The sequence below is a fragment of the Mustela erminea genome, chromosome 16, assembly GCF_009829155.1.
Source record: "Mustela erminea isolate mMusErm1 chromosome 16, mMusErm1.Pri, whole genome shotgun sequence".
Taxonomy (NCBI): Eukaryota; Metazoa; Chordata; class Mammalia; order Carnivora; family Mustelidae; genus Mustela; species Mustela erminea.
In genome coordinates, this window is record NC_045629.1 from 12,411,271 (window position 1) to 12,483,359 (window position 72,089).

Sequence of the window (72,089 nt, forward strand, 5' to 3'; positions counted from 1 at the left end):
TAAATTAAAATTTAATAACCTGACAAAAAAATTTTAAGTAAAAAACATATGTCAAGCTGCTCTGAATACCCTAAAGAGAAAGCGTATTCCCTTGGAACTAAAAAAGCATGATTGTACAAATTTTAAAAACAGGATGGAGGGGCGCCTGGGTGGCTCAGTGGTTGGGCCGCTGCCTTCGACTCAGTTCATGATCTGAGTGACCTCTCTGTGTCAAATAAATAAATAAAATCTTTAAAAAAAAAAAAAACCAGGATGGATATTGCATTTGTAATTAGATAAACTAGAAACAATTCTCTCAAAAAAAATCGGCAAACACAGAGATGACTATTAGGTGATAAAATCTAAGAAAGAATAAGGAAAAAAAAGATGTTTAGTTTTAGAGAGAAAAAAAAAGAAAGAGGATAAGAGAGAAAAAACACGGCAAATACCTAAATTTTTCAAATAAAAACGGCACAAGCACAGGTCTTGTTATATTTGGGGAAAGAATACACGTAATGTTTACCTGTGACTTCAGATAACCAAATGTTCAAATATGCAATGAAATTAATAACTGGGTAACATATCATTAAAATAGAAAGTGAACAAAAACTTGGTCAATGTTATAAAATAAGAAAAATAAATGAAGGCGAATATAAGGAAGTATAATAACCACAAGGAGTTAAAGTTAAATGAGTTAGACAAGCATATCAGTAATCAACATACATTGGCTGAAATTGAATTCTGGGGACTATACTATTAAAATGATGTGGAAAGATTGAATATTAAGTAAGAGTAAGAAATTTTCACGTGCTTGTCGTGTGACAAACTGCCACTGACATAAGTAAAAACATTAAAATGTATATAGAGGATTGAATAATGCAGTATCACTTGGTTTCTTCTAAGAAAAAAAGACATGTTACTTTCAAATAACTGTATATATTTAGAAAAAGAACCAAATAGGTAGTACATGGAAAAAGTTTAAATGACATAAGAAAAATAGGTATTTTAGAGACTCCAAATCTGACCACAATGCAGTGCAAACAACAAAAACACATAATACCAAGTAAATAAAGGCCACAGAAGTCTGACAAAAAGGAATTTTCCTTTATTCAATTTTTGGGTCAAAGAGTAAACCAAGATTGAAATGTCAGCATTTAGAAATGATGTCTAATGTGAAAAACTCGAAAACAACCTTCAAAGACATAAACACTTTTGTTAATTAAAAAAAAATTATTGAACATAAATGTTATGCAAATTACTTCTAAAATTATGGTCTTTTGAATATTCAAGGCTGTGCTTTTCTGTTATTTTCTGGTTCAGAATTTTTTATAGTTCCCATGCTGTTACCTTTTTCTGTTTGGATTAGTTTTCTTCAACTAAAAAGGAAGCTGGGCCTGAGGTTTTCTGAAATACAAGACTTAAGATTGTTCTGATTGGCCTTCCCAAAGCTAGACACGGAATAGAAGTTGATGACTGCAACCTCAGCTCAGTTTCTTATATGTAGCTGACATTTATCCGAATTGAGTCTGTTGGATTCCATTGGATTCTTTGGCTCTAGCACTATGGCTCTTCCATTATTCTTGACAGGGAGAACATAGAGTTCTCCACTACAGAAATACTACATATAATTGATGTACAACATCAGTTGGAGGTCTGCACTCTTCACCAGGCTTGTCCTATCTCCAATTATGCACATTATGCTTTTTCTTTTGAAAATATGAATTCAACCATGTTTTCTTCTGTATTTGCTGTCTCTGGATGAGTTTGAAGATAGAAATGAAAGGGCCTCAGTTCTTGCTAATTCCCTACATAGATCCCATTCAAAAGAAGGCAGATGCTGAGTTTTCTGGATAGCACAGACCCCATGACTTGAATCACAGGCAGAAAATGGTATGAGGGGAAGGAGTTTTTGCATCTTCTTTGTGTCCATCCATGCTTATTGTTTGGTTTTACTCAAGTAATATGCATAGTCAGGAGGTTTTGTTTTTTGTTTTGTTTTATTTCAAGCCTTTGGCAACACAATAAAGGCCATTTTCTGGGCATTTGAAAAGGGCTGGAATTTGTAGAAGGATTTTATGTCATTGATACTTTGCTAGCCTGATAATATCATCTTCCCATTTTTTTTCCTATGTTTCAGTGATGATCATCCTAAAATTTTATATATGTCCATAATCATCTTCCTAAGGTAAATCCCAAGAAGTAGAATTAACCATTCAAAGATATGAGTATTTTTAAGATTTTTGATACACTGGCCATAACAACACCAACCGTTCATGTCAATTTCTATTTGCTTCCAAAATATTTAGAATTTCTCATTTCAATACCATATATTCATTTTTTTTAAAAAATAGCCATTCTATCACACAAAATAGTATCTCAGTATGTAGATTCTACTCCTTTTTCATTAAAAAGATACAAATTAACGTGGAAGCTATCCAGTTTTCCAGGTCAGCAATTGCAAATCCCATAGCCATAGCCTATAGCTGTGAGATGTGTAACATAAATGAGCAAAACAGCTCAGGGAATTCTGGGTACTATAGTAAAATATCTCCTTTGTAAAACAGGGATAGTTGCTACTCAACTCCAACTGATGTTGCCATGAAGAAATGAGGTCTAGTTTTGTGAAAGCTTCCAAGGGAAACTAGACATCCAGAAAAGGAAATGAAATCTCCTGGAGTTTAAATACCAGACTCTAAGTCAACTTTTTAAAAATATTTCATAGACCAAGACAAAAACATTTTGGACATGATTTGGCCGATAGCCCAGAAGATTAGAACCATCATACATAGTTTGTGCCAAATATCTATTAAATTTATAATGAAAAGACTTACACATGTGAACCTTATTACCTTAACTACATAGAAATATATTTGCTGAGTTGCTTTTGGTTTTCTATCATCAGATTTTACAGAGAATTAATATTTGCGAAGTGCATTTAAGAGATTCTTTACATTTTCTAACAATCTGCTTAAGACCTAACAGGGAAAGTACACGAACAGATCAATAGATGTAGAAAACATATCAGGTAAAGTCATTATCAGTTCATAATACAAACTGTTAGCAAGCTAGGAATGGCAGGAGACATTGTCAGTCTGAATAAAAACATCTATAACAAATCTATAGGTAGCGTTAGGTTTCCTTTTGAAAAACTGTATTGTTTCCCCTCAGAATCAGGAAAAAAGTCAAGAATGTCCATTTTCACCACACTTATTTAACATTTTGCTAGAAGTGTTAGCCAATGAAATAAAGTAAGGAAAAGAAATTACTGCCATACAAATTAGAAATGGAGAAATGAAGCTGTTCCTATTTGCAAGCAACATGACTGTCTATGCAATAAACCCCATCAAATCTACAAAAGAAAGACTCTCTGAACTAATAAGCGAGGTTAGAAAAGTTGCATGGTACAGAGTCAAATTATAAAAATCAATTGTATTTCTATAAACTAACAACAAATTATTGTAAACCTAACCTTAAAAAAGTACCTTTTACAATAGCCCCTCCTCTAAAAAGCAAACAATATAAATCTAACAAAATGTATATGGGATTTATATAAAGCAAAACATTGCTGAAAAAAAAAGTCAAAGACCTAAATAAATGGAGAGAATACTGTGTTCATTATTGGGATAATCAATAGAGTTTATATCTGCTCAATTTAGTATAGACAATGCATTCCAAATCAAAAGTCTGGTATGAGATTTATAGATATAGACAAGCTGACTCCATGATTTATATGAAAAGACAGAAAACCAAACAAAACCAAAACAAAAAGCCCTAGGATATTCAAAGCAAATGGAAAAAAGAAGAAAATGGGGCAACTCCCACAATCAAAACTTAAGAGTTACTGTAAAGTTCCAGTAGTCAAGAAGGTAATGGTGATTTTTTAAAAAAAGTCACATTGATCAATAGAACAGAAATTTTAAAAATAAACATATATAGATATGATCAGCTTATTTTTTTAACAAAGCTTCAAAGACAAATCAATGGAAATATGAAAATGTTTTTCAACATATGGTGAAGTCACAGTTGGATATTCCAATGCAAAAATTGAACATAGACTTTTACTTCACAGTGTATATAAAAATTTAATCACAACTGGTGATTGACTTAAATGTAAAAGATATATAAAATTCACAGAACACATGGGAGAAAAATCTTTAGAAACTTATGATAGGCAAAAATTCATAAAAATAATATCTAATTCCATGAAAGTTAAAAGGGACAAATTGAACTTCATTAAAATTAAAATAATTTTTCTTTGCTAAAAACACTGTTACAAAAACCAAAAGCCAACCCTCCTACCAACTGGGAAAAAGTATTTGAAAAAGTTATACATTTGATGGGGTGCCTGGATGGCTTAGTTAGTTAAGTGTTGGTCTCTTAGTTTCCGCTCAGATCATGATCTCCGGGCCTTGAAATTGAGCCCTGCATCAAACTCCCCACTCAGCTGCAAGTCTGCTTCTCTCCCTCACCCTTTGGCCTTCCTCGAATTCTCTCTCTTTCTCTCACGTAAATAAATGATTTTTTTTTTTTAATTTCATGAGAGACATTATTCTTTTTTTTATTTTTCAAAGATTTTATTTATTTATTTGACAGACAAAGATCACAAGTAGGCAGAGAGGCAGGCAGAGAGAGGAGGAAGCAGACTCTCTGCGGAGCAGAGAGCCTGATGTGGGGTTCGATCCCAGGACCTTGGGACCATGACCCGAGCTGAAGGCAGAGGCTTTAACCCACTGAGCCACCCAGGCACCCCAATAAATAATTTTTTAAAAATTGTGTATTTGAGGTAGGTGACTGCTTGCTGGATTGTAGCCACAGGTCATGTGACTAGAAGGGCTCCTCACAGATGTTGTCCCTCCCCGGCAAGTCCTCTGCCCTCCCCGACCCCAGCCATGGGATGTTGATACAGCAGCCAGAACGGGGACTCAAACAAGGACTTAGAGGAACGGAAGCTGCTGCTGGACCCTGGCAGCCCCCCACCAAAGCTCTCAATGCAGCTGAGAGTAACTACCATAGCCTGCCTCCCACTCCCACAGATGAGCAAGCCCTGCTCTCCTCCAGCCTTGCTAAGACAGCCAGCAACATCACTGGCATGTCTGCTGTGGACTTTCAGGGCATGGAGCAGCATGAGCACATGAAGCCAGCGAAGCAGTACAGCACACACTTGGCTGTGCTGAGCAGCAGTCTGACTCACTGGAAGAAGCTGCTGCCCCACCATCTCTCACCAGCCAGTCCCACCAAATGCCGGCCAGCAAACCCTTCCCCCCTCCGACTTACAGCAGGTCCACAGGAGAGCTGCTGATGCCACAGTACACTTTCTCAGATCGGACAGGATGAAAAGAGGAGCTGGTTGTACAGTTTGGGATCCTGTGAAGAGGGGATCCTTGGACAGCGCTTCTTCTGTCTTCACCCCAACTCCACCCTGCCTCCATGGGCCTCCAGCTTCACCATGGCTCACACAGAGCCCTAACCTACCACGAGTCACAGAGAAGAGGGTGGAGGAAGAGAAGAGTAGCTGGAAGCCTGGGCCAGTGAGCATGGAGCAGGGGAGGACAGAACCATTTGAGACTGGCCGTCCAAGCCCTTGCCAGGGATGGGGTGGGGGTCAAAAGGTTAGGGTATAGCAGGTCTTCAGTGTCCCTGGGAAGGTGGAGGGTGATCCCTAGGGGACCTCTGGGAACCCTCTTCCCATCCTTTCTCTTGGCCTCACTTCTGTCCCGGTCTCCCCTACTTGGTGCTGACATGCACCTCACTAGCGTTTGTGAACAGAGTCTGGACAAGCTTGATTGTGTTTTTGTTTATTATTTTAAAGATATTATTTATTTATTTGATGGGGAGAGAACACAAGCCGGGGGAATGGGGAATGGCAGGCAGAAAGAAGGAGAAGCAGACTCCCAGCTGAGCAGAGAGCCCAACATAGGCCTCGTTCCCAAGACTCTGGGACCATTACCTGAGTGGAAGCAGATGCTTGACCAACCGAGCTAAACAGGCATGCCTGGAGGAGCTTTATTCTGAATGAGCTGAGTTTGTATTTCTAGCACCCTGGGATTTTACATTTTTGGAGTTTGGGGGCTTTTTTGCCTTCAATAAAGGAAATGTACTCATCTGAAAATAAAAATAAAATAGAAAATAAAAAATTATATATTTGACAAAGGACTTATATCCATAATGTATCGAAAGTGCTGTGAAAACCCAGCAATAAGGAAGAAAAGAACCCACTTTAAAAATGGACCAAAGTCAGAACAGACTCTTCATCAAAGAAACTATTCAAAAGGGAAAATAAACACATCAAAAATGATCACTATCATTAGCAATTATGGAAAAGCAAATGAGAACCACAAGGAGATTCCACTCTATACTTACTAAAATGGGAAAGAAAAATAAAATGTGACAATACCACGTGATGGCAAAGATGCAGAGCAGGAGAAACTCTTATTCTTTGCTTGTCAGTTTACAAAATGTTATCGTCATTCTGCAAAACAGTTAGGCAGTTTCATAAGATGTTAAACATGCTGCCGTAGCTTATAGCAATCTCATTCTTAGGTAATTACTCTAGAGAAATAAAAATTAATCCTCACACGAAATATCATGTATGAATATTTATAGGGTCTTATCCATAATCACTAGAAATAGAGACAACCAAAAAAACACTTCAGTAGGTGAATGGATAAAAGTGGTATGTCAATGCAACAGAATACTATTTAGCAATGAAAAAGAACGACCCACTGATACATGCAACAACATGAATGATGTTAAATCTATACAGCAGATGAAAAAATCCAGTCTTGAAAGTTTGCTTCCTGTAGGATTCCATTTATATAACATTCTGGAGAGGTTAAAGCTGTAGAAACTGAAAATAGATCAATAGTTACCAGGATTAGGAGTGCAGGAGGGTTTCACCACAAGAGAAAAGCACAGTGAAGTTTTATGGGGTGATGGAACTCTTCCAACCTGTTTGTGGTAGTCATTATACAAATCTATATGTGTATTGAAAATCATAGAACTCTATACCCAACTACTGATTTTTAATGTAAATGAAAATATATCTAATTATCAAATAGCCTGCATAATAAAGTAGTATTCTTAACAATTAAAAAAACAAACAAACAAACAAACAAACCCAGATACTTGGCCGCCTAGGTGGCTGAGTCAGTTAGGTGTCTACCTTTGGCTCAGGCCATGATCTTGGGGTCCCGGGATCGAGCCCCATGTTGGGCTCCTTGCTCAGTGGGGAGCCTGCTACTCCCTCTTCCTCTGCCACTTCTCTTGCTTGTGCTCTCTTGCTCTCTGTCAAATAAATAAATAAAATCTTTTAAAAAATAAAATAAACCCAGATACTTTCTGTGTGTTACTAAAAATTCTGACCCCAGGTCTAGCTCCACAATCTAATAACTCCAAGTTATAAATGTGCAATAAAGAGGATTCACTTATTTTTAAAGTCCTAAAATTAAAAAAATGTCAGCTAACAAATGAGCAAACAAACACAAAAATACTGAAACAGACCCATAAATAGAGAAAATGAACTGATGGTGGCCAGAGGGGAGGAGGGTGGAGGGATGGGCCAAACGAGTGAAGGGGAGTGGGAGGCACAGGTTTCCAGTTATGGAATGAGTAAGTCATGGTATACAGCACAGGGAATATAGTCAATGTGACTATCATAGTTCTGTATGGTGACAGATGGTAGCTACACTTGTGGGGAGCATAGCATGACACCGACTTGTCGAAACACTACACTGTACACCTGAGACCAATGTAACATTGTATGTCCACTAGTTGTCAATTTCCTAAAAAAGAGAAAAATATCTCAGCTAAAAATCAGAGAGTGAAGTGTGTAAACCTGGTGATTCACAGACCTGTACCCCTGGGGATAAAAATATATGTTTATAAAAAATAAAAAATTAAAAAAAAATCAGAGAGTAAAGTACATACATAGAGGTGTTTTTGTTGTTGATTAATATATTTGGAAGTAATATCTAAAAACAAACAAACAAAAAACCACTGTTTCTCCTTGATCTGACAAGAGACTTTTACAGATGTACTTTTGACACTAATAGAAACAGTAGCATTTTATTTGTATTTGTTTTTTTTTCCTGCTTTTAGTACCTATGGATTGTAATGTTAGTGGTAGGTCTGTAAAACTGCTGATATATATTTTCTTAGCAAGCACACCTTTACAAAGTACGTCATTTTTCCCCCACATGTGATCTCAGGCTGTGCCTCTCTTTGATTTACAGTAGTGAGCCCTGTGACAGGCTGAATTAAAGCAACTCTACTCACAATCTGTTCAGATTGGAAATATGTCAAGAAGAGAGCTTTGGTGGGTTACTGACAATTTGCCAAATTTGCTCAAAACTGACAAGTAATGGCTGGCTGCTTGAAAGGTTCTTCCAGAGTTGTGCATCCTATAATAGGGTTATACCCCCTCCCCACACACACTCATACTCTGATTTGGGTAATAAGACTAATTTACACAGTTCAACTCTCTAAGTATGCTCTACGTAAATTGTTGGCTACTAATTTATGATTTACGGACTCCTGGTGAGAAGGAGATGTCACAAAATTACTCTAAGGTTCTAAAAGTGTTTAGGTAGACCAAACAGTGTCTGATAATTTATTTTCAAACATTATTTGACCAATGAAGTAATACACAGTTATAATTTACAAAAGTCTTAAATATTAATGAATTCATGGGCCCAGCACGTTTCTGCTGCGCTACTCTGCTAAATATTAATGAATTCATAATAACTCCTTATTATTATATATTTTCTCTATCATTGATTACTAAAATTATAATTGTGTTATTGTAGGGGTGAAGAAAATTCTTTCAATTACAAGGAGTTTGTCACGCTCCCATAAATTCAGAATGACCAATGTAGACATCGTTAATCACGCCAGGCAATGATCATATTTCAATTTGTTGCTCTTTTATTACACAATGAGTTGAGAGACTGTAACTTCTTTGAATAAAGCCAATTGCTAGTGTTGGTATACTTACTATCTTTTAAAACATCTATACTGAAATTTTCCAAGATTCCACTTTCAAAGCACCACTTGACAAAAACAGGAAGAACTCAGTAAAATTAGCTGGAAGACATGAGAAAGCAGAGTTCATGTAACAATAGGGTTCATATAATCAGTTACTTTACTGTAGGAAATAGGCCATGTGGCCCTTACAGGGGACATGAAAACCATACCAGAGAGCTGTCCCCACTGAAGCTTCTTCATTCTTGCTTCATTCCTTCAATTATTTTTCCTTCTCACCAATTACTGAATTGTAAATATAAGTTCCCTATCAGAAAAGGCATTTCAAGTGTGTTTTCAAGATATACTGGAAATAGTGTGACCAATTTAGAACCTATTAGATTACTGTATGAAAAATATTCCCTCAGTAATATGGACATTTCAGCTTTGCCTGAGTAATGATGATTCTATTGGAATCCAATTAATCACATTAGCATATTACCTCTTTAAGCAGACCCCTATCTAGTCAGTCTTCTGCAGACAATTCACAGGTCTTCTGACTTACAGGATGTAGTCCTTGTTCACTGGGGTGTTGTAAGTAACACCATCACTCTAGCTCATTGTAGGAGCATCAGTGGTTGAGATGACAGAACATAATCATTGCAGGAGTCCACAAAGAAGCTAATATGGCATCAGTTAAAAGAAGGGCCATCTGTACCCCAGTGTTCATAGCAGCAATGGCCACAGTCACCAACCTGTGGAAAGAACCAAGATGCCCTTCAGTGGACGAATGGATAAAGAAGATATGGTCCATACATGATATGGCCTCCATCAGAAAGGATGGATACGTAACATTTGTATCAACATCGGCAGGACTGGAGGAGATTATGCTGAGTGAAATAAGTCAAGCAGAGAAAGTCAATTATCATATGGTTTCACTTACTTGTGGAACACAAGGAATAACACAGAGGACATTGGGAGATGGAGAGGAGAAGTGAGTTGGGGGAAATCGGAGGGGGAGACAAACCATAAGAGACCGTGGACTCTGAGAAACAAACTGAGGGTTTTGGAGGGAGGAGGTGGGGGATTGGGTGAGTCTGGTGGTGGGTATTAAGGAGGGCAGGTACTACGTGAAGCACTGGGTGCAGTGCATGAACAATGAATTTTGGAACAGTGAAAAAAAAATTAAAACAAATTAAAAAAATAAAATGTTTTGCTGGGAAAAAAAAAGAAGTTAATATGGCAGAATAATCTGAATGAGAAAATAAATGTGCTTATATTTTCTTAGTTTCAGGCTCATTAAAAAAGAATAAGAGTTATTTTCTCAGAGACTTAGCTTTATATCTTAACAGTCCAAGCTTTGCTCACTTGGAGTCGCTTTAGGCCTGAAGATACACTGAACATTTTCAGAGGTCAAATGAAAAAGAGAACTGACTGATCCTCATGTCAGGGCAGTAAGGAGGGTTGTTTGTGTAGGCTGTTCAAACTCTATAATCAAGAAAGATAACCCTGAAATCACCAGTCTATGTTTCTAGTTGTGAACAGGGGCCCTAGGTTTTTATATGAAATATCCACATTTGTAATTGTGGGGAACTGATAGTAACAAGGAGACTAGCACATTATTGACCAATGAAGCACATCAGTGAACTATATCTGCCCTGCTGACTATGTTGACCCAAGACCTATGGGAAAATTAAGCTAGGTTCTCTGAGGAAGGAAGCTGATGGGGAGGCCATGGACTGAGAGCTAAAGGAAAGAAAAGAAGTTTCCTTGGAAAAGATAAGAACAGGGTACTTGGAGACTCCCCAGGTGGAAGAATAGCAGGCCCCTAAAACTCAGGGATCCAGAAGTAAAATTTGTGTGGGAATAGTGGTAGGGACACATATAAACATGTTACTCTTACATGCATTTGCTTTGGGTACATTGGTGGCCTTCTGTATCAGTGCTGGATAGTGAACATCAAATAGAGCATGACTGACGGCAATTGAGGATGGAAGAAAGAAAGATGATCAAAGAGTCCACAGTGGACTGGAAAACAAGTTCCTTCTTCATTTTCCTGGGACCTATATGATGCGGGGAGGGGGGGGATTTCCAAAATGACTAACAATGGAGTTCTCAAAAACCCCAGCAAGTGTAGGGATTCAGCCAGATTGAACAAAATCAGAATATTTTAAAATAAGTGGGACATATCTTTCAGATGCAGTGTTATTACAGTACAGAGAAAAGTTAAGCGGGTCCATACTGTGAGAAGAATAAGCTTAAGCTAAGAGGAGAAGGAGAACGTTATCATAATTCTAAAAAGCAAAATCCCGAGGACTTCTTTCCAGTGCCCCCCAGACTAGAAATCTCTGGGTTGCATGTCCCTGGTCTTGGGTCACAGACATCCAGTCAGTCATTTTCTCTTTCCAATGTTTTACCAGCTATAGAGTTACTATGCACAGAGTTTGGAGCTAGCCTGGATTTGAATCCAGCCTGGTTGCTCTGTTACTTGTCAACTTAGACATTTAACTTCATTATTTATCTTCTGCCAAATGAGGATAATAGCAGCACCAAGAGTATTCAGTGCTGTTGTGCAAATTAAATGCATTTTTAGAGGCACCTGGGTGGCTCAGTGGGTTAACTGTCTGCCTTTGGCTCAGGTCATGATCCTGGAGTCCCAGGACCGAGTCCTTCATCAGGCTCCCTGCTCAATGATGAGTCTGCCTCTCCCTTTGCCCCTCCCCTCTCTCATGCTCTCTTTCTAATTCTCTCTCTCAAGTAAATAATAAAATAAAACAAATAACTTTTAAAGCAGTGCCTGACATTGTGGCATAGACCAAGTGTTCCGTAGGGTTAACTTTACTAAACACCATGATTATCACTGCCAGTTTCATCACTGTAAATCAGGCTTTAAGCATTTATCATCCAAACAATTAAATTCTAACATCTTATTGCTTTAGTTCCAATTCTTTGGTATCTTCCTTATATTAAATTAACAGCATGTCCCTAAAATACAGTTTTGATCATTTTCCTTCAAACTTAAAGAACTTCACTACCTCATTGTTATCTATATAATCATTTTAAGAAACATATAATATTTATTTGTAGCTTAAATTTTTGACTTCTATGTCTACAGCCTCATGCTCCTCTACTACGTTTCCTCTTTTGTCTTAAGTGACTTGTCCCTTAGGCAGAGTCTTGCCCTTCACACTTCTACTTGAGTAAGCTTTTAAAAAACAAATTTGCACTAGTCATTCCACAGATTAAAATATTTCATGACCTACTGATACAATCAATCTTTTTTCAGAGGAAAGAAAGTTGGGAGAGCAAGGACATTTGCTTCACACATTTCTGTGCCAGGCATGGTGATGAAACCTTCACAAATATTATCCCAGATATCCTATTTAGCTCTCATACAGTATAGCAACCCCATTAGAACTGGAACCCTTGGTGTTTTGAACCCTTGATGATAACTGACTAAAAAGAAGGTAGATTAAGAATGGGCAGCACAGTATTTCCTGGGGTGTTTTTTCACATATGATGTTATCTTATATAGTGGAAAACCCCAGACTTTAGAAAATGAAGTGATATCAAACCATTATGTGGCTGCCTTAATGAACATGAAGCCAGACCACATTCTTGTGGATAGAGCTGTGGTGTGGTTGGAGATGAAGTAGGTTGAAGAATCCTGTCATACTTCATGAAACTGAACTTCTGGAAGAACTAGAGCAAGAACATAGGTACAGATAAACAAAGGAAAAGCACTCGAGGGCTCTAAAAAAGCACTAAAAAGACCTCATAAAGCTAGAAACTATGGTTTTTGAATAAAAAATTTTAGTATATTAATTGAAATACAGGTCGATGTATCAAAATACATTTGATAAATGGTAAATTTTGATAGATAGATAAAGAGATCTATGTCTCCATGTATATCAATGCTGTTATCATTATTTATGCCTCTGTCTATCATCTATTTAAAATTATTCAAGAACTAGGGACACAAGATGGCGGGGAAGTAGGAGGAGGCACCCTTTCAACCTGTACCCTAAAGTGAGCTGATTACCTTCCAAAGAACTCCAATCACCCACGAAATCAGCCCGAGATCAGAATTATACATGTCTGGATCTCTACTGGAGCAGAAGACGCCAGTGGGCAGAGTAACTGAGACAGAAGATAGAATTAGTGATCTGGAGGACAAACAGATAGAGAGAAAGGAACAGGAGGAAGCCTGGAACAAACAGCTTAGAAGCCACGAAAACAGAATCAGGGAAATAAATGATGCCATGAAATGTTCCAACGTCAGAATTATTGGAATCCCTGAAGGGGAGGAGAAAGAAAGAAGTCTAGAAGATATAGTGGAACAAGTTCTTCATGAAAATTTTCCAAATCTCGTGACTGGAACCAGCGTTCATGTACTAGAGGCCGAAAGGTTTCCCCCCAAGATTACAGATTCTCAAAAGTCCTCAAGACACCTAATAGTAAGAATGAAGAATTATAATTGTAGGCAGAACTTCTTGAAAGCATCTAGGACAAAGAAGATCCTTATGTACAGAGGAAAGCAAATCAGAATAACATAAGACCTGTCCACAGAGACCTGGCAAGCCAGAAAGGGCTGGCAAGATATATTCAGGCACTGAATGAGAAGAACATGCAGCCAAGAATACTTTATCCAGCAAGACTGACATTCAAAATGGATGGAGAGATAAAGAGTTTCCAAGACCGGCAAGGCTTAAAAGACTATGCAACCACCAAGTTGAAACTGCAGGAAATATTAAGGGGGCTTTTATAAAGGAGGAAAAAGCCCAAGAATAGCATTGAACAGAAATATAGAGACAATCCACAGAAAGAAAGACTTCAAAGCTTACACAATGTCAATAAAAACATATCTATCAATAATCACCCTCAATGTAAATGGCCTAAATGCACCCATAAAATGGCACAGGGTTACAGACTGGATAAAACGACAGGACCCATCCATATGTTATCTACAAGAGACCCATTTTGAACCTAAAGATACACCCAGACTGAAAGTGAAGGGATGGAGAAGCATCTTTCATGCCAGTGTGCCTCAAAAGAAGGCTGGGGTAGCGATTCTCATATCAGACAAATTAGATTTTAAACTAAAGACTGTAGTCAGAGATACAGAAGGACAGTACATCATTCTTAAAGGGACTATCCACCAAGATGATCTAACAATTGTAAATATCTATGCCCCCAATATGGGAGCAGCCAATTACATAAGAAAACTGTTAATCAAGATAAATAGTCATATTGATATGAATACACTAATCATTGGAGATCTTAACACGCCTCTTTCAGAAATAGACAGATCATCGAAGCAGAAAATCAATAAAGAAACAAGAGCATTGAATGACACATTGGACCAGATGGACCTCATAGATATATACAGAACATTCCACCCTAAAACAACAGAATACTCATTCTTCTCAAGTGCACATGGAACCTTTTCAAGAATAGACCACATACTGGGTCACAAATCAGGACTCAACCGATACCAAAAGACTGAGATTATTCAATGGAAACAGTCAAGAAAACAAAGAGGCAACCACAGAATGGGAGAAGATATTTGCAAATGACAGTACAGAAAAAAGGTTGATATCCAGGATCTATAATGAACTCCTCAAACTCAACACACACAAAACAGACAATCATATCAAAAAATGGGCAGAAGATATGAACGGACACTTCTCCAATAAAGACATACTAATGGCTATCAGACACATGAAAAAATGTTTATCATCACTAGCCATCAGGGCGATTCAAATTAAAACTACATTGATTCTTCTCCTACCCACTTAAGCCCCCATGTTGCATCACCACTTCCTCATATCAGGGAGATCATATGATAGTTGTCTTTCTCTGCTTGACTTATTTCGCTAAGCATGATACGCTCTAGTTCCATCCATGTTGTCACAAATGGCAAGATTTCATTTCTTTTGATGGCTGCATAGTATTCCATTGTGTATATATACCACATCTTCTTGATCCATTCATCTGTTGATGGACATCTAGGTTCTTTCCATAGTTTGGCTATTGTGGACATTGCTGCTATAAACATTCGGGTGCACGTGCCCCTTTGGATCACTACGTTTGTATCCTTAGGGTAAATACCCAATAGTGCAATTGCTGGGTCATAGGGCAGTTCTATTTTCAACATTTTGAGGAACCTCCATGCTGTTTTCCAGAGTGGCTGCACCAGCTTGCATTCCCACCAACAGTGTAGGAGGGTTCCCCTTTCTCCGCATCCTCGCCAGCATCTGTCATTTCCTGACTTGTTGATTTTAGCCATTCTGACTGGTGTGAGGTGATATCTCATTGTGGTTTTGATTTGTATTTCCCTGATGCCGAGTGATATGGAGCACTTTTTCATGTGTCTGTTGGCCATCTGGATGTCTTCTTTGCAGAAATGTCTGTTCATGTCCTCTGCCCATTTCTTGATTGGATTATTTGTTCTTTGGGTGTTGAGTTTGCTAAGTTCTTTATAGATTCTGGACACTAGTCCTTTATCTGATATGTCATTTGCAAATATCTTCTCCCATTCTGTCAGTTGTCTTTTGATTTTGTTAACTGTTTCCTTTGCTGTGCAAAAGCTTTTGATCTTGATGAAATCCCAATAGTTCATTTTTGCCCTTGCTTCCCTTGCCTTTTGCGTTGTTCCTAGGAAGATGTTGCTGCGGTTGAGGTCAAAGAGGTTGCTGCCTGTGTTCTCCTCAAGGATTTTGGGAGGGAGACAAACCATAAGTGACTTTTAATCTCACAAAACAAACTGAGGGTTGCTGGGGGGAGGGGGTTTGGGAGAAGGGGGTGGGATTATGGACATTGGGGAGGGTATGTGCTTTGGTGAGTGCTGTGAAGTGTGTAAACCTGGTGATTCACAGACCTGTACCCCTGGGGATAGAGTATTATGCCTCCATCAGAAAGGATGAATACCCAACTTTTGTAGCAACATGGACGGGACTGGAAGAGATTATGCTGAGTGAAATAAGTCAAGCAGAGAGAGTCAATTATCATATGGTTTCACTTATTTGTGGAGCATAACAAATAGCATGGAGGACATGGGGACTTAGAGTGGAGAAGGGAGTTGGGGGAAATTGGAAGGGGAGGTGAACCATGAGAGACTATGGACTTTGAAAAACAATCTGAGGGTTTTGAAGGGACGGGGGGTGGGAGGTTGGGGTACCAGGTGGTGGGTATTATAGAGGGCACGGATTGCATGGAGCACGGGGTGTGGTGCAAAAATAATGAATACTGTTATGCTGGAAATAAAAAAAAAAAAAGATAAAATCATAAAAAAAAAAAAAACTACATTGAGATATCACCTTACGCCAGTTAGAATGGCCAAAATTAGCAAGACAGGAAACAAAATGTGTTGGAGAGGATGTGGAGAAAGGGGAACCCTCTTACACTGTTGGTGGGAATGCAAGTTGGTGCAGCCTCTTTGGAGAACAGTGTGGAGATTCCTCAAGAAATTAAAAATAGAACTTCCCTATGACCCTGCCATTGCACTACTGGGTATTTACCCCAAAGATACAGATGTAGTGAAAAGAAGGGCCATCTGTACCCCAATGTTTATAGCAGCAATGGCCACGGTCGCCAAACGTGGAAAGAACCAAGATGTCCTTCAACGGATGAATGGATAAGGAAGATGTGGTCCATATACACTATGGAGTATTAGGCCTCCATCAGAAAGGACGAATACCCAACTTTTGTAGCAACATGGATGGGACTGGAAGAGATTATGCTGAGTGAAATCAGTCAAGCAGAGAGAGTCAATTATCATATAGTTTCACTTATTTGTGGAGCATAACAAATAGCATGGAGGACATGGGGAGTTAGAGAGGAGAAGGGAGTTGGGGGAAATTGGAAGGGGAGGTGAACCATGAGAGACTATGGACTCTAAAAAACAATCTGAGGGTTTTGAAGGGGCAGGGGGTGGGAGGTTGGGGTACCAGGTAGTGGTATTATAGACGGCACGGATTGCATGGAGCACTGGGTGTGGTGCAAAAATAATGAATACTGTTATGCTGAAAATAAAAAATAAATTTTAAAAAAAGACATAAGAAAAAAAAATGATATGGTCCATATACACAGTGGAGTATTATGCCTCCATCAAAAAGAATGTATGTCCAACTTTCGTATCAACATGGATGGGACTGGAGGAGATTATGCTGAGTGAAATAAGTCAAGCAGAAAGAATCAATTATCATGTGGTTTCACTTACTTGTGAAGTGCAAGGAATAACACAGAGGACATTGGGAGAAGGAAAGGAGAAGTGAGTTAGGGGAAATCGGAGGGGGAGATGAACCACGAGAGACTGTGGACTCTGAGAATCAAACTGAGGGTTTTGGAGGGGAGGGGGGTGGAAGGTTGCCCTCCTTAATATCCAGGTGGTGGATGTTAAGGAGGGCGTGGATTGCATGGAGCACTGGGAGTGGCACATAAACAATGAATCTTGGAACACTAAAAAAAAATTAAATTAAATTAAAAAAAATAATAAAATAATTCAAGAACTTTGAGAGTATACTACCAAGTGCTTATTTAAGGTCAAATAATTGACTTTATTTTTCTACCTATTATCTATCTATATTTAAAGATATTTAAGTATTTTGACTACTAAGTTGCCCATTTGAGGACAAACAGTTGACTTAAATCAAACAACAAATGAGGCCACATTCCAGGGACCTTGATACCAGTACAAATCCTCAGAAGAATAAAAAGTTGGGAGTAATGAATATATATGACTTAATAAGTATAAACTTTCTGGAAATGTATGAGCATAAGAAAAACTTTTGAAATGGAAGATAAGTTCTATTAAGTGCAGATTTATCCTAGCAAAACACAGGAATTTCAATAAGGGAGAAAACTGGGTGAAACTTTTTAAATTTCTCACTGATTAGAGGGAAAAATTAGGGGAGAAGAATAATAAAAAGGAAAATAGTCTATGTTATAAAAAGGATAGGAAAGAAGTTCATTATAACACAATCCTATGGGGTAGCTATTAAAAAATTATTTCAAAAGTTTTCAAGGGTGGGTGCCTTGGTGGCTCAGTCAAATGAGGCTTAGTTAGTGGCTTCGGGTCGACCATGATCCCAGGGTCTCAGAATGGAGCCCCTGGCTCCTGCTCAGCAGAGAGTCTGCTTCTCCCTCTGCCTCTGCCCCTCCCCCCACCCCTCCTACATTTGCACATGTGCTCTCTCCCTCAAATAAATAAATAAAATCATTAAAAAGAAAGTTTTCAAGGCTAAAAAGGAAGAACAACTATGATCAATGCAGATAAAAAACAGCTAAAGAATAATAATTTTAATAAATAATCCATATAAATGGAGGGATTGGCTTTAATATTTTTAATATTTTGATATGTCTGATATCAGAATATCATGATTAATAAAGACAAAAGTTAAAATTAATTTAAAAAGAAAGATCTGTACTTGATCCCAAAACTAATTTTTTTAAAGTAGATGTTTAAGAACATTTTCTCTATCATAATATAAAGAAATTTTTTAAATGAATACAAAAGGTGACTGAAATATATTAAATACTTAGAATTTAGTATTTTCCAATCAAACAACAGAAGAAAAAATTACTTATTATTTAAAAACTGATGGATAGGGGAGCCTGGGTGCCCAGTCAGTTAAATGTCTGCCTTTGGCTTGGGCCAGGATCCCGGGATGGAATCCCACGTCGACTCCCTGCTCATCCAGAAGTCTGCTTCTCCCTCTCCCTCTGCAACACCCTTTCCCCTTGCTCATACTCTCTTGCTCATGCTCTCTCTCTCTCTCTCCCTCAAATAAATAAAATCCTAAAACAAACAAACAAACAAACAAACAAACAAAAAACCCTGATGGATAGAATACTAAGTAAAACAAAATAACAAAAAAAACATGGAACAGGGTGAAAGTGGTGTATCAGGAACACTATCATTTAAAACATCTGTAATCATAGAGAAAAGAGAAGACTAATAAAATAGAGTAAATCTTTGCAATCTTGAGAACAGAAAAAATAGAGAGCAAAGAGAGAAGACTGGAAATGAGAAAGGAGACAAAGAGCCATAACACATCTCATTAAAAGAAATGAAAGTTTGGGAGAAATTGTATGTTTGCCTATCAACATATTTTTTTTAAGATTTTTATTTATTTATTTGACAGAGAGATCACAAGTAGGTAGAGAGGCAGGCACAGAGAGAGAGAGAAGCAGGCTCCCCGCCGAGGAGACAGCCTGATGCAGGGCTCCATCCCAGGACCCTGAGGTCATGACCCGAGCTGAAGGCAGAAGTTTAACCCACTGAGCCACCCAGGCGCCCCGCTATCAACATATTGTCAGGGTGTCAAATGTGATGTTAGAACAAATGGAAAAGTTGAGTAGGCTCAGTACCATGGTAGAAGTTAGAAACATGGTTACAGTTATTATTTAGAAAAGGCCATAAGACAGATGGTTTCAGAGTTGAGTTTTATCTATACTTTAAAGAACAACAGATTCCAAGATTATCCAAATTATTGCAGATGGAAGACCCTGTTGTGGCTAAAACCAGCATTAAAAACACACCTGCAGGGGTGCCTGGGTGGCTCATTAGGTTAAGCATCTGCCTTTGGCTCAGGTCACGATCCCGGGGTCCTGGGATCAAGTCCTGCTTGGGGCTCATGAGGAGCCTGCTTCTCCCTTTCCTTCTGGCTTGTGCTATCTCTGTCTCTCTCTCCCAAATAAATAAATAAATAAATATCTTTAAACACACACATACACACCTGGATATATCAACTATACATCAATTAAAATAATAAAATAATAATATATAATAATAATATAATAATAGCATATATTTGAAAGTTAAAAAAGATCTGGAAAGGAATAAAAATAATACTATATACCAACCTCATTAATTAATAAAGCTATAAAAATTCTAATACTTAGTAAATGAAATCTCACAATGTGTTATAAGAATAATATGTTATGAGCAAGTAAGGTTTATTTTTTAAAAATGCAAGGGTGGTTTGATATCAGGAAATCTATCCCTTTGATCAATTAATAAGCTAAAAAAAAAAACATGACATACCTACAAAGAGACTACTACTTAAAATTGCCTTTCAGTATTTAGGAAATGCAATATAACAAAAAAACAATAACTGACATGTTTGAAAATAAGGGATAGATTTGTTTCTTCTTGCTGATGATATTATTGCATACCTAGAAAATATAAAAATTCCCTGGAAGATATTATAATTCTTAAGATAGTTTTATAATGAGAACAAATACAAGATACATATCCAAAGTTAGCAACTTTTCTATGCTCTAGCAAAAATGTGTAAAATGAAAATTAAAAATGGTATGTTATTTACAACCATACAAATTATGGTTGTAAAATATTAAGAAATATATCTCACTAAATATTAAGAAATATATCTCTAAAAGATTAAGAAATATATCTCACAAGAAAATAACAGACTGCATGGAAAAACTATGCTGGATGAAAAACAGAATGAATCTGAATAAATAAAAAAAACATATGTTCTTGAATGGGAAAATCTAATAACTTAAACTATCATTTTCCACAGTTATATATAAGTTCAATGCAATTCCAATGAACAATTCAAGATTCCAAGAGCAATTCAATTCACTCCTTTGAAAGTGCATAAAATGCTTAAAGGTTACAGTGAACGGTAAGTATCTTTAAAATAAAATAAGATTATGAAGATGGGGAAATTGAAAGGATACTTGCTTACCAGATATTAGAACATACTATATATCCATAAAGTCAATATGGACTTAATATAGGAACAGATAAATATATCAGGCAAATACAGAATTCAGAATTAGATCTTTGACATAAAAAATGCACATATTAAAGGCATTTGGAAGAAAAGGATAAACTGGGGCATCTAGGTGGCTCCGTCAGTTAAGTGCCTGCCGTTGGCTCAGGTCATGATTCCACAGTTTCTGGGATGGAGCCCTGCATCAGGCTCCCTGCTTAGCAGGGAACTTGCTTCTCCCTCCCCCTCTGCCCCTACCCACCCCAACCCCTGCCCCTGCTCCTGCTCTCTGTAGCTATCATTCTCTCTCAAATAAATAAATAAAACCTTTATTAAAAAAGGATACTGCCACAAGTTGTTTTATGAAGAAATGGTAAATGAATTCCATCTCATACCATATATAAAAATAATTAAAAATAGATTTAAAAAATTTTTATTGTATGCATTTATTTTCCTTTACTTTTTTTTTTATCATGGTAAGTGTAATCTTTAATATTTGTTCCCTGTTTCCCCCATACCCCCACCCATCTCTCCTCTGGTAATCATCAATTTGTTCTCTATAATAAAGAGTCTGTTTCTCACTCTCTCTTTCTCTTTGCTCATTTGTTTCATTTCTTAAATCTACATATGAGTGAGATCATATGATATTTGTCTTTCTTTGACTGATTTTGCTTAGCATTATATTCTCTAGCTCTATCCATGACAAGATTTCATTCTTTTTTTATGGCTGAATAATAGTCCATTGTAAATATATGCCACATCTTCTTTATCCATTCATCTATCAATGGACACTTGGTCTGATTCCATAGTTTGGTTAATGTAAATAATGTTGCAGTAAACACAAGGGTGTATGTATCCCTTTGCATTAGTGATTTTGTATTTTGGGAGTAAATACCCAGTAGTGTGATTACTGGGTCATAGGGTACTTCTATTTTTAACTTTTTGATGCATCTCCATACTGTTTTCCACAGTGGCTATACCAATTTACATTTCTACCAACAGTGCAAGAGGGCTCCCATTTCCCCACATCCTCACCAACACCTGTTGTTCCTTGTGTTTTTATTTTAGCCATTCTGAAAAATGTGAGGTGATCTCTCATTGTAGTATTGATTTGCTTGTCCTAGATGATGAGTGATGTTGAGCATTTTTCATGTCGATCATCTGTATGTCTTCTTTGAAGAAATATCTTTTCATATCATTTTTAATTAGATCATTTGATTTCTGACTGTTGAGTTGTATTAGTTCTTCATATATTTTGGACACTAATCTTTTATCAGATACGTCATTTGAAAAATCATCCATTCCATAAGTTGCCTTTAATCTTTCACTGTGCAGAAACTTTTTAATTTGATATAGTCCCAATAGTTTATTTTTGCTTTTATTTCCTTTGCTGCAGGAGATATATCTAGAAAAATGCTACGATGACCAATGTCAGAGAGATTACTACCTGCAGTCTCTTCAAGGATTTTTATGGTTTCAAGTCTCACATTTAGGTATTTCATCCATTTTGAGTTAATTATTGTGTATGGTGGAGTAAGTGGTACAGATCATTCTTTTGCATGTGCCTGTCCGGTTTTCCCAACACCATTTGTTGAAGAAACTGTCTTTTTCCTATTGCATATTCTTTCCTGTTTTGTTGAAGATTAATTGACAATATGGTGTGGATTCATTTCCGGGTTTTCTGTTCTGTTCCATTGTTCTATGTGTCTATTTTTGTGCTAGTACTATATTCTTTTTTAGCACTACAGCTTTGCAATATACCTTCAAGTCCAGAATTCTGATACCTCCAGCTTTGTTTTTCTTTTTCAAGGTTAGTTTGGCTATTCAGGGTCTTTTGTGGTTCCATACACATTTTAAGATTATTTTTTCTGGTTCTGTGAAAAATGTTGTTGGTATTTTGATAGGGATTGTATTCGATTCCTTGAGTAACACAAACATTTTAATAATATTTGTTCTTCCAACACATAAGCATGGAATGTCTTTCCATTTCTTTGTGTTACCTTGAATGTCCTTCCTCAGTGTTTTACAGTTTTCAGACTACAGGTCTTTCACTTATTTGGTTTAGTTTAGTCCTAGATATTTTAGTGTTTTTGGTATAATTATAAATGGGATTGTTTTCTTAACTTCACTTTCTGCTATTTCACTATTAGTGTATAAGAACATAAAAGATTTCTGAACATTGATTTTGTATCCATTGATTTTGTATACTGAATTCATTTTTCAGTTCTAGCAGTGTTTTTTGGTGGCATCCTTAGGGTTTTCTACATATACTGTGTCATCAGCAAATAGCAAGAGTTTTACTTTTTCCTTATAATTTTAGATCCCTTGTATTTTTTATGTAGTCTAATTGCTGTAGCTAGGACTTCCAGTACCATGTTGAATAAGAGTGATGGGAGTGAACATCCTTATCTTGTACCTGACCTTAGGGGAAAAGTTCCTGGTTTTTCAAGATTGAGTATGATGTTGGCTGTGTGGGTTTTTCATATAAGGCCTCTATTAGGTTGAGATATGCTTCCTCTAGACCTACTTTGCAGAGGTTTTTTTGTTTTGTTTTGTTTTTTATCATGAATGGATGTTTTACCTTGTCAAATGCTTTTTCTGCATCTATTGAAATGATTATATGGTTTTTATCCTTTATCTTATTGATGTGATGTATCCCATTGATTGTTTTATGAATATTGAACCACCTTTTTAACCCAGGAATAAACCTCACTTGATCATGGGATGAAATCAATGGAAAATTTAAACATATAAAGCAATATAATAAAAGAAAATTTCCTTGCAGAAAATCTAAATCCTGACACATAATAATCATGGAGTATCAGAGTTCTCCCTAGATAAGACTCCATATTCTAGAAGTTATAAAATGAAAAAATGACATCTATTTATATGCTGAATATAGAAAAATTAAAAATTTTTCATAACAAGAATGTTAACAGGCAAAAAGTGGATGTGGGTAAAAATATTAATATTCTATAGATGCAAAAGGTTAATTTTGATAATATTATTGTATCCTTACTGATCAACAAGGAAAAAAACATGGGACAATGGACAAGGATCTGAAAAGCAAATACCAGAATGTGAACTGATACTTAAAATTTGCCAGTTGGGGGCGCCTGGGTGGCTCAGTGGGTTAAAGCCTCTGCCTTCCGCTCAGGTCATGATCCCAGGGTCCTGGAATCGAGCCCCGCATCAGGCTATCTGCTCAGTGGGGAGCCTGTTTCCTCCTCTCTCTCTGCCTGCTTCTCTGCCTACTTGTGATCTCTCTGTCAAATAAATAAATAAAATCCTAAAAAAAAAATTCGCCAATGGTCGGATTGGAAACAATTATAAAGTACTGTAAAATCTATAAATGCTGTTGATGTCAGGAAAATGTTATTCATATACAATGCAACAAGAAATGTAAGGAGTTATACATTTCCTGTTAAAATTTATGTTATCTAGGCTTTAATTCAGAAACTTTTCTCCTATGGGTGTATTCCTTAGAAAGTATGTGCCAAGTTGGAAGGACATATAAAAGGATTTTTTAATTTCACCATCGGACATACTGGGCAAAATTTGGAGCTATCAATAGGGAACATTGAAAATTTGGGATACAGGCACAATACGGAGTATCAAGCAGCCTTTATTTAAAAAGTGAGAAAAGCGAGAAGAAGAAAAGATGATGTGATATGATCTAGTTTTTCTAAGACAACTGGACCCTAAATTACAGATATGATTAAATAGCTATATCATAGATATGATTCAATTTCTTGTCCTAATGTCCTGAAGAGGAGATGAAAGGCAAGGCCTTACATCTCTTCCTTCCCAAAATACCCCAAATAACAATAATAGCATGTGTATTATGACTCATGTATGGTATCTGCACATTGCATACCTCCAGGGATACACTATTCCCCTAGAAAACAATGGAGGTGGCTGTCTTAGTTATGTAAAAATCCATTTGTTTTAGTATATAATGCAAAGCACAGATAGATAGTCATCAGAAAGTTCATGCTTATTAACTTTATCCCAGGGTTGGAGGTTCCAAATGGCCATGGTATTTTTCCTTATTTAATATATATTGTTAGATGCTTTTTAAATGCCTATCTATTATTTGTATCTTAAACAAACAAAAACGACCATTTTTTATTGGCAAATGGGGAAGAAAGAGCAGCTGCTATACTTAAATACCCCAAATTTAGTCCTTTCCTTTTCTAACTATCAATTTACTCTCAGTCTCCCTTAAGAATGTTTTGGTTTTCTCATTCTGAGGCTCAAAATTATGGCGTCTATACTTCACTCTTTTAATGGTCTCTCTCCTAAGAAAAATTCTGTCTTCATGAATGGGTGTTAGCCCTATTTACAGTGTTATATTTGGTGTTCTTCACATCTGTAGCACAAAGCCTCTGCCCGCACCCATCCTGTGGAAACCTCAAACCAGCCATGTATAAATATGAGAAGGTAACTTAATATCATTGATCTCTAATTTAGTTCTGCAGTTGTGGAGCTACTGATCTAAATGCTAAAGAGAAAATACCAATGATCATGTCTGTTTGGGGAAAATATGTGATTTATGTTAACCTTCATTGTTTAGAGCCATAATATTGTCAGGATATATGACTCACATCCCTGTTGCTAAACAAATAACCCTTCATTAAATCTAAAGTGAGTAGTACCATGCAATCAAGAACTGCAAAGAGTTTATTTACTTGGCTCTTTTTGTTTTTGCTTAATAGCACATTTGTGGCCAGTTTCATTGTTCAAAACATATTCACGAGCTATTATTTTAAACAGAAAATTGATTGTAATACGGTTATTTAAATTATCTAGCCATAAGATCTATTTTAAAATTTTGCACAAATAAGACTATTTTAACAAAATTAAGTAGAGAAAATTGTGGCAAAACATGCAGCAATAATTTATTTTGCAAAACAAAAAGCGTATAACTGCTCTCTAATTACTAGCCTTTGAGGCATTTACAGCTAAATTAAAATCATCATTAGCTGTTAAGTGTGTTTGCTTTGATTAGTTCCTGTTTTATGAGGTTTTAGGCGGAAGTAATTTTGTGGTATTGTTATTAATGAATTTAATGTTAAGTGGGGAAAAAAAAGTTTTGTTATCTGACAAATATCAACCCTGGTATTAGTTTAAATTTTGTCAGAGTCACTGAGATCCTCCCTAATATATTTACCAAGTATTGAAAATGACTTATTCAAAGGAAAAGGTCTTTTTAAAGCTAGTGTTATGGAAAAAAAGAAAATAAAGCCCGAGTCCCTTAACTGCTACAATCCAATAATACAATAAAAGCAGAAAGCATGGGCAGTCCCATTCAAAACCATATTTCATCACTGCTAAGTTGGACCAGTAACTTAGCTGATAGAGACTAGAGGTTCAGCATCCATAATATGGGGATATTAACATCTTTCCTGAAGGATAGTTTTCAAGATGAAGTAAAATATTGGTTGTTAAGTAATTAACCTAGTGTCTGGAACATCCTGTCAGGAAGAGTTAATTTCTTTTCTCTTTCCTTTCCACGTGATCTAGGGTGTATAAAGATATTAGAAAAACAATTCCAAGCATCTATCCAAAGATAAACTAAAGGATTTAGTATACTCATGTTATTATTGCACTTGAATTTTGGCAAAAGAAATAAAAGGAGTATATGTGGCACTTCCTATTTTAAACAGTGATTTTTTAAAAAGTGTATCTTTAGCAGTTTATTAAAAATTTGTATTACTGGGAAAATGATGCTTTAAAAATATCATCATTGTAGGGGCACCTGGGTGGCTCAGTGGATTAAGCTTCTGCCTTCAGCTTGGGTCATGATCTCAGGGTCCTGGGATTGAGCCCCACATCGGGCTCTCTGCTTAGCGGGGAGCCTGCTTCCCCCTCTCTCTCTGCCTGCCTCTCTGCCTGCTTGTGATCTCTCTCTCTCTCTCTGTTTCAAATAAATAAATAAATAAAATCTTTTAAAAAAAGTCGTCATTGTATAATTTCTAAGGACAATTGCAAATGTATAAAGCATTGTCTGTTTCCTTTGCCACCAAAATCCAAAGATGAAATGTAATTATCCGATGGGTCCTGATGTTAAAGGCAATGTTGAGGAAGCTGACATGGAAAGAAGAAACAAAACAAAAGGCATTAAGTGTTGGCCAAGTGTGCATTATTGCATTTATATGGCTCCAACATCATTCATGCCATGCTTTACATATGCAGCATCTGGGACTCTTACAAAACACCCCTGTGTTCATCAAGATTAATATTCAGGATGTTGATACCATATTAGACATTTATAATGTATTCTAAAAATAGTTACAGCATGAGAAATTAAATCTAAACCATTGCTATGATATATGGAAAACACATGGATTTTTGTGTATGATGATGAGAAGAAAACTAGGCCCAACCATAGTCTGCCTCTTGAAATCACCCAACCTCTGTGAAGGCTATGGCATGCTTAATTATACAATAGGGATAATCACACCTACTTTCCAAAGTTTGAATCAAAGAGAAAACAAAGATGTAAAATAATGTTCTAGTTGTGTTACTGTTATTCTCATCTACCTATTGGTAAAAGAATTACACAATCAAAACAATGACCAGGTAGGATATGAGAGTGAATGTCAGTGGGGCTATCAGATGGTTTCCACCTGTCATTAATTTTACCCTGGCCCAGGGCAAAAAAGTGTTAGTCCTATGGAAGTTGCAGGAACCTTTGATATTCCAATCCGTACTTTAAATGTGAATAGTAATTCATCTTTTGTGATGAACTATTGCGACATTGTCCTACCTGTAATTCTCCCACTGTCTTTGTCTGAGAATTATTAAGGAACACCTCTTCATCAGTAGCCCTAAACAGATTTTAAATTAAGCTGTTTTTCTAAAGGTTTTCTTTTTGTAATTTCCCTTTATTTAGAAGAACACAATCATTTAAGCTGTCATAGGAGAACACGGATTGGTGTAGGCGCCACGTTCATATCAAAGTATGCCATTGAGATGAATAGTTCCTGGGCTGATTCACATGCTGTGTACTATGGCAGGATAGCTGGGTCTGGCATAACTCCCCAGTCACATTTGAGAAATCTCAAGTTATTAAATACTTGAGCCACAAAAGAAATTTTAATTTAAAAAAAAAAAAGATTTGAATTACAAAGCAGCAAACTTATGACCACAAAGTTATTTTTCCTCCAGGAATGTTTGTAAATAATGGTTTTTTAAAAGTTATGTGTCTACAACTATAAAACCTAAACATTACTTGAGAAAACCCAGCCCTTGATTAGTAATTCCAAGTGTTTGTCAAAATTGCAACTCATCACCACCAGCACAAGGATAAGCCTAGTGATTCTTATATAAATTCATTATATGTTTACCACCCATTTTCATAATGGAGCATAAAATTGAAATCAAATGGCATAAAGATGCCAAATCAAAATAAATTGCAGAATACTTGACAACAGTGTGATAAGCAAAAGATAACGCCAGCAACTGAGATCTAGCACCTCAGAGGAAATCCTGTTCCCTACTAACTGATGCAAAGGACACAAGGCAGCCTTAGTTACCCATCAAAATCCTGCTCTCATGCCATCTGATGGAACAGGGTTCATTAACAAATGCCCAAGTCACACTTCCACACAAATATCCATCACACTTTAGAAACTTGTTTTTTTTTTTTTTTAAAGATTTTATTTATTTATTTGAGAGAGAGACAGTGAGAGAGAACATGAGAGGCGAGAAGGTCAGAGGGAGAAGCAGACTCCCCATGGAGCTGGGAGCCTGATGTGGGACTCGATCCCGGGACTCCAGGACCGTGACCTGAGCCGAAGGCAGTTGCTCAACCAACCCAGCCTCCCAGGTGCCCCAGAAACTTGTTTTGAAGAAGAAATGCTGTTATCAACTAGCCTCCTTTAATATCCATGTACATGAATTGTTAGCCACATAAGAAAACAAATTCTACATATGCTAGAGTACTTATTTCCTGTAATTTCTCTGCAAAGTTTCTTTTTCCCTTGAAAGATTTAATTTATTAACCTCTGATCAAAGACACTTGACCCTGATGACTTTATTCATTCAATTTGGAAGTTTTATTTTTTTTTTATTTTTATTTTTTTAAATTTATTTGACAGAGGGAGAGAGATCACAAGTAGGCAGAGAGGCAGGCAGGAGGGGAAAGCAGGTTCCCCAATATGGGGCTCCATCCCAGGACCCTGAGATCATGACCTGAGCCGAAGGCAGAGGCTTTAACCCACTGAACCACCCAGGTGCCCCTCAATTTGGAAGTTTTAAAGACAACTATGGCAATGGTAATAAATATCAGTTCAATGACATTTTCTTTTTAAGCCAGAACTCTCTTTTGTCAATAAATTAACAGTGATATAATAGTTGATGATTTTAGTTATAATGGTGAGTCTCTAAAATCTTAGTAAGTATTTTGAATCAACCAAGGAAAAAACCCTGGCTTCTATTGATTATATTACCTTAAGAACTGGTCCTCCATATGACTTTCATTTGGCAGCTCCTCAAGGGAATACCTTACTACCTAAATAAAAAGAGAAAATGCACTCTAGTTTTCTGACTCATTCATTTCTTCCCTCCAACTTACCATAATGAACAACAACCACTAGGTCTTCCTTAGCCATTACACATGGACGTGAAAATCAGGCAGCTAACTATTAGCAATGATTTAAATAGTCATTCACACGAATAAAGAATGAACAGAAGTGAGACATTGTATTCTGATGATTTCTGAGATATAAAACACCACTTGATTTGAACAGTATTGTGAAAATTAATCACCATAAATAGTACCATATTTTTATGTTAGTAGTTATAGAGTTTTTATGTTAGTTTCCTTCTATATTTGAGTAACTGTAATAATCTTGGTTTTGCCTGAGTTTTTCAACTTTAGAAGGAAATTTGGTCCTCAAAACAGAAAGATACAATAAGGTTTCATATCAGTTTGTTATAGAACAGAATTGGACATTAGATTATTAGATTAGGTTATTAGATTATTAGATTATTTCTAATGGCATCTAATTAGCAATTAGAAATAGCATATACTAGTGACTGTATATATTGGAGATTTAGAAAAATAATTTTACCTCCCTTGGAATTATTATAAAATATAACACATCTTTTAATTAAAGTATAATTGTTAAATAAGGAAACTAAGTCATGGTCAAATGACTTAAATTGTCATAAGAATCAAGATTCATTGAGTAATTTTTATAATTAGAACTGTTTTAACTAATGTATTTTTCCTTAGGAATTTTTTTTATTAGTACAAATTATTGTGGCAAAACACTGCAGATTTTTAAGTAATAGTTGGTGTAGATATGCCACATTTACCTGTAAGAGTCATATCTTTAAAAAAGTTTGCAAGTCTTACAGAATAATAGGCAACCTTGGTTTTCCATGCACCATCCTATTTTATTTCCCCAAGAAGTCTATGAAGTTGGTGATTTCACTTTCAACCTCATTTTTAAAATTTATTTATTTATTTATAAGATTTTATTTATTTATTTGACAGAGAGAGCAAGAGAGGAAGCACAAGCAGGGGGAGCAAAAGAGGGAGAAGCAGGCTTCTGACTGAGCAGGGATCCTGACGTGGGGCTCAGTACCCTCAATCCCAGGACCCTGGGATCATGACCTGAGTCAAAGGCAGGTGTTTAATGACTGAGCCACCCAAGTACCCCATCAACCTCATTTTAAATATTAGGCTTTGGGCTTCATAGAGTTTAAATTCTCAGCTTTACCTGTGCAAGCAAGTTGTAGGGCTGGAGTTTAAATCCATGCCACATAGTTGCAGTACAATACCTAGCAATTAAAATTCTTGTGTCTTCCTATTTTCCTTTATTTTTCACTTCATTAAAAAATATTGAAAAGTAGAAAAAATAATGTAAAACCACTTATTTTGTCACCCACTCTGATTGCACTGACCATGACATTTGGGTTTCAGTTCCTCTTGATTTGTTTTCTTTTTTGTAATTGTTGTTCTTGTTGTGCTGTTTTCCTTTTGGAAGTAAAATATAGTAAAATAGGAGCTAAATCAAGCAGCAAGAGGACTAGCTCACCTCTTGCCTTCTGTCGCACAGCCTTGTCCTCTGCTAGCTCCTTAGACCCTTGCTCCTGGACAACATCAACAGACTTTCACGCGATCTCCCTGCTCTAGCCTGTCTTTGATCCAGAGTACTGCTTACACAACTGGTATGATAATGTTCTCCAAACATTGCATTCTTCCTGTCATCCTCCTTTTCAAGAATATGCAGAGCTTCTTTGTTATCTATGTTATCAAAAATGGACACTGGAAACCTTGTCATGAGGGCCCTTCCTTAACCCTTCTCCTGGATAGACTTTCCATTCCTGTATGTTCCAGCATTACTCATGGCTTCATCTGGTTTTGTTGTCGTGACAGCTGACTAAACCCCACTCTTCACAGGTTCTGCCAAATTTATTAAAAAGATGGCTCTTCCAGCTGGTACAGTCCACTTAATTACATTGCTTCTCTTCTAGATATGGCTTTATTATTCAGGATAATGTTCATAAAAACACCATTTAATATTTTTCTTGGTTCTAATACTTCTTTGTTCAAGATGGTGGCCTGAGAGAATTCTTATGCCCCCACCCCCACTCCGACACAGAAAACACCATTGAAATGAAAATAAAGGTATGCAAAAGTGAATAAACCCACAACAGCAAAGAAATAGGAGTGAGGACCAACAGTGGACTGAAGTTATTAGTGCAATTCTGGAAGACAAAAAACAGATATATGTGGTGACAGGTGAAACAAAGCAGAAATAACACAGGCCAGAACAGAGAACTGGTTTAAAAAGCCATATCCAGGGATATTTTACTGGGGCTTTTTGAAGATGCTCCAAATGGAGTCCACAGGTACTAACAAGGCACACTACCCAGTGAGGCCAAAAAATCTGGCAACATCCATGAGGTCTATCAGTCCAACTCAAAGTCCCATAAACGTAATATGACTGTGGGCTTGTTCACCCCATGACAAGTAAACAGAAGGAACACCTCTAGAACAAAGAAACTAATCTGACTAGATGTAGCTAGGATTCTACTGTGACTTAATAAATAATGGAACATGCCAGAGTAGAGCCCTTCTTGCTGTGATTTGAGGTGCTCCTGGGGCTATTGTTTGCTAACGTAAAATAAGCAGTTGGCACAGTCATCTGTGAACACAAAGAGTCAAAGAATTCGTGGCCATAAAACAAGGCTTTTATGGAAAACAAAAACAAAAACAAAAACAAAAAACCACCATGGAATAGGGAAACATCCTTGGAAATTAAAAATATGACTGCCCAGTGTTCAAATGATATAGTGTTGATCAGAGATATAAACGAAACTCTCTCCCAGATCTTACACACAAAAATTCAGACCAGAAATATAAAAGGAATTTGAGCACTCTGAGGGAAAGTTGAGAAAATGGAAGTGAAGAAAAATACAAAAGAAATGAGTCAGAGGTCTTCGGATTAAAAGGCTGCTAGACAGCAACAGAATTAAAACCAAAATCCATTCCTAGGATTATTTGTGTGAAATTTCAGGTCTTCAAGGATAAAAGGAAGATTCTAACAGCCTGTAAGAAGAAAATAGTTAAGTAAAAATATTCTTGGAAAAAACATTCAAATGGATAACAAACTGGTCATCAGCCACATGTGATGGTAGAAGGTAATAATGGCATAATGCTCGCATGGAAGGAGAGGCTCTGCTATGTAGACCGCACCTGAGACCCCAGCCTCATTTGTTTATATCATTTATGTGACCCTATTGTGGTTGATATCTGTTGACTTGCTCAAGGAATATGAAGATGAATGAGAAGTCTCTTCAGCCACAGGGAATACTTTAGCTCTTCTACTGATTATATAATTGTATTTGTTAGAGGGTTCTGGAATAGCCCTTCATTCCGCATGGATTTCTTTCCATTTTGACAACTTTTTTTTTTATAACTTTAACAATGCCCCTTGGGTATCTTTCTCTTCCAGCACATCTTTTTTTTTTTTTTTTAACAGCTTTTTGAGATTTCTATACCATATAATTCCCCTTTTTAAAGTGTATAACTCAATGACTTTTAGCTTCACCAGTCACAGATACTTGCAACCATCACCACAGTCTGTTTTACAATACTTTTGTCACCTCAGAAAGAAACCCTGTCCCATTTTGTAAGAGGTAACTTTCCCCACAACACCAACCTTGAGCAAATATCAATTCCCTATTTTGGACTTTTATATGAATGGGATCATATAACACATGGACTGTTGCTTCTTCAATTAAGCATAAAGTTTTCAAGGTGGATTCAAGTTGTGGCATTTATCAATACTTTGTGCTCTTTATGACTACATAGTACACTGTATAAAATACACATTTTCTTTATCCACACACCCACTGATGAACATTTGGATTATTTCCACCTTTTGGCTATTATGGTTAATGCTGCTGTAAACATTCATGGACACATCTTTGTGTTGACATCTTTTCATTTCTTTTGGTATATATCTAGGAATGGAATTTCTAGATCATATGGTAACTCCATGTTTAATCATTTAGGGAAATGTCCGTCTGTTTTCCAAAATTGTTGTACCATTTTACATTCCTACCAGGAGGAGCAGAGTAATGAGGGTCCTATTCCTCCATAATTTTGTTAACACATTTTTTTTAAACTTTTTTCATTCTACTCATCTTCCTGGATGTCAATAGAATCTCACTGTGGTTTTGACTTGCATTTCCCAGATGACTTATGACACCAAGCACGTTTTCATGTATTTATTGGTCATTTGTACATCTCCCTGGGAGAAATGTCTATTTTTATCTTTTGCCCATTTTAATTTGGTTATTTATCTTTTTTTATTATTGAATTCTGAAAGTTTATTTTATATCTTTGGGTAACCATTATCCAGCCTACAATGGGTCCCAATACTGAGGCATTTTTTCCTGCAATACTGTTGTCCTACAACTTCATTTTCAATTGATAGTGTGTATGACTGCAAAATCCATGATATTACCTTAGCCTATTTCATAAGAAGTTCTTTGGACTTTTGATACACATGAAGGATCTATCCTGAGACCTTTTTGAATCCTAAGTTTCTATATGCAGAAATGTTTAATTCTCTTGACTCTTTCCCAAATCACATTTCAGCATGAAGGATTACATTTGTTGGACATATCATCAGCCCAGAAGTTAATTGCCTAACAATAACTTGTTATTCATCACTAGATGAAAAAAAAAAGTACACTGGTCATTTACATTTTTAATTGATTTATTTTTTAAGATTTTATTTATTTGAGAGAGAGAGAGAAAGAGCAGGGCAGAAGGAGGGGGAGAATTAGACTCCTCATTGAGCAGGGAGCCTGACACAGGGCTCTACCCCAGGATCCTGGGATCATGACCAGAGCCGAAGACAAACAGTTAACCAACTGAGACACCCAGGTACCCCATATTGCTTTAAATTATGTACTGCATATATGGCAGACTCATCATGTCATATATTATTAGGTTAAAGAATGAATAACCAAAAATCTTTCTTGTGGCTATCATTGTAACATTCTTAGACCTTTTAATGTTATTTTATTTCCAACATAGCACTGTTTATTTTGTGGCAACTTTTTACTGACACAAACATACACACACAAACACACACACACAATAACAAATTACCTTTATATGTACATTGAGGATTATAGAATCAAAAAGCTCCATGGAGATATGGATGTCAGCTGATCAAGTTTACTCACTCACTCTTACTCATTAAGTGGTTTGCATCTGTACAGAAGTTTTTAAACCTGTATAATTCTAATGTTTCAGTTGGAAAAATTACTAATTACTTCATATCACGGGACTTTGAATTTCCTCTAAAATAGTCAAAATTATGGATGTTAAATCTATTCACCCAAAGGATTCCCGGATAAAAGTCTAGATGTATGGAGCAATAACATTGCCTTACTTTCCATCATTTAGAGACATTTAGTAAGTGGGGCTTTTCCAGAAGAGAATGAGTAAGGGTCTGAAGATCAAGAGAAACAGTTGAGGGATCTGGGATGAGATGATGCAGAGAGATTTGGTAACTCTCTTCAAGTAACAAAAGTACTTCCATATGGAAAAAAAGGATTATAGCTTATTAGTTTAACCACAGAGGGTAGAACTGGGACAAATGAATAAATTTTAGAGAATTCAGTTCAAAGAAATGCTTTCTAAGAATGAGAACTGACCATTCTTGGAATGGGATCTCATAATAGGTAGTAAATTCTATAGACTCGGACATGCTAAAGTTAAAATGTTGGTCAATCCCTTTATCAGATAATGGTAGTGGTGCTGATGAAGTGTGAGAATTGATATCCTTCCAGATTTGCTTATACTGCAGATTCTATTCTGAGTTCATACATGCTATAAAACATTTAGAGCTTAATTTAATAATTACCAGAGGGCTGAATGTTATTCTTTTGTAATGATGTTAAAATATTACTGTACAAGAAATATTAGAATTTGTAATCTAATCTTCTGGATCTCTCTGACTTGGAGATATTATTGGCAGTGGGGGAAGAGGACAGTCTTGTTATTTATTATTCCAGAGAAGTAAAATTAAGCTATAATTGTCTTAAAGTGTTTCTGCAAAGTATAATTTTCTCATGATATTCATCATATAATTAAGCAGATTTTTACAAAACATATACTATCTGTTAGTGATATCAATAAATGAAATGGTATTCTAGTCTGACACAGTCTTGCCACAAATACATACTTCAAACTTCCAAACTCTTAAAATACGATAAATATAATTCACTTATCATCTTATAAAAATTAAAAATTTTTGGTCAAATCATGCTTTTATATATAAGATAATCCCTTCATTTTATTTGCCTTGTACCAAATATACAGATGACTACATTACTAAAAAATATTAAAAGGCTTGTCTCTCTCTTTTTTTTGTCTTACAGTTGTAGTATACATAGAGTGAAAATTTTAAAAATAATAATCTTTAAAAAGTTTTTTCTTATAATGTGACAGTTATGACCCTAGGAACAGACCATAGACACTATGTTGGTACTTTCAAGAATATAAATACTATATTTCCAAAAACCAAGTCATCCTATTGATCTGTCTACAAATTATGTGTGACACTGTGAGAAAGAAGAGAGGTAAGAAGATGAATTTTTATATTCAAATTCTTGGTACATCGCTTGGGTAGCTGTAGGAACTCAAGTCACATAACGTCTCTGAGTTTTAGTTTCTTAAACTCTAATATGGGTATCATAGTACTCATCATATGGGTTGATGTTATTACCAGACTTTATATAGAATATAATAATATATAGAATAATATTATATATAATATATAATAATATAGAATATAATAATAATATATAAGAACATAATTCTTAGAGTGCTAGACAAAACTGCATGAGCTTGATCATTGCTATAATTGTATGAGCTGTTACTATTACTATTATCATTACTTGTTTATCTGTTTTTCAGTAGGCTCCATTTCCAATGCAGAGCCCCAGACAAGACTTGAACTTACGACTCTGAGAGCAAGAGCTGGGCTGAGACCAATAGCTGGACACTTAACTGACTGAGCCACTCAGGTGCCACACTATTAACATTACTTTTTTTCCCCACACCCCCCAGTTTTTATTTTTTATTCTCCCCATTTTTTAATTCAATTTAGTTAACACATACTATATTGTTAGTTTCAGTGGTAGAGTTCTGTGATTCATCAGTTGCAATAAGACTCAGTGCTCATTATATCCAGTGCCCTTCTTTTTTTTTTTTTTATTTTTATTTATTTATTTATTTATTTTTATTTTTTATTTCCAGCATAACAGTATTCATTATTTTTGCACCACACCCCGTGCTCCATGCAATCCGTGCCCTCTATAATACCCACCACCTGGTACCCCAACCTCCCACCCCCCGTCCCTTCAAAACCCTCAGATTGTTTTTCAGAGTCCATAGTCTCTCATGGTTCACCTCCCCTTCCAATTTCCCCCAACTCCCTTCTCCACTCTAAGTCCCTATGTCCTCCATGCTATTTGTTATGCTCCACAAATAAGTGAAACCATATGATAATTGACTCTCTCTGCTTGACTTATTTCACTCAGCATAATCTCTTCCAGTCCCGTCCATGTTGCTACAAAAGTTGGGTATGTGCTTTGGTGAGTGCTGTGAAGTGTGTAAACCTGGTGATTCACAGACCTGTACCCCTGGGGATAGAGTATTATGCCTATTCATCAGAAAGGATGAATATCCAGTGCCCTTCTTAATGCCCTTCACCCATATACCCATCTCCACTCCAGCAACCCTCAGTTTTTTTCCTATAGTGAAGAGTCTTTTATGGTTTGTCTCTCTCTCTCTCTGTTTTTAGCTTTCCCTATGCTCATATGTTTTGTTTCTTAAATTCCACATATGAATAAAATTATGTGATATTTGTCATTCTCTGACTGATTTATTTCACTTATCCCCTAGTTCCATCCACATCATTATAAATGTAAGATTTCATTCTTTTTGAAGGCTGAGTAATATTCCATTGTATATATACACCACATCTTCTTTATCCATTCATCCGTCAGTGGACATCTGTGCTCTTTCCATAGTTTGGCTATTGTGGACATTGCTGCTATAAACGTTGGGAAGCAGGTGCCCCTTCAAATAATTGTTTGTATCCTTTGAATAAATACCTAAAAGTGCAATTGCTGGTCATAGGGTAGCTCTATTTTTAACTTTTTGAGGAACCTGCATACTGTTTTCCAGAGAGGCTACATCACTTTACATTTCCATGAGTAGTTTAAGAGGGTCCCCTTTCTCTACATCCTCACCAATAACTGTTGCTCCCTGAGTTGTTCATTTCAGCCATTCTGACTAGTGTGAGGTGGAATCTAATTGTGGTTTTGATTTGTCTTTCTGTGATACCAAGTGATGTGGAACATTTTTTCATGTGTCTGTTGGCCATTTGTATGTCTTCTTTAGAGAAATGTCTGTTCATGTCCTCTGTCTTTTTCTTGATTGGATTATTTGTTCTTTGGGTGTTGAATTTGATAACTTCTTGGTAGATTTTGGATACTAGTCCCTTATCTGATAAGACATTTGCAAATTTCTTCTCCATTCTGTAAATTTATTTTTTAGTATTGTTGACTGTTTCCTTTGCTGTGCAAAAGCATTTTATACTGAAATCCCAATAGTTCATTTTTGTCTTTGTTTCCTTTGCCTTTGGAGATGTGTCTGGCAAGAAGTTCCTGTGGCCACAGTCAAAGAGGTTGCTGCCTATGTTTTTCCCTAGGATTTTGATGGATTCCTTTCTCACACTGAGGTCTTTTATCCATTTCGAGTCTTGTTTTGTGTATGGTGTAAGAAAGTGGTCCAGTTTCATTCTTCTGCATGCAGCTGTCCAATTTTGCCAACATCATATTTTGAAGAGACTGTTTGTTTTTTTTTTTCCCATTGGATGTTATTTCTTGCTTTATCAAAGATTAGTTGACCATAGAGTTGGGATTCCATTTCTGGATTCTCTATTTTATTCCATTGATCTATGTGTCTGTTTTTGTGCCAACACCATACTGTCTTGATGATTATAGCTTTATAATACAGCTTGAAGCCCAGAACTGTGATGCCTCCAGGTTTGGTTTTCTTTTTCAACGTTCCTCTGACTATTCAGGGTCTTTTCTGGTTCCATACATATTTTAGGATTGCTTGTTTCAACTCTGTGAAAAATGTTGGTGGTATTTTGAAAGGGATTGCATTGAATGCATAGATTGCTTTGGGTAGCACAGACATTTTAGCAATATCTGTTCTTCCAATCCATGAGCATGGAAGATTTTTCCATTTATTTGTATTTTCTTCGATTTCTTTCATAAGCATTCTACACTTCTTAGGGTACAGATCCTTTACCTCTTTCGCTAGGTTTATTCCTAGGTATCTTTCTGGTACAGTTGTAAATAGGATCAATTCCTTGATTTCTCTTTCTTCTTCCTCATTGTTAGTGTATAGTAATGCAGCTGACTTTTGTGCATTGATTTTGTGCCCTGCGACTTTAGTGAATTCTTGTATCAGTTCTAGCAACTTTTGGGTGAAGTATTTGGGGTTTTCTATATATAATATCATATCATCTGTGAAGAGTGAAAGTTTGACTTCTTCTTTGCTGATTTGAATGCCTTTTATTTCTTTTTGTTGTCTGATTGCTGTGGCTAAGACTTCCAGTACATTGTTGAAAAAGAGTGGTGAGAGTGGAGATCCCTATCATGTTCCTGACCTTAGGGGAAAAGCCCTCAATTTTTCCCCATTGAGGATGATATTTGCTGTGGGTTTTGTATATAGCTTTTATGATATTGAAGTGTGTTCTCTCTATTACTGCATGGTGGACAGCTTTTATCAAGAAAGGATGTTGTATTTTGTCAAGTTATTTTTCTTCATCTATTGAGAGAATCATAGTGTTTTTGTCGTTTTTTTTTATTAATATGGTGTATCATATTGATTTGCAGGTATTGAGCCACACTTGCAGCCCAGGAATAAATCCCACATGGTCCTGGTGAATAATCCTTTTATATGTACTGTTGGATCCTATTGGCTAGTAATCTTGGTGAGAATTTTTGCATCCATGTTCATCAGGAATATTGGTCTGTAATTCTCCTTTTTAGTCTTTGTCTGGTTTGGGGGTCAAGGTAATGTTGGCCTCAGAGAATGACTCTAGAAATTTTCTTTACCCATTTTTAAAGAATCTTTGCAATGGGAGCTGATTGCCTCTGCCAACTCTATCAACTAAGGAGCCTCAGTCACTTCACCTCTAAGATATTGGAGATATCAGATAAAATACACGTTGGTTATGCCATTTCTTTATCCTACAAGTAAGATTATGTGAAAATGAATTTTGACAAAACCAAAGTAATAGCCTAGTTATCCAATGCTGCCTCTTGAAGGTTAACACCAATATGGGCAGGAATGAAATGTCTCCAAGCCTATATTTCTTATAGAAACTTAACAACTCTCCTACCCCAAATCCTGGGATTAGTTAGTTCTTAGCTAAAAGAAAGTTTCAATTTCTAATACACAGGAAATAATATTACATTATTCTCAATGCTGTGTTTTTGCTACTAAAGAAATTAATATATAAAATTGCTAAGTTTTGTGTATATGATATAAGGTATTATTTGGTCCTTATTCTTAAGAATCTCATAAACTGCTGTGAAGAAAAACACAAACATAATTCCACTTATGTCACTTCAAGAATTACTGCATTTTTAAAAAATGATTTCAAGTATAGTGATGTGAGGTAAATGTTTTAAATTTAACTTACTCAGTTTCTTCTATTTATTTTTCTTAACACTTCCTTTCCTCCCATTAACTCTACCTTTTTTCTTCTTTTCTTTTAGTTAAATTTTTTTTCCTGCTGTTAGATACTGTGGTCTCTGTTGTTTTATAATGTCTGTCCCTACTGTCTCATCTACATTTCACAGAGGAAGTGAGTTAGTTATGTTGCAACAAACTAAGAAATCACTTTTGGCAGTTTTCATGCCAGGCACATCTCACAGACCCATCCACTGTTGGTTGTGTTTGGAGACCTATTTCTGCCCCAGTGGTGCTTGCATCATGAGGTTGGCGTCTGACACAAAGCATGGCAACTTATAGCTGCATTTCCCCTGACTGCACTATGGATGTGGCCAGTATCTTGTACACCTAGTCTAGCCTAGATCCTATTATTGTAGGCTTCAAATCCTCTCTTGTACTGATCCTGCTCTGTTACCTCTTCTCTGCCACATCATCCTTGTACATGATGCCCATGTACACAAAATACTAAATATATCTAGAAAAAAATTGATGAAACTAAGTTCATTAATAGTAAAAATTAGAAAGTAAGTAGAAAAAAGTAGAATTGTTACAAATTTGCCATTGTCAATATGTAATGGACTCTCAAAACACTTTGACATTCTTTAATGCTGGCATCCTCACCGGAATTAGTACAACCTTTCCATAATGTTCTTTAAATCCTCTGACACACTCTCACACAGATGTTTCTAACATGCTACTTCTCCAACAAATCTGTTAAGTCCATACGTGTACTATCCTTTCTGTCTAATCTCGGAAGTCCCTTCTATCCAAGAATAACACCTCTCTCCATCTGTACTTTATTCCCATTCTTTCTCACATCTTTTGAACTTCCCTCCATTAATTATTCTCATGCTACTTGTATTTCCTTTTTCTTCATTTTAACTGGCTCCTGACCTTTCATTCAATTCATGGCTGACCTCTCCCATTTTTGTCTTTCTCCTTTTGTGCACAGAAAAACTCATCGGAAGTGTAGACTCATTGCTGCTCTTTTTCTACCTTTCCTGCATTACAAAAAACAAAATACAAAAAACAACAAAAAAAACCCCCACCATTATTACATTGCATCTATACCCACATTCCCACATTTCATTGTACAAATCCTGTCATTTTCTTCAAGTTGTTATACTATTTGGCCTCTATAGCTTTTAATACTCATCAGTCCTCTGAATTTTCTCCCCTGAATTTTTCCCTTTTAGCTTCTTTAGTCACTTTTTTTAGAGTTCAGTGGACATTCTTCATTCTTCAATTCATCACTGAAATGTGATTTCTTATGTTCTCCTCTCAGCCCCTGGCTCATGTTCCCTCTCCTGGTTGATTTTCTTTGCTCTTATTATCAAGTATATAATCATACCGAAACACTTATCTCTAGATAAAACTTACCCCAAATCCAGATCTGAATATCATTTGTTAGGGAGCTCTCTTTGGATTTCCCATGTGAAATCCACAACTTGGCAAATTTAAAATGTCTTTCTCCACCACAGCCCTAACTCTGCTTTTCCAGATTTCATCATCATCTTAGACACCTAAGCTAAAAATCTATAATCCATACTTTCACAACTCAAAGCATGGTCTGTCTCCTATGCCCTCCAGAGAAATCTGTTTAAACTCTAGGGAACATGAATTTTAGATTTCTGCTGCTTTGAAATCTTTTTTTTTTTTTTTTTAAGATTTTATTTATTTATTTGACAGACAGAGATCACAATTAGGCAGAGAGGCAGGCATAGAGAGAGAGGAGAGAGCAGACTCCCTGCAGAGCAGAGAGCCTGATGTAGGGCTCGATTCCAGGACCCTGGGATCATGACCTGAGATGAAGGCAGAGGCTTTACGCCACTGAGCCACCCAGGCACCCCTGCTATTTTGAAATCTTAAACAAATTCAAGAAATTGTTATTTCTGTCAAAGAAAAAAAAGAAGTGAGGTGACTGATTGAAAATTTAGGAGATCCATCAGATTAAATGAAATAATTTAATAAAATAATAACCCTATAAGATCACATAAGCAGCATTAAAAATAGTAAAAAAATAGAACTTATATGGCCCTTCTGAAATTGACAATGTAATATGCATGCTCTTGGAGCTTTTCCAGAATATAGAGAAAGAGTCTTTTAAAAATTTTCAGAGTGGAAAAGTTACTAAAAGACAAAATAGAAGAAAAGCTTTCCTGACTTAACAGAGAGATTGAGAGGGCTATCACGAATCTATAAAAATTAATTAAAAGAACAAAAAAGCCACATCTAGGCCTATACACTTTTTAATTTTAAATATAAATATATACTTCTACTAAGATTCAAGTAGAAAAACATTTAAGAAAAATTTAATGAAAAATATTGGGGTTTATATCATTATTTTTTACAAAATGTGAAGGTAGATAATGGCATGGCAGCTAATAATACTACTTCTTTAAATAGCAAACATTTGTTAATTACTTACGTTCCAGAACCGAACCATGCTGCACATTTATAGGCATTATTTCATTTGATCCTCAAAACAACTATAAAACAGATGTTATCATTAGTCATATTCTACAGATGAATAAACTAGGCTTTAGAGAGGTTAGGAAATATGTTCATAGGCACAGAACTATTAAAAAGCAGAGCAGAGACTGGAACAGTCTGCCTGATGTCAGACTGTAATGCCAACCACCATATGGTGGTTTTTAAGATGTGGTCCACAAACCATATGCATCAGAATTTATGCATTCCTACTAGGAATCTGCATTTTAAGGAAATGCAAAGGAATTAAGGAAATTAAGGATTAAATTAAGAATTTAAGGAAATCCTTAATGTTCTATGCACTATGCTATACTTCTATTTATAGGAAGAGAAAAAATGATCCAAGTGTTGTCATAAGTAAAGGCACAGTGAAGACATTATATAGAATTTCTATTTAAAGACTCAGAAAGTAAACAACTTAATTACTTTTCATAAAGAATGGATTTACTGGCATATTTTAGTCACCAGAAGCATGAATTAAATAAAGAAATCAAGACTGAGGAAGCAGAGAAGATTGGTAACTATGCTGCTAGTATGTTCTTTGTGGGTAAGTTTCTTAACCAAAAATGGCGTCATCACAGCTCCTATGTCATAGAGTGGGCCTGAAGCTTCAGTAAGATAATTCAAAAGATGCCTAGCAAATTAAGAGTATTCTAGAAATAAAGGCTTTATTTTACAGACTTTCAAGCTGTGAGAGAAGGTATTCCAAAAGAATCCATATTCTAAGGAGGTTATTGAAATATTTTAAGGTTATTGAAAGAATAGTCGTGGATGCACAGAGGGGTTAGCGTGGTGAATCAGAATCCGCATCAGGCCTGGAATTTGGAGATGGGTGTTTGCATTGAACTGAGCAATTGCTACTCAAATTTCTCTCAACATATGTGGCAAGGGGGAGGGGAAAAGGCTGAATGCTCACTTGACTAGTGGTCTTGCTGATTTTGCTGCTTCACAAAGAAATCCCTCTAAAATGCTTCTCCTCTGCATTCATGGAAGGTACCCTCATGGTTATCACACCCGGAAGACAGAATATCTCTGACCCTGAGGCTCCTGATACACAGCAGAGGAAGGAAAAGCTAACAGGAACCCAGGGTCCATCTTCAAAGAGCAGCCAGTGGAGATAAAGAGTAGATTACTGATTCCAGAATAAGCTCATAGACTGCCTAGGGACTTTGTAAGTAGAGGTCAAGGTCCTACTGTTATACAGGTAGGGGTTAATGAGCTAGCAAATTAGGATATTAATATTAATGGAGCATCCTTAGTACCCACAGGCTAATGAAGTCTGGGGTCATTTGGGTTATATTAACATCAAACAAAGTGGAATTTTAGGCCAAAGGCTTTTTGCCAGGATAAAGAGAACAATTTTATTGATTAAAGAAGATAAAATCTGTAGTTATTACCTGAGGTAAATAACTTATATCAAAAATATCAAGCTAAACACTACTAAAAATTTAAGGAGCAACTGAAAACATAGCTAAGAGCATTCCTCAGTCTTCGACACATGAAGCAAGGAAAAAAAATTTAGTCATTTTAGAGAATCTGAATAACATAATTAACAAGATCATACATAACAGGTATGTACATAGGTGTGTGTGTTGATTATACGTATACCAAAATACTTTTCCTTTTAGGAAATGCTGATATTTAAAAAAATAAAACAAATCCCTGTAAAAGAGAAATTCTCCAAAGTAGAAAAGATACAGGCCATATTCTGTGAGGAAATGAATTGCATATAAAAGTAATAACAAAAGGATTAAGCATTTCCTAACCACTTGGAAATAAAGCCTGTTAGAATGTGACAGTAGTGAAAAGACTATGTATTAAAATCCTAAGAGAAACATATGCACTAGTAGGAAACTGTCTTTAAAGCTTTTTAGTATTTAGATAATTAAGAAAGAAAATATCCAGTCAACTTCATATATTAAGAAGGGAATCATAAAATAAAAATATTAAAAGAGAAAGCAATTAGTAGTATTAAAAAATTAATGATTTAGAACAAATAGAAGAGACCAATTGATGAAAACAATCCTGGAGTGTGTTCTTTAGAAAGAACAAAAACTGAACAGCTGAACAGGATTCCCTGATCTTGGGTCTGCCATTTACTAGCTCTGTGATCCAAGTTCTTTAATCTTTGAGTTCCCTTCCCCATCCTGTAAATGGGTCTGATAATACCATTCATGCCTTTGTCATTCTTCCTCCTTATATGAAAGTCACCAGTGTCCTCTGAGTCAGGTAGAAGGTGTTTTGCTGATGTTGTCCTATTTGGCAAGTTCTTTTGGGAATCTACCGGTCAGTCGCCTTCCCTGTTACAGAGGAGCCTGGTCAGTGTGCTTGTCTGGAAGGATGGGGAATGGCGGTGTCCATGCCGGCTTTTCATGACCCCTTCTCCTCCAAGCAAGCCAGTACTTCCTCAAACCTGTGTTTTTGTAAAGTGCACATTACTGACTACACGCAGGGCCAGGTCCCAATCCGTTCTTTGTAAAGCATGCCAAGAAGAGAGCAGGAGGTTGGGGGCTGAAAGGGGGAACTTTGTTTATTTTCTCCTTGAGATTTTAATTTTGATCTTTGTATGAATGCCAGGTTTGATTTTTAGGTCCAGCTCTCTCTCTCCTTTCTTCTTTTAACTGCTACTTCCATGAAAAAAAAAAAAAAATTTTTTTCCAGAAAAGCTTTAGGCATATATAGCCACATGAGCTTGATGCTATATTTTATTTGGTTGAATAGAGTACAAATGGTAGAAGAGGTAAATTAACAAACACTGGGAGAACACCATAGCAAGATCCCATAACTTTTAATGTGGCTTTTCATCTCTCCTTCCATTACTATAATGGAAATTCCTTTAGAAATGTTAGTTTAGTTTATTTAGATTATGTCATTGAGGAGTTTGAAGATAGTTCTAGTTTCACTTAAACTTAGAGCAGTGTTTATAAAACTTCTGTGGGCCTTAAAGAAATAGCTGATGCATTTCCAGGACAGCCAATTTGGAATTTAAGGCAGACCGAACTCCTCACCCCATTTAAATAGATGATTCTCCCAGAGGACAGACGGACTAGTGAGAAGAAGACAGCCAGGTTGGTGCTTTTTTTTTTTTTTTTTTTAACTCTGATAGTCAAAAATAGTAGTTTTTTGGATCACAGACTGTGTCTAAAACAAATAATTGATTTAACCCCCTTAAATCCTTCTTGGAACAATAAACAAAGGGTCTTCCGTTGTATGCTGGTAGGAAGTAAATTTCTTCTTGAGAGCAAGTTAGTCTTTTGTGAGGAACAAGAACTTTTTAAGGTCCCGAAGATACCATTTAGCAAATTATTGTAGCAGTTTCCTTAGTGATACCCAAGGGCCCAGAAAGATTTAATGAGCCTTCGAAAGTGCCAGAGTTACTTTTAGGGAGTAACTTATAACTGGAGGAATTTAGCTAACTACACTGGAAAGTTTCTTTGGATGGTTTTGTAGATCACGGGCAGATAAAAAAGGATGGTTTCTAAATAGAGAAAATTCTTCTCCGTGAGATAAACTTTATTTTATCCTACCAGGTAACACAGCTAAGAATATTATATTTTAGATACAATGCATGTAGTAAAATGCCTTTGAACTGCTTATTGTTTGCCTATATTTATTCTGTTGTCTCAAGATCAATAAGAATATAAATACCTTCTTTCAGGGTTGCAGAGCTGCTCTGGGATCTAGTATGTTCGTTTCTGTTAAGAGTACATAAGTCAGAATAAGGTAGTTTGGGTCATGTTATTTATATAGCACTGTGGTTTGGTTTTGACACCTGCCTCTACCATCAAAGGTGAATCTAAATTACAAATAGTGTCTCTTAATTACCAGTATATTAAGAAATAGGACTTTCTCTCTCCTTATTTCCAACATTCCAAAATAGAAGTAAGTAACTTGGAATAATTCTCAGCACTGCAGGTAAAAACTGGCAAGCGTTTTAAACTGAGGTCAGTACTGAAATGTTATGCCTATTTGGGATCACAATGAAGCCACTGACATATTTATAAATGTAGTATAATGTATATTTTATATTTATATATGTATAGATGAATAAAAACAGGTAAATATTTCTATATAAAAACTATATAGATATATACTGTATGTGTGTGTGTGTGTGTGTGTGTGTGTGTGTGTATACCCTCAAAAAAAAAAAGAATGCCTTAAGGCCATTTTAATTAAATTATAGAGCAGATATTTAAACCTTTTTGGTCTCTGTAGAAAAGGGTAGCATCAAGCATTTTGAAATAAAATTAGACTTGGTTATTCTACAATCTTTGTTTCTTCATGATTATAACCACATCATAGAAACTTTTTAAAATTTACCTTGCAGAAAGTGCTAGTTATTAAAGTTTCCCTTTTCAGACAGGATAATCTTGGAATCACATATTACAGGTAACTACAGTGACTCAGTGATTAATTTGCCATGCCAATCTTCCCAGACACTTTAACCTCCTTCAGCGAAAAGAAATACAATGTAAAGAGAATGAAATGACGTTTATTATCCCCTTTGCTTCTCTTTCGAATCCAATTCCTCATGTTTTTCCTTTGGGGTGTACAAGTCACAGAAGTAAGAGACTGAATGTTGTCATGAGGAGTACGAGGCATTGTGACCTCAATGGAACTTGTATCTGCTCAGCAACATGGGGCTGACCTAGTCCAAGCTCTTAGCTTATCTCGATCAGAACCCAGGTTATGAAGCTTATGTATGACATGGATCAAAATCTGTGACAAAAGGCATCTGGATGGCTCAATTAGTTAAGCGTCTACCTTTGGCTCAGGTCACGATCCTGGGGTCCTAGGATCAAGTCGGGCAGCAGGCTCCCTGCTCAGTGGAGAGTCTGCTTCTCCCTCTGCCCCTCCCCCGATTGTTTTTCTCTCTCTCTCATTTACAAAAGTAAATAAATAAAGTCTTAAAAAAAAAATCTGTGACCAAGTAGAATTAGACCAATAACCCCATTTTTCTGCTCAAAGTCTACTGCATCCAAAGTCTACTGTATATTTTCCTCAAAAGGTGAATTTAAAAACATTCTCCAAGGGTTTTAACTGTTAATTTTTAAATCCCTTTTGCTTTTCTCTTGAAATTAATCTGGTGGATTCCAAATTTTATTGCACTTAGAATCACCTGGGAACGTTAAAATCCTGATACCCAGATTGCATCCCCAAGCAATTAAGCCAGAATGGCTGGAAGTGGAGGCTAGGCATTACTGTTTTTAAAGAAGTTTTTGGCATCCCAGCTGAAACTTTGTAGCTATTAAACACTAACTCCCATTGTCCTTTTCTCCCCAGCCCCCTGGTACCACCATTCTGCTTTCTGTCTCTATGAATTTGACTATTCTGTGTTCCTCCTGTAAGTGAAGTCATACAGTACCTGTCCTTCCGGGTCTGGTTTATTTCAGTTAGCACAATGGCCTCAGGTTGGCCATGTTGTAGTATTGTCAGACATTTTTCCCTTTTAAAGCTGAATAATATTCCATTGTATTTATAAACTACATTTTGTTTACTTGTTCATCCATCAGTGGGCATTTGGGTTTGACATTTTGGCTACAGTGATAATGCTACTATGAATGTGAGGGTATACCTACCTGTTTGAGTTTTTGCTTTCAATTCTTTTGGGTATATGCCTTGAAATGGAATTGCTAGGTCATATCTTAAATCTATGTTTAGTTTTTGGAGGAGCCACTGTATTGTTTTCAGTACCAGCTACACCATTTTACACATCAACACACACAGTACACGATGGTTTCAATTTCTTGACCTCCTCACTAACAATTTTTTGGTAATAGCTATCCTCATGGCTATAAAGTGGTATAATTTCTTTTTGACAGTCGCTACACTTATCCTTTCCTTTTTGTCCAAGCCATCCCCACTTTGGGTTTTAATTCTTCCTTTACACAGCTTAGAACATTATTACACAAAGTGTGGTCTATGGGACTCCAGAATAAATACAATCCTGGAGCTTGTTAGAAACGACAACTTGAAGTTGCCACTCCAGGTTTACTAAATCAGCATCTGCCTTTTCATGAGAGCTCCAGGTTACCCGTACACACATGAAAGTTTAAGAAGCACATTACAGGTCACTTCAGTCCCTCCTGACATCACCTTCAAGACTTTTCCACGTTTGCCTTTCTATTGCACTCACACAACCCTGGGAACTTTGATTAAGATAGGCTTCTTCACTGCTAAAGAATATTCTATCTACAAAACCACACAACCTGGAGGACGGATGCTGTTGGGCAAAGTCATGACTTCAACCACTCATGAACCCTCATCACCTCCTTTTTAAGTGTCCTTTGTACACTTAGGTCACATTACTGAAAAAAGCAGTTCTCATTTGCAGTGCTTTCCTCTTGACATTTCTCAGCCCATCTCACTCTTTTCTGGAAGAACTTGCATTCTTCTCCCTTGAGGAAACAGAGGCTTTCAGAACACAAACTTCACCATTTATCTCCAGTCTCACACTCACTCACCTTCTCCTCTGGTGATAGAGAAGGAAACGTTCTTGTTCTTTTCAAGGTTTTCCTTCTCCACTGTGCCCATGACTCTCCATTCTTCCTGTCTCTCCTTCAACCACATCATCAACGACTGCTTGTTCTTCAAAGGCTTTTCCTTAAATATCACTCTCTTAGATTCCTACCTATTGATTTCACCCTCAAGGCTCATTTTTTTTTTGGTTTTTAAGTCTTCAGATAGTCTGTAAACAAATTATTTTGTCTTGTGGAGTTCCCCTTCATTCACCTCCAGTCATCTGAACTGAAACCTGCCATTCTTTCTGAGAAGTTACTCTTTTCCCTGCTTTCTTCTCAAGTCAATTTATGGCTTCCTTTTCTGAACCTCCATAATAACTGTGCATGACTCTATACAGCACTTACCAAGATGCATTGTCCTTGTTCCTGGGCATGCCTCCAAAACAGAGACAGTGAACAAACAAAACACAAATATTCTTAGCACCTAACCCCATTTCTGGGATATAGGAGATGTTCTGTAGTGCTTACTGAATGGCTGAACCAAAGAAGTCAGATTCTCCAACGTTTTGACATTCTGGCCCATGGTCAGCACTGGTTGCAGCAATTTTCTGTCTTCACCAGACTTGTCCCCCAGCTGCTTCCTATGTCTTGCAACCTGGAATGTACCTGTATAATCAGAGGTTATGTTTTGGGGGGGCAGAGAACAATTATATAAGACTTAACTTCCTGAAACCATGGTTTTCCTTCATGTACATTAATTTCAAACTTATTTCCTGTTAAATGAGAAAGAAAAGTCTACTTTATTTATAATTTTAATTGGCATGTCAAATATTTGGGGATTTTACAGCTACCAAGTAAAATTGGCTCTCTAATATGAATTTGAAGCAATTTCTTCAGTATTTCTAAGACCAGTATTTCTCAGACCTTAATAAACAAGATTACCTGGGGATCTTGTTAAAATACAAATTCGGATTTAAATTCTGCTTTTGTAGGACTAGGTTGGTTATGAGGCTCTGTTTTTCTAACATATTTTGGAGTGGTACCAATCTGGCCTGCGGACCACACTTTGACTAGCAACATCTTAGACCATCACCTCATTTTCTAAAATCTCCAGTTTCTATTGTGTAAATTAGATCGTTTCATGGTTAAACATAGGAAGTTATATGTTGCACAGATGATGGCTATTTGAAAAGAAAGAGCAAATATCAAATTGTTAGTTGCTTTTCTGATAAATTAGGATTATCACAAGTTAGAAGGGATTGCGAAAAGAGTACCAGAGACAATATTTTTGTTTTTTGTTTTAATACTAAAAGCAATTTCAAACTATAGTAGATTAGTTTAGAGTGATTTATAACTTAAGATTTGAAGCAGTAAAATATAACTTTAAGAAGAGGAGAGCCATGTCACAGGACACAGAACAAGGTCTTACTTTATATTTGGCAGCCTGAGTTAAAATGCAAAGCGTGGCTATAGAGTTGCTTATCTCATTGGGCATAATGCATGAGCACCTATTTGAAGCAGCCTAGAGCAGGAGACAGGATGAGGTATAGAAGCATGTATTAGCTCTTCTCAAGAATGCTGTCTACAACTGCCCCCATTGGCCATACGGAAGGTGCCCTTGGTATTGAGCAGCACAGTGACTTTGAAGTTGAGCCCAACTACCAGAGCTAGCTCAAGAAGTGTGGCTAGGTAAACTGGTCCTGATTTTAAGCATCACTATAGTTATAGTCTTAGAAATGGGAGCCCATTGATATTTATTTAGCTGAGCAGGGTAGGATCCTACAGGGAGATCAGGATCCCCCGAAGTCAGCAGTTCTCCATCCTGACTACACAGAAGAATCACTGGAGTGCATGAAAGGCACCACCCTCCCAAGGCCCACCTTCACAGGTCCTGATGTAACTAGCCTATGGTAAGGCACAGTCATTGGTAATTTTAAGTTTCCCAGGTGGTGCTAATGTACAGCATGGATGGGAACCACAGACTTAAGTGCTCCTAGGATAAAAACCTTCCTTCTCAGATGGGGCAGAACATCTCTCTCTAAAGCTGGACCCCTTGATTACAATTTTCAGGCTTAGCTAGGACAATGGTTGTTAAACTTCAGTGGACATCACAATCACCTAGGGGTCTTGCTAAAACTGTTAGTTCATCCCTGGTGGTGCCCTTACAGCTGGTCTAAAGACCTAGGAAGAGGTCTGTTATTGCACCTTAGCTCAACATGAAACCCACCTCATTGTTATTCTTAAATCTTACTGATCCTCTGTGCTAGTTTAGGTGCCCACTTTCTATTGGTTTCTCTTTTTTTCCTTACTCAGAAGCTCAAATATGGAACTTTTTAATTCGGAATCAGACAACGTGGGTATCCTGGAGCTGCTAAGCAACAGATGAAGATTAGTCCTTTAGAGAATTACCACTGATGGTGGTGTTGAGGATGGGGTGGAGGAAAACAGCAAGTAAGGGTGGTAACAGGGACATTGGAGGATATGTACACTTGACAAGGGCAGCGACACTGGGATGGAGGGAAGGAAACTATTCATAAACAATTAAGGATATCGTTTGCTACCATTGATTGACTGATGATTGTGTGCTATGTTGAGGGAGAAGACAGATCAAGGATAGTTCATTGCAGTCTGTGATTTATCAGCAAAATTTATCAGTGCTACCAAACTTAAAACCTATTATCAATAGTTATGACCCCAATTTAGAGTTTAATCCTTGTCATTACATGGTTTAACATGGAAGTGGTAGGTGTTCCTTACATCTTTTACAGAAGTTGAGGTGATGTATCTAAATTTGACCCTATTCCCCTTTTTTTCTTTTTATAAAGAATCACCTAAAAGCACAGGTGGATATCTAAGATCCTTGATGTTTCTCAAGGGAATTGTCATTATGTTCTCACAAGTTAGATTTCTTGGGGGAAGCACATTAATTCTTATATGACACAAAGGAACTTCTATGTAGCTGAGAGTAGGAACCTATCAGACCTCAGAGGAAGAAAGTTTGGAATTTTAGCAGGGCACACCAGAAGACTATGAAGATTTTTCAGGACTGTGTGATTTCTCATTTTTAGCACTCCCTTCTAGCAAATTTTAGATTGTCTCATTCTACTTCTTGGAAATGAACCCAGTAAAATGACAAATATGCTTAGTGAGCCAAAGAAAACATCTGAAGCTGAATTTTATGTCTTTTACTTTTTCTTTGTTCTAATTGCTAAACAACTTTGTTTTTAAAAGTGAGATTGACATTAAATTAATAGAATGATCTAATCAAGTCCCCTTGGCTTGTAGTTCAGAGAATGCTAAGAAATAAACAGTCGGTATTATATAACTAAATTTTCACATGGCATGATTCATTGCAATTTCCTTTGGATTTTCTGGCTAGAAAAACAACATAGAACCAATAACAACCAAAGAGGAGGTGTCAAGGAAAACAGGAGCTATGAAGTGAAGTGTGTAAGGTTTTTATGGGGCTGCCTGGAAATCAAAATTGTTTGTATAACTCAAAAGAGGTCATCTGATCTGGTGTTCCCAAAATTCCTTATAATATTCACCTAGAAAACAGAAGATGTACTCTGGCTTCTTGAAACACGTTCCATCTTCTAAGGCTCCATCTCCTCCCAACTGCGATCCAGGATGAAGCTACATGAGAGCAAAAGGAATAGCAGTTGGAAATATAACGAGATAAAATGTATAAGGCAGAAATATCCACTGTGAAATCCCAGACATGCAGATGTGATTTGTAATTTCAGTGGTCATTGTTACATGTTGAATTTTAATCTTCATCATTCCTTCCAGAATTACAAATTACAGAATGTTGTAAAAACATTTTAATATTAGCAAAGTTCATGTTCTTTTAAGTACACGCTACATGAGAGGATATTGAAAGGAGAAAAGAAAATTTCCATATAGGCCTTTTCATTTTTCCTCTGAATTAGTTGAATCTATTTTTATGGTCATTCCATAACATTCGAAAATTCATGGGGAAAAGGAAAAAAAAAAAGGAGAGAGGAAAACAAACCATAAGAGATTCTTAATGATAGAGAACAAACTGAGGATTGATGGAGGGCAGTGAGTGGGGGATGAGCTCGTAGCGGGGGTGGGGAGCGGGGTTAGGTATTAAGGAAGGCACTTGTGATGAGCCCTGGGTGTTTTATGTAAGGGATGAATCACTGAAGTCTACTCTGGAAACCAATATTGCACTGTATATCAACTACCTAAAATTTAAATTGAAAAAAATAAAAAATATTTTTTTTAAAAAGAAAATTCAGGTATTGATGTAAAAAATATGTATGGATTTTGAGGCAAGGTTTCTCTAGTTTAAAATGTGTTATGTATGTGTTGCTATTAGAGATGTCCATGATAAACAACACATTCCATCTACAGAGCAATCTCACTGAAAGAATAAACTTTAGTAGAAAAATCCAATATATAAAAAAATAAGCTTCAAATAATTTTACCTGGAGAAGATTAAACATTCATTCAGCTTTTCTTTACATGGAGAATGTGAAAAATACAGTGGGGAATAAGCTGATATCAGCAGGCAAAGAGGTGGTCTTATAAGTTTTACCTACAATAAGGGCATAATGACTATAAAGACGTATGTCCAAGTAAACCTTGCCTACCCCAAGCCTGGTATCTTCATTTTGCTGTTCTAAAATGGCAAGTCTTGGAGCACCTGGATGGCTTTGTCTGTTGAATGTCTGACTCTTGATTTCAGCTGGTTGTGATCTAAGGGTCTTGAGATCCAACCCCATGTCAGGCTCTGTGCTCGGAGGGGAGTCTGCTTGAGAGTCTTTCCCTCTAACCCTCCCCGCACTCATGCTCACACTCTCTCACTCTCTCTCAAATAAATAAATAAATCTTAAAAAAAAAAAAAAAAAGCCAGCTCATAGAAAAATCTTGGAAGAATTGCTGTGACTGCGAATTCCTATATAATGCATTAATGCAAATCAGAGATTATTCCATCTTGTCATTTAGAATGATAATTCTAATTGATAATTGATAAATAATCATTCTGATTGATAAATGATAATTCTAATTGATAATTGATAATTCTTTTCAGCAAACAGGTTTTAAGAAAACCTGATGTCTCCGAGCAATAATTATAGACTTTCCAGAGTATGGAATTAGACCTGGATCTTTCAGGTGGGTGTATGATATACTAAGTACAGATGTTCCTCAAGGCAAAAAAAAAGACACAGCTGGAGGACAGGAGACAAACCAAGAAGTTGATACAAATCTAGAACAATAATAAAGGATAAACGTCTAAGTATGCTCTGAAGCAAGGATATCCCTATGAAATAATAGTGATGTTTCTTCAGAAGATATTTAAATATTTGGAGTAAGAAAGTAGAAAACTGGTCATTACCTGATTTATTTATAAGTTTCCTGTAACATGAGTTTCCTCATACGCACTAGAATGAACTATTCATTAGGATAATAGCAAGTCTGCCTCGTAGTGGATGCATCATAAATTACCCCATTACCCATTCTTAACATTTTTGCTTCTGACTACCAGCAAAATGTTGCTTGTCCTCACATTCTTTAGCACAATGTCTCCCTTAACATTTTCTTTCAGATTCATTCCTTTCTTACAATAACACTGTAATAATTCTTCCACAGCTGAAGGTCACTTCAGTTGCATTTCTGCTAGGTGTTTTTATTTTGTAAGACTTCATACATCTGCCAGGACCGAGCGTTACGTCTGCTGCAGTGTGTCCTATTATCTGTAAATTTGGACAAGGAGGTGTCAGCTGACAGGTGATATGATGATGACAATTATAACTAACTTCATATTTATATACATTCTATACATCTTGTGTCATCACATAAAGTCACTACAATATTATTGACTATATTCCCTATGCTGTACTTTTCATCTTGTGACTTTTATGACCAAAAGTGTATTCTTCATCCTCTCCCTGTGTTTCGCCCATAACTCACTACTTTCCTATCTCTTACCTCTTCCGAACTTTATGAAAATCCTACAATGTGGACCAGATATCTATCCTTACCTCCGTCTTCTCTTAAATATGAATATTGAAGTTTTCTTGAGTTTCAATGTTTCACACTTGAGTTAGCGGTACACTTGGAAATCGATCAATGTAGTAGAAATTGAAAATTAAGGAAATGTTCCAGACATGAAAGGTATTCACAAATTCACACAACCTTCTGAATTCTCTGGATTGTTGTGTGGGATTTGTATATGTGTGTTGGGGCAAGCATGTTGGACTGGAATTATCAAGCTGCCTCAGGTCATATGCTATGGACTATGTGTAATTTTTGTAGGTTCCCAAATGTCTGCACCTCTGTAGAACAAAATACTCAGGGGACGGGCACCTAGGTGACTCAGTTGGTTAAGCATCTGCCTTTGGCTCAGGTCATGATCCTGGGGTCCAGGGATTTGAGCCCAGCACTGGCCTTCTTGCTCAGCGGGGAGCCTGCTTCTACTTCTCCCTCTCTCTGCCACTCCCCCTGCTTATGCTCCCGCTCTCTTTTTCTCTCTTTGTCAAATAAAAAAATAAAATCTTTAAAAAAAAATGCTCAGGGGAGTGGAAATAGAAATCTCAGAATTTGGAACTAGTGAGAAAAAGAGAAAATGGAGTAGGATCAACTTCAAAATATTTTAGATACATTTTAAGGGCATTTTAACATAATCCACCAAAAAAAAAAAAAGTCAAGTATAAACCTTAAACTCTTAGTAGAGAATAATTTTGAAAATAAAACCATAAGATAGTCTGCCCCTTTGTACACAGTATTCCAAGGTATTAAAACTAGATACTTGCTGCTCTGCTAAGATCGATTTTTTTTTTCTTACAACTAACTCAAATGCTGTAGGATTAGAGTTATTGCTCTTTAGATACTAAATAATGAACATCCCAGCAGGGTAGTTTTGTGAGTTACATATGATGGCATAACCATACATCAAAGCAATTCAAGTTAAGAAACACATATTACTTCCTGGGACAGAACATTCTCTTAAGATTATAGATAAAGAATGTTCTCTTAAGGAAGGAATAAAAGCTAACTTGACTTTGACCAATGGCGAAAATTTTTTTGTGAGGATTTAAACACGTCCTTGATCCTATACCTTTCTTTCTCTCTTAAGACCTTTCATTTTCCTTCCTTATAATTTTAATGTCTTTGAGAGTCTGTGTATACATCTTAAGCTCCTCGACTTCTTTATGTAAGACGTTTGCTCTGAGAGTTTGTTATTAAGAGATGTAATAAATACCAGAGTGGTCATGTAGTGAAAAAATACGGTATTTCTCACTATCAGAAGGGTTTGGGACAGAGGAATTGTGGAAAGAGTAAGAAAAAGAGGACCTACTCGAGTGCTTAGGATTTGTTTCTTAGGCTAAACTGAGGGAAAATATCTTCCTCTATGCAAACAATAAACTTATCTGAAAAAGTGACCATTCCCGGTAGCAAACTTACTGCTAAGTATTTGCAAGAGGCAAAAACCATTCCAACAATGGCTACATTTAAGGACTGAATACTGTTTGAAATTGGAATAAGATGCCATTGATTATAAAATATAGCAATTGATTTATTCTGAGGAGTAGTATTGGGGTCGTATTTAATGAATAGGATTATATGCACTTGTAAGTCTCGGTAACTGTGTTAACTTACTTGTTAAAAATCATAATTCAGTGAATAGTTTTCTGAAAGAGTCAGCATACTATGAGCAATATGTTAGAGATGTCTGAGCCTCATTCTTCTCTTCCACATTCTGGAGCTGCTCCTGATGGAAGGAATAATGAAATCCAGTCTTCTTTATTTCATTGCAGCCCTCACCCTAATGGCCAGACCCAGAAGGTTAATTTCCTGGCACCGCCATGTGGCCAGAGAAGCTGGGAGGAAGGGCGGGGTGTTGCCTGGTCCGCAAGACAGCACTATCAGATTCAACTAGTACTTGCTGTGTCACGGGCACATATTTACCCCAGCAACATGTGAGGAAAGCTTTTCTATTATCTGTTCACATGAAGGGAAAGGCTGAGAGAGAGAGAGAGTTAAGTGACCCAGATCTCTGGTTTTGGAACCCATAGGGCCACAGCTGATCACACCCATTTACAGATCTCTTTTCTTTACTCTTCAAAGCATATAAAAATATTAAAGAGAAGATCGTCAATACAAGGGAAACACTTTGGCAATTCTAATCCCTTTTGCTCTGTCTTCCAACGCAAGAAAAGAGACATGAATGTGTGTATAGACCTTACTTCCTAAATTTCTTAGTGTAAATGACCTCAACTCTGATCTGACTAGATACAGGAACACTCCACTCAAATGGAAAACACTGGTAGGAGAACAACTGGATGGATATAGAGGGAGGGCTCATCACTGAAAATTCTTTCTATCCCCTTTCTACATTTTGGTAAAACTGCCTGTGAACTCACAATTGTCCATATCTTTGAAATGATTCAGGGTTTTCTGTTTGCTGCGTGTAAGCAGGGCCCAACGCTTTAATGTCTGACTCAATTTTCTGCAGTCTATTCATGAATACCCGACATGACTACAATAAATTATAAAGCCTCCAGGTTCATGTGAACACATGCATCTTAGGGTAACCTTTCTTACAGGTAAAACCCATGGTAGGTCTCTATTGAAGTCCATTCTCTGTAATGTGTTTCCATTGAAAGGAAAAGAACAGCTTGCATAAGGTGTAAGACTGTATATAATGATCGGCATAGATATCTTATATCAGTGAATTACATTCATTACGCGGTGTGTATGTAGGTTATGCAGCTCGGTGCCATAGTGGATCAGTCTATGCTCTCTTGTCAAACTATTCACGCTCACAACGTTTATTTCTGAGCCTGTCCTATCAACATTCCCTGTCTTTGGTCAGACCTCAAAAATTGTTGTCTTTAAAAAGTTAATTGAGAATATTTCTGGCCATAAACTTTAAATATTTCCCCCCAAAACTATTTGAGAAGCAAACGTGGTTTTAATTTTCTATAACTATTTATCTTTCAGTCGTGCAAAGTATTTCCTGCGGGTAGTTTATACTCCTGTCCAGGTGAAGGGGGTTGCCAACGTCAGGTCAAAAAATAAACTTTAAAAAGGCTCTCCAAAAGTAGGGTTTAGAAACTATGCATTTGACCTTCAGTGACAAAGCTTATGCCTTGCAAATTGATTAATACAGATACAATATCAAATCATTTTTCATACAATTTTTTAATGTTTGTTAAGTGCTGAAGCAGTATGTAAACAGAGTATTTGGCATTTTTATTAGGCTGCGGAACTCAGCCATTTCCTTTGCAACAACATCTCATAAACTATTTTGACAGTCTAATAAACTATAAAAAGCTGTGGTAAAAACTGGCTCTGAATGTTATAACTGTACAAAATGGAAAGAGCAAGAGAAAACATCTATCACCGGGATTATTATCACTGTTGCCATGGCAACCTGGTTGCAATGGCAATATCTCCACGGTTCTGCTGTTTGTTATCATCTTTCTTGATTTTACATCATTGAAATTGTAGTAATTACACTGTGCCTGATGAAAAATGTATGCTGTCATGGCAACTAAGTCAAATATTCTTAATCATTTCACCTCTTCAATCTAAAATGTAATTGTTTGTCAGTAAAATAGGTTATACAGAAGGCTTCTATGGACTTATGATTGCCTTAAGTGTTTTGCAAAAAATAGTGTTTTTAGGCTCAAGACCCTAAGCTAAACTAATAGCCTGATATGGTAAACAATGACTCATTATAATAAGTAAGCAGCATTAATTGTAGAGTGACAGTAAAATTATAAACCACGGTGACGTTAATATAGTACTTAAAGTCAAAGGCACAAGAGAATATTTTCAACCATCCTAATATCTTCAGTAAATTATTTGAATCAGATGCTATGTTCATTTTGGCGTGCCCCACTTGTGTTTTATGAGTCAATGTCTTCTGATGACTATACTTCAGAGTATTTTCTTCACACTGTGCGTAATTAAGGCACAAAGAAAGAATCCTTTCGGCAAATACGAAAAAAATAAATTAATAGGATATAAAAAGAATGCCTTTCTAACTAGAGCAGTCAGAAGTCCATCAGCTATTCCTTAACCTGATATGTTTTGTGTAGTGTTTTCAAAGGAACATGATTGTTTTGTCGTATCTGTCTATGTATCTGAGCAATATGCATGTCCTATTAGAACAGAATAAAAGAATCAATATATAAAGTTGTGCTGTAAAATGCCAAATTTATCCTCCTGAGTGGGAGCCCTTAAATAAACTACAAAACTTCAACAGTAACCTGGAAACTATAGCACACATTTTTATAATTACCTATTCTATTTCCTCAGAAGGATAGAAATTTTGCTTGGGTATGAAAAGAACATTGAGTCCGAGAAATCCTTTGTTTTGGTAATTACAGAATTTATATAGCTCATAGTTCATATTTCTCTTATTTTATTTTTGATGTAATGATATATATGAGAGCAACAAAATAAATTATTGTATGCTTTTCATGAACTTATGAATGGTGTCATTATCTTTGTCTCTTTAGCTGTATTTTACATTTGGAAACACAGGATAAGCTAAATGGTTTTAAATTCATGAGAAAATTTTCCTGCACATAGAAAATTACACAGTTCTATTTCGAACATAGCTAATCATAATTCTTCCCTGTATATACCTATATTTCTCCTTTTTTTAAGCATGTCATTACTTTTACATGAGAAACAGGTACCAGCTAGCTGTAATATGATTAATCCATTTCTGCCAAAAGCAGAAGATGTCTTTGCTATTGTAAAGCCTGGATTTTATCAGTTCTGGGGGAGGGGTGGAGAAATGAAATGCAAGAATGTATTTTCAGTGCTTGAGTACCAATGTATTTATAGTGATGACAGTAATTTGATTGTGATGGTGACTGTTTGTTCCTCTTTAATGGATGCAATCATAAAATTGCTTTAAAACTTATTCATTGCTTCTACACGAAAACAAAATATTACACAAATAAAATGAATATAAGACACTGAAATGCAAACGCCTTGTTATTAGTCCTAACTCTAGCTAAGAGTGAAACCTTTTAATGAAAATATCAGAAAAGCACATTTAAAGGATCGACAGATCATGCTCCTCACACCTGCTGTAAGTTAAAAAATTAAGCAGCCCGTGACCTATTGTGTCATACAGATAGAAAATAAACAAGGCCCTTCTGAATGTAAAGGATGTTCAATATTTTATCATCAGAACTGTTGAAGTTTTGAATTAGAAGTTAATGAAAACATACCATGAACAACTGTCTTCAGCCTAGAGACACCGAAACAGCAAGGTAACTAGAATCCTGGGATTGGTGATCTATTTTAATGCCATAATCAGTTTCCCCGAACAATCACACTACTTTAAGCTCTAGCTTCCTCAAGAATATGTCTGCTGGTGGATGTGTGGTATCAAGTAGCGGCCATAACTATAGTCACAGATTCTCCCCGGGAATGTGGTTGATACAAGACTTAGAGATTGCGAAATATAGGGAGAGGAAAAAAAATATATAATGCATATTATATATATTGCATGTTATATATATCACATTAATACAGCATAAATATATATTATATATATAAAATATAAAATATTTTTATATAATATAGATAAAAGAAAAAAAGGAAGTTCATGGCTCCATGTTAACTTAGGGCCTTATCTGGCTTTCCTTTTATTGTCCAATAATTGATTCCCTATTTTCGAATTAAAATTCCTGTGAGAAATGATTGGCTTGTCTCCATCTTGTCTGGGCCAGACTTCCACTCTGACTCTTCATTAGCTGCTGGCCGACTTGGAGAAGACTATGGCCACTCAGCGGCTCTATTCTTGGGAGGCTGCTCCTTTTGGCCACCCAGCTCTGTCCAAGAGGAGATAGGATCGTGTGGGCCACAGCATGCTGCCCCCCCACTCCCCCACCACTGAGCAGAAACTTGAACTTTCAGCTCCTCTTCAAACACCAACCTTGCACAAAAGATATGCCAGTCACTGAAGTGCTTGGGGTTTTGGTCACCCCCAGATCCCTGTCTCTCTAGAACACAGCAGTCTCCCTTTGCAGACACTGTCAGGAGGCAGACACCATTTTTTAGGGAATATGTATACTTCTCTATCAACTTGGTGACAGTGGGGACGAACCCCACTAAAATCAACAAAATCACACCATCCACTCTGAAGGGGTATAGGAACATGAGAGATCATTATGATTTAATCTAATTTCTCCTCCCCTTCAGGAAATTTTCTCCTCCATTCTTCTCGCTGTCAGTTGCAAGCTCAGGGAATTCAAATTAATTTAAAGATTAGACTGAGTAAAACATAATTAGGAAGGTAAATGTTCGGGGGAGAAAAGGGCAGCTGAAAACGCATTCCAGACATAAATGTAAATGATGCTCATGTGATCTGCCATTGTTCCATGCTCTGGGTCACCATTCCTGGCTGCTGGCAGGGATAACCGGAATCCGCCCGGAAGTTCCACAGGAATCAAACCGCATACATGGTCACAATAAGAAATTGGGGATGTTAGAAGCAGATTCCAAAGGCTTCCAGCATAAAGTTATTTTAAAAATATAAATTAAGTATGTTTTTTAGTTTTGTGCTAAATAGACATATTTGACAGATTAGACTGGATTCTGAAAATACAGATATAGCCTGAATTGCAATGGTGTTGCAGGCATAAAGTGTTTCCAAATGTTTCCTTAAAATATGCAAATGCAGCAGTGTCATATAGAATGGAAAATTTAGAACCCAAGCAATTTAAGTTGTGTTGCTCTGTCCATGTGTGTTTGTGTATATGTGCATGTGTTTTCACAACATTTGTATGATGATACATTTCATGTATCTTTTATTAACCAGAAGCCTCCAATACCTAAACAAAAATCCTAAAGATGAAATTCTGTCTTTATAAACTTAAGGGGAGTTCCCTTAGAATTCTGATTGGTTAATATTTTTATTGCTTATTATTTTCCTGTGAAACAAACTATTAAATCAGAGTTAAAGAGCACCACATTGGAAAGGTTTTTATATCTGGAATCAGATTATTCACTTTCCTATCTCCTCATAAAATGAAAGATATAAAGACTTGAAAAAAAAAAACCATGTTGCCTTTGTGAATCACAAGTTAAATATTAAATATTTCTTACAGCCTCCAAGGCAAAAATACTATTAAGGTATTGAAAATCAGAGCAACCTTTCTGTGCCACATTTAAACTTCATTGATGGAGCTTTTAGGTCAGAATGAAACTTCCAGATTCAGTAATGTGAATTTCGTTTCATTGTATAACCTTCTTAGAACTGCCCGAAGGCTCAGACTAATAATACTTCTAATAAAGGACAAGTTTTTTAAATATATGGACTCAGTCCAGCATTTGAGCTAAGAATGTTTGAAAAGGCAAAACCTCATTTTTTTTTTCTTCCTTATTTGGATATTGGATTCTCCAAGTAAGAATTAAAAAAATCATCTTTAACTTGAAAAATATAAATTTTAGAAGTTTTTCTACTCTTTCATAGGTAAAAGTTTCTCAAACACATAAACAAGCCAAGTCCGTATTAGCATGTCTAATATCATTTCTAAGCAATTTCCATGTTAATGCCATTAACTGGAGCTAAAATTATCAGGTCACTCAACTTTGGTATGACACAGAAATGGCTTCATTCAGTATTAGTTTTAGGCAGATAAGAGGAGCAATCTTTGTTACATGGTCCTCTTCCTAACAACATATGTGTAAGTGTTGGGGTGACTGGGTGGCTCAGTCTGTTAAGCATGCGAAACATGATTTTGACTCAGGTCATGATCTCCCAACTGTAGGATTGAGCCCTGCGTTGGGCTCTGTGCCCAGTGAGAAGTCTGCTTCAGATTCTGTCTCCCTCTCAAATAAATAAATAAAATTTAAAAATAATACAAGCAGAAAAGGACTTTAAAATAAATTTTAAAAAGAAAAGAAGCAAATCTATGTTGGTCATCTACTTCTATGTTTTATTTAGAAGCATATTAAAATATTTGAGTTTCCTACTCTCAGTAGGCCCTGTTGTTTGGAAGATCAAGGTCAAAATCTCAAAACTAGGGCACAAATGGAAGAGATAGAAAAGTGCCATCAGAACTATTTTCTCAAAAAGCAAAACAAAATTACATTTTTCTGATCCACATGATCTGCTTCTTAAAAAAAAAAAATTAAAAAAAAAAAGCTACATTTTCATTGACTCAATCATTTAAATCCTATTTCCAGTGAATGAAAATGGCTCCTGATCTAATACAGAGGAAATACAATCTTGGATTAGGCCTTCAGTCTAACTATTCAGAAACAGAAACTCAAGAGTTTTAAGGTCCTCTTGAGCTTCACGTTGAGAACTTCAAAGGAAAGCCCAAGAATGGGTATGGAAGCAATGATTCTCTTGGAAGAGTATATATTCTTAATACTAAGGGGAAATATTAGTACATTGTCTTCTTTTCTGCAACTGTGTATTTTAGAAGTATCTTCAAAATGTTGTCCCAGTCCGTGTCTTTTTTGTTTGTCTGTTTTGTTGTGTTTTCAGTTTTAAGGACTGACAACCCTTCATAAGCAAACTTCAGCAGAAAAAAAATTATTATTATTATAAATAAAATAATAATAATAATAAATTAGGTTTTTTTTAAGCTTTTATTTATTTATCAGAGAGAGAGAGGGGGAGAGAGCGAGCACAGGCAGACAGAATGGCAGGCAGAGGCAGAGGGAGAAGCAGGCTCCCTGCTGAGCAAAGAGCCCGATGTGGGACTCGATCCCAGGACGCTGGGATCATGACCTGAGCCGAAGGCAGCTGCTTAACCAACTGAGCCACCCAGGCATCCCATAAATTAGTTTTTTAAAGGAAGAAATTAGTTAGCAAATTCCAGGCCAGCTGTTTTGGGGGCTCATTTCTGCAAGTCTGGATTCTCCCCATTCGACCTTTCAGTTCCAACTACAGCAGGAGGGAGTGAGCCCCTTTCGTGGAAACTCTAAAAGAAACCTTGTATCATTTGTCCTCCTTAAGGTGGCTCAATCACTGGGGTGGGGGGGAATATTTGACCCTGATTTAGACCTAAATTATGACTTCTCCTCTGGATGCTGGGTGGTACAGTCTCACCCCAGACATGGATCTCAAGAGCAGAGGAAGCCTGGATCCCCAAATGAGAATCGCGGTGTGTGGCTAGAGAAAGGGGAATAGATGCGGGAGTCACCGGGCAAAGAGCGAATACTGATGTCACTCTATCATGCTCTGTTGTCACTTCAGAATTATTCAAAATTATTACACTTGCCTTCCTCCTTTTCTTGATTTCATCTTTCCTGCAACACACGCAAAACACTAACTCTTACTTCATGGCTGTATTCAGTGAATGATGCAATTGTATGTTTGGATACCATAATCTGTAGTTTCATGCAGTGAGTCAACTCTAACAGGAGGGAGCATAATAGTGATATCACGGGAAGGAAAGGTAGTATGCTTGACAGCCCCTGGGTGGGTAGGATTCTCAAAGGTAACAGTAATAGAAGGGCTGTGAGTAGCTTCAAATTACTTTTTCTTTCTAATTGGCAATTAGTTCTAATTAACTTTTAATTAATATTCAATGTTTTCTTTAACAAATGGAACCCTGGTGAGATCACATCTGTTAATACCACTACGTTTCTATTTTGGTATTCTACAATTTTCCATTATGACTGTAGCAAGTGTAACTTCTGACAAGTGATCACCTTTTAGCTAGGATGAAAAGGTGGCCTGATTTAAAGTCATTGTGCTTTAAATGTGATTTTGGCAAAAAACTAAGACTCTATGAAATTGGATTTTGTTCTACAATCTTAAGAGATGGTATCAGGAATTAGAAGTTAAAGCCACTTTTCTGTAGCCTTAGTGATAATTCTTTTTAAGTATCGTAGGTGTATAAAAATCTGCCTTTTTAGTATTATGGTCACATAGAACAGAATATAGAACATAATGCATAGAAAGATGCATAAAGATCTTTTCCATCCGGCAACTTAGAAATAAAGCTGAAGTCCAGAAAAAATTTTTACTTGTCTGTACAAGTCCATACAACCAATATAATAAGAAGGAACAAAAACAGAAATCTGCATATATCTTACTTTGTGGAAATTTGAACTTTGCAGGAAGAAAACTCTGCTTCAATATCTAACCATTGGTTCTCTTGGCTGTAAATTTTTTAATTTAATACTTTAGCTAAAAAGCTAAAGTATTAAAGTTACTGTTTCAGTTTGTGCTTTGGATAATCCTTATTAACTGTTTTGTTTTGTTTTTAATTTGTGAGCAAGCTTTTTGCAAATATGTGGATGCATGTTCTTTCAGATAATCTCAATTTTACCTTTGCTGATTAGGATAATTTTTCAACTATGCTTCTGCAGTCACTCAAGATTAAATAAAGCTGGAGCCATCATTCATCATGATGTGTGGATTAAGTAAAATAACAGGGGTCCATCGAGTAATTTCTCAATATCAACTATGAGTCAAAGTGGGCAAACCAAAGATTCTGTCAGCTAATTTTTGGTTGGAACATTCAATTTCACTTCTCTTGAAGAGGCCAAAATTCAAAACTTTGGTTTCAAGAAGCAATATTCAAGTGGGCTGACTATTCATCTTAATGTTGGCTCCCGAGTTGAGGTTCAAGGAACTGGCTTATTTGAAAGATTTTAGCCTTTGTAGGGGGATAATTAAGATGGCTATATTTGGTAAACGGGTTGTAGTTATTTCTCTGCTTGAAAATGAAATATAATTTGCCAAACCCCAAATTCTCTTTTCTAACATTAGTCTTCTCTGCTCAAGATACTTTTAAAATGCAAATAAAGTTTTTTTTTGTTGTTGTTGTTTTTTTTTTTTTTAGCAAACCAACCATCGTAATTATAATAAATGTGAAATTGTATGACTTAACAAAAATAATATTTGATGATTTCTTGGGAGTCAAACTTCCTTCTTGAACACATATTTTTAGAACAGGACATTTCATAGGGGGATAAAACATCATTGTTTTGATAAGTTATTTAATAAAATAACAATATGTAATTATTAATTTATTCTTTGGAAGTTATTGCACATTGAAATTATCTTTCTTTCTTTCTTTCTTTCTTTTTTTTTTTTTGACATGGCACTTCCAAAGACATACAGGGACATGTGACATAGAATCATTTCTAGTTTCTAATGATACTATTAATTTCATTCTTCCAAGAACTTAGGTTCAGTTTAATTCCTGAATCTTGATTTTCTGGTGATGAAGATTCTGAAGAATAATGCTTCAGGATCTTAAAGTGAAAAATTTCAAACAGCCTTTTAAAAAAATTCTCTTTTTTTAAAATTTAAATTCCATTAGCCAATATGTACTATGTCATTATTTTTTGATGTAGTGTCCAATGATTCATTAGTTGCTTATATTCTTTAAAATTTTTTCAAAATCGGTTGTCCCATTAGATCATTTATAAAGCAGTTGTTTAAACATGCAAAAAATACATTTTCCTTTTGAAATGTTATTAATAATTAGAAATATTGTACACTTACCATGAAAAGAAATAGAAGAAACACTGTTTTTAAAAGAAGTGGTTAGAACAGATTTTAAAATAAGATAGGACTCCTTTTTTTCTTCAAAGTTGAGGAATGTAACATAATTGGGTTCATGGAAACTTCTACGACAAAGTGCCAACTCTGCAGGAAACTTTGAGAGTCTCTCAAGGGGGTTAAATTTTCCCTTCAAATGTTTATGTTCTCTTTATTGTTTTCTGCTTTAGTAATACAAATCTCTACTGAGCATCTTCTTGTATAATTCAGACTAATCATAACTAGGAACTTTTTTAGAGTGGAGTTTATGACTGTTTCAATGTCATCACCTAACATGATTGTTCTGTATTCGAAGCTGGATGCTTCTCAGACCAGTTAGTCTGCAGCCAGTCTTGTGTTGGAAGTTGGCAATGTGAGATACCTCTTTATTTGAAAGAAATATTAAATTGAGCATTTTTTAAAGCTTTTATTTATTTGACACAGAGAGAGAGGAGAACACAAGCACGGAGAGCAGCAGAGGGAGAAGGAGAAACAGGCTTCCCCCTGAGCAGGGAGCTGGACTTGGGGCTTGATCCCAGGACCCTAGGAATAGGACCTGAGCCGAAGGCAGCAGCTTAACTGACTGAGCCACCAAGGTGCCCCCTTCTTGTTTTTCTTCTCTTCTTTGCATTACTTTGCCTTTATCAAATCCTTACTTTTCCAATATCTCAAGGACCTAGCAAATCTTTTTTATGATCCCATTTTTCCAGATACTTCCTCAGTATTTGTTTTTGTTTTGGTGGGTTTTTGTTTTGTTTTGTTTTTAGATTTATTAGTTTGTTATAAAGAGATAGAGCACAAGCAGGAGGGCAACTGGCAGAGCAGGCAGAAGGAAAAGCAGGTTCACCACTGACCAAGGAGACCAATGCAGGGCCACCTGAGCCAAAGGCAGATGCTTAACCAACTGAGTCACCCAGGCACCCAAACTGAGCATTTTTGATTCCTTTCTCATCCTGGAAACCATCCCAAGAGCAGACGTCCTTGGTGCAAAATCCAGTTCAAGATCCTGTACTATATTTTGCTATTTTCTTTGCCTATAGCTTTTTCCATTGAACATGTTTTTCCTTTTGGAAACAACCTCCAATTTATTGTATGTGACCAGGAAAATTGGGATTTATGTTCAACTTTTCAGGAACAACTCTATTTTGTAATTGAGGGAGAACTATATTACGAGTTGTATATCCTGTTTTTCACATTTTGTTAGGTAAACATAGATGAACTGTCGGTAAGATAACGTTCATAAAGTGATCTGTGCTCTTTTATGCTCTATAAATCTAAGGTATTATATCCTTTGAATGAAAATAAAATCATATGTTATTCTGGTTAACAGGCTACCCGATGTAACATGATCTTTGAAAGCAGGGTCCCTGCTCTTGATTGGCCACTGAGTGAATAATAAGACATTTCTTTTAAATCAGACTGATTAAGAAAAACATTCCTTCCAAGTTTACAAGTGAAATATAGGCAAGAGTTTTAGGGTTCCCTTGGCAAGGCAAATAAGGAATTATATTTATATTAAAGACACTGTGTCACTCTGCAATGTTAGTTAGATGGGTTTGAAAATGGATTTTATGAAAGTACCAATACTGTGGGACTTGTTAAACTTCTTGAAATACTGTATTTTTAAAAAGGGACTAATGACTGATCATTTCCAAATTATCAAAAAAAAAAACACACACATTGATTTCTAAAGAACCTGATAGTAAATGACTCTAGCTGTAACAGATTTCTGTTAATGGCTGTTAATTTGGCGACTCTCACTGTCACACTAACAACTGATGGTTTGTTCTCATTTCATAAACACACACACGGATATCACGGATAAAGACATTCAGAATTGGAGAACCTCATACTCAGGAAATTGTTCCATCCAGATTACTTCTGGGCAAGGTTTGTGCTCCCTAATTGCATTACTGCCGTCACTGATAAGATAAAATAAAATATAAAATGAAATGAAATAAAATGGAACAATGCAATCCTTTAAAACTGAAAAAGAAACGGAATATACTTCAAAAGTGCATTTTACCCCCTAGGTTTCCACTAATTTGTAGTGAAAAATCTTACACAAGCAACATCAGAAAAGTAATAGAAATATGTCTCATCTTCTCTTCTCAGTACCCAAAGTCTTTGAGAATCCTTTCAAATAGGCCTTTTAATGAGCAGCACCACACCTGCGTACCAGCAGGGCTGGTAATCATAGGGAAACTGTCCTTTTATTTCACATGTAAGAGAGCCATCACTTTTCCTCCTTGAAATATGAAATATCTACTCTGTTTATCATTACGTGGGTTTGAAACCAAGACAGAGTCAAACTGTAAAAGTCAGAAAAAGAATAGACATTAAGGACTTCTCCTTAGGGGACTTTCCTGTTAAGTCAGTCTCCATTTTCATTTGTCCTGACAGAAAAGAACATCAGTGGTGCCCATTAGATACCTAGGTTGCCATCCAATAGGTCATACTGCCAGAAGTTTTGCCTGATGCAAAACTGATGCCTGATGGTGTTAAATTCATAGTTTTTTAACCTTGACTCTGCATCCCCATCCCCACCCTTCCGTGCAGACTAATTCCAGGTGCTGCCGCTGAAGTTCAGGTGGGACTGTATGGGGCTCGATTTTTTTTTTTTTTTTTCCTCTGTGCTTCTATCAGCAGGTGTCATCTTGCCCATCCTTTGGAAATATTCCAAGGTTTACCAGCATGGACAAGGAAGGTGCTCCAATTGAACCCAGTGATCTCTTTGGTATAGGAGGAGCCCCCCTGCACAGCAAGACAAATTGATAGTCTGAAATCGGCAAAATGTTTTGCTAGGTCTTTTATCAGAGTATTTAGACCCTCTAATTTAACATTTGGCTCCTCGCATCGCCATCAGCTCCACTAAGGCAAATGGGCAAAGGAAGACCTTAATATCCTCCTGTGTAAGCTCTGTGTGGCTACAGGATGGTTTGTTGAGAGACCCCACCCCTCCCCCCAGTATAAATAAACATTATCTCCCTGGAGTTCCTGGGACAACAGAAAGAAAACAGGCTATCATTACACACTGTGGAATATTCCGTGTGTGTGTGTGTGTGTGTGTGTGTGTGTGTGTGTGTGTGTGTGTGTAAATTATAAATATTACTTTTTCTCCCCACCTTCAGTTTTTAAAATGTGGTTTCACATTTCATTTAATGCTAAATGGTTCATTACATAGAATGGCAACTCACTTCTCTTATTACGGTGTTATCTTTCACTTTGTCAAAATATGTCTACTTGATAAGAAATCTGACAGAAGTTGCTTATGATGGGATCACTAACAGCCATCAGTTTCTCTCTAGCAAATGAAACTGTAACCATGGTGACGGCCTTTTTTTTGCCAGAATGAAAATGAGACAGCACTCTGTTGCAGCCATTAGCAGAATACACAAATGTCCCTCAAGGCAAACATCTAAAGCAAATGGACTGCAAAGGAAGGAGCACTAATTTCTATTTATTTAGGATTTGTAAACCTAGCAGAGCAAGATATTAACAAAGGAACAAACAAAGAAAGCTTAAAAAATCCCTGCTGTTTGTGTTTTTTCTTCTGGTTTATGAAACTCCTTGTTTCAGATCTGAAATACTCCAGTCTGATTTTCCTACTCTGGTACTGAATAATACCAACAATGTGCCTTTTACTCTACCCCTTGGATATTTCATGGGTTTTCTTCGCCTCCCCAAACCCCAGTGCATAAAGGGGAGAAGAGAACTTAATCAAGCAAGTAGAAAAAGTACTTTAGATGATAAGGAGTTTCTCCCATTTCTTTTAAATGTGCCTTTTAGGGAAAACTATCAAAAACGAAATACAAGATGTCCTTTTTCATATACTTTAATTTTCAAAGAGGCATGTTCGTTCTGATAAGGTGCATAGACGCTGATAATAAGTCTATTCTAACGCTATCAGCAATCAGCCACGGGCTGTCAAAAACCCTTCAAGTGTCAGACCCTTCTCACTGTCTTCTTATTCACCATTAGACCCATCTCCCCAGAAACTACTTAGTGCATGCAGATATTCTTTTGACAGACATGGCTTGGGTGAAATTTCTTTAGCCATCTATGATAGAAGAAATTGATTTTCCTTAACTCTCTTACATTTAAACCAAAATATTAGTGTAAAATGGTTTCTAGGTCTCTGTCTCTCTTCTTCTCATTGTATTTCTTCCATCCTTCCCTCTCCTCCTGGCTCCTACCCTCCCTCTTTTTGCCTTCTCCAGCTATTCTCATGATCAAGCAAAAATAATATGTTTTTTTTACAGGCTGATCCAGTTCATTTGCTATGAATGTTTATTTAACTTGTAATTTATGCCTTGATCAAAAGAGCAAACGACTTCAGCAGTACTCTACAAAACTTACTAAAAACCTCCTGAAGACCCACTCTGTGTTAATTATTTTGGAGTTGTTGCTGCCACCCCAGAAAGGTATAAACTATCCATTTCAGGCAATGACATTTTTGTCCAACGTCTTATACAGAAGGTCTGAGTTAGGATATTTTGAAGTCCAGTAAGGGCATTAGTCTAAAAATCTGTGGCCATATTTGTACAATTAACCCCTGGGATTTGTCTGTCAGTGACTTCAGTGTGGATTACCTGCCTACCCATCTCTGTTTGCTTTTTCCAGCTGTTTAGGCAGATATCAATGATCTGTACATTTTGTTTTTCTTGACAACTTTCAGCTTCTTCCTGAAAGCACTGATTGATACTGAGTTGTGTTAGAGGTAGAAACATGCCTGTGGCCCAATACTCACCAATTCATTCTTCTGCTCTGAGCTGCAGGATATCCAAAGGACATCACAGTATCTCTAAAACTGATGGACTCAACAGGAAAGGGGTTTTGGCACTGATTTTGAATCTGAGAACCAAGTTCAGTTTACAGTGTTTCTTTTTTTAGGTCGTTCTTTCATATTCACTGAGTCAATTTTTTTGTGATGGAATGAAAGCAAAAATACTTCAATCCATAAAGATAACATAAGCCAATTTATGTTTCGAGCTTACAGTTTATTTTAAAACTTTTTTTACAAAAAAAAATATTTCTCTATGAATTTATCAAGTATACATCAAGTGCCAAATTGATGTAAGACACAGTCTAGATACCAGTATATGAGACGAAATGTGATTTGCGTGTAAAGAAATATAAGTGCCGAGGCACCTGGGTGGCTCAGTGGGCTAAGCCTCTGCCTTCAGCTCAGGTCATGATCCCAGGGTTCTGGGATCCAGCCCCACACTGGGCTCTCTGCTCAGCGTGGAGTCTGCTTCTCCTCTCTCTCTGCCTACTTGTGATCTCTCTCTCTCTCTCTCTCTCTGTCAAATAAATAAATAAAATATTTAAAAAAAATAAATATAAGTGCCATAATAACAATCAATATTTTTTTGTTTCTCAAGTACCACTGTGATGTGGTGGGAGAATATAACGCTAAGCCAGAAAACGATGAATAAAATCTGTTCTTGGATAAAGATAGTGAGGACAGAGATGTTTTGAAGGCTAGAAATTTCTGAAGAGTAAGAACAAAGGTACCTTATAATTAAGGAAGAGAAGAGAGAGAGATCTCTTTGAGATGTTGGTATTTCCGACTCAAATATAAAATATAATTTATCAGTATCATTTTCCCTAAGAGTGTCTGAGATAGGGTAATGGTGAAGTAT

At 36.4% G+C, this 72,089-nt stretch overlaps 1 long non-coding RNA gene and 1 pseudogene across 1 annotated transcript; both read left to right on the forward strand.

Annotated features, from left to right (window-relative positions):
• Positions 1 to 4,868: 4,868 nt before the first annotated feature.
• On the forward strand, positions 4,869 to 5,313 carry LOC116575515 (annotated as a pseudogene).
• Positions 5,314 to 35,676: 30,363 nt separating this feature from the next.
• LOC116575011 lies at positions 35,677 to 39,179 on the forward strand. The gene is made up of 3 exons (XR_004279555.1): positions 35,677 to 35,801; positions 36,139 to 36,248; positions 39,138 to 39,179. It is a non-coding gene; the product is annotated as an uncharacterized LOC116575011 (long non-coding RNA).
• Positions 39,180 to 72,089: the final 32,910 nt, after the last annotated feature.